The sequence below is a fragment of the Nilaparvata lugens genome, chromosome 5, assembly GCF_014356525.2.
Source record: "Nilaparvata lugens isolate BPH chromosome 5, ASM1435652v1, whole genome shotgun sequence".
NCBI classification, from domain to species: domain Eukaryota; kingdom Metazoa; phylum Arthropoda; class Insecta; order Hemiptera; family Delphacidae; genus Nilaparvata; species Nilaparvata lugens.
The window spans coordinates 30,692,985-30,765,073 of record NC_052508.1 but is presented as its reverse complement, the minus strand read 5'-3'; the positions used below and the strand labels follow the sequence as shown (position 1 = coordinate 30,765,073).

Sequence of the window (72,089 nt, the reverse complement as noted above, 5' to 3'; positions counted from 1 at the left end):
CATTTAATAATATTGTGGAGCGTGATTTGAAGGCTTCACACATGTAGAGTGAATCTTGTACTGAGTCAATGGTGTAGCGGCTATAAATTTTGTAATTGCGTGTGTGGACGCTGAGTGTACACCAGACTGATTGATTCACTACAAGATTCAATACAATTGTCGGAATCGCGGGAGGCCTAAACGCTCGCTCACCCTTGATTCTTCTAATGACAAATTGTATTGTGATGAATTTTTATAAGTAGTGTAGCGATCGCTAAACACTGAATACGGATACCTTAAAATTATTACCTGTGAAGAATGAGCATACAAAATCATACAGGTCGAGCAAAAATCCCGATGTAGCTAATTTACGGGACTGCGTCTCTAATAAGTTCTGAAGGATTAAAATACGGTATTTGGACCAAATATCGTTCAGAATATACTTCGAGAACAGAGTCTTGTCGGGTTTTAAGCTCTATTGTAGGAATTTATATGATCTATGGCTGCCTCTGCTGTACAATTGATGCATTCGCTCCTAAGTCGAGGTAGGTAACAGATAAAAGCTGATATATGAGCAGGTAAGGACAAAGAATAAATATCTTGATCTGACCCCACTCGCTACATCCACTTAGACCTGTTCCAATATCCAGCTTAATTCAATTATTCTAATGATCGTATTCGATCGGTTCTTGATGATATAGAACGTATCAGACACAATAATTGACAGGCTTAAGAAATAATCGAACTCAGAAAGTGAATTAACAAAACTGAAATATATTACAATAAAATATGCAATCATACAGTGCAGATTCAGAATTTGATTTACAGGTTGATAATAATTTAGCATTAACAGAAGGAGTTAAAAATGTTCTTGTGCTTGCATGATACCATGCGTGATTCAACAGAATTTTACGATTGATAAAATTGAACAATTTTGAAAAAAAAAAATAGTGAGAAAAAATGAATTATAAAATATTTTAAAATTGCTCGGGGTCGTGGTTCAGGCAGCGGAGGATAGTTAATCAACTACAAATTCTTAGAAATTAAATATGAATAAATTTTAGGCTCTTAAATGCTAAAGCGCTTGTCGGCGTGGCCAATAATTTAACGAAGAAAATTTATGTTTTTCTGCACTGAAATATTTTCGAAGCGTAGATTGGGGCCCCTTATGACTTATAACTCACGTGAAATTCCTTGGTCGTCGTGGTTTTCTTCTCTAGATCAAAAATCGTTTGATCGGCGGCAATCCAGGCTTCGGTTTCAGCACGTGGGGAATTTTAATTTAAATATCTCCTTCACCGAATTAATTAAGGGATAATTTACTTTAAGCTTTTAAATTTATCGATTGATGAGAACAGAAATTTACGAATAACAAATAAATTGGCCTAAAATATCGGCTCACAAATAGAACATTTAAAATCGAACAAGAAATTTTCACAAATAGGTCTTTGGTAACTATAAAAAGAGATCTGCACGGTGAGGATTTCAAAAGGGAAGTGCTGCTCTTTTCTCTAAGCTTTTAGGCTAGACCTTGCTTCTCAGAATCTCAATGTAATAATTTGCATAAAAATTTGCCATTGGTAGAACGCTTGTGACGTAAACATGACGTCAGTGGCAAGTAGTAGAATACAATTCCTTTAATTACAATAATAATTTAATTTATGTAATTCTTAAAACTGCTTAATCTTCTAGACATAGTTCCTCTCATACAATGTACACGTGCTAGTGTAACTGATAAGGCAGGGTTGGTGTCTGATAATAGATTAACATGTGTTGCTTTCAAACGATCACCGTCTTGGTGCTATTTCTATGCACTGTGATTGGCTTAGACCTGCCATAGAGATTTAATTACCATGTGGTTCAGTTGAATTAAATTATTAATAAATTAATATTCTTGTACAATTTTTATTAGGTTTGAGATTATTATAATTAATTTCTGCCATTTTATCAATAATATAATTTCATGCTATGACCTATTTAGTTACAATAAGACCTGACGTATAATATAATTTCTTAAATAATAAATAATTTCAACAATAATACATACATTTTATTTTTTATTTTGAAATTCTTGATCCTTTATTGATAGTTTTATAATTTTTAGGAATGATATTTTACCTTGCATGAAAACCGGCATGACATTTGACAATGCTTTGAATCAGTCAGCTGCGTTCGAACTGTTTTAAAAACATCTGATCGATAGTAAACAAAGTGTAACCTCAAAATCAGTGAGCGATTCATAAATAATTTGTGCTTTATTTGCAAAATAATTACAATTTATTGAATAATTTTCCTAGAAAATATTCAGTACAGAACGGTACTCTTATCTAATATACAGTTATTGATAAGTAAGCTTTATCGCTCGGTCGCTAACTATTCCTTTAGCAAATTCTTTCATTTTAAAAGGTAATCACAATTTTTCTCTCTTTTCATGAGATCTATTTGAAAGATTCATCACACAAAAGCCCCCAGGATATTTTAAATAGGTAATTGGGAGACGAGTCGAAACAATGACTATTTGAAAAATCCGATATTGTGATGAATACACTATTTCATCTCCTTACTTCTACGAAAACTCAACACTTAACACTAAAAACAATATATCGTGCACTTTTGGCTACGAGAAAATAAATAATTGATTGTTCCTTCCATTGGATACAATCGAAATACATTAATTAATGAGGTCTCTTAGGATCCTTCATTAAAAACAACTCCACAACTTCCATTCATGGGTGGCTTATGAGCAGACCCATAACTATAACAAATATACAAGATTTCACATATTACTTCTTAAGATTTGAACAGTATTTGCAACAAATATAGACTTTCATCATTTTTCATAGTTATTACAGGTTTCGACTCTTTGGTTTGGCTTTTACATAAATTGGGTGAGAGTGTGATTTTACTTCGGTGACTTGACAATCGTCTACCGTTTGACTCGAGCAATTTCTTATTTGCGCTTAGTAGGTTGCGTACAAACAGGGTTACACTTGAAATGGCTTCCTTGATTTTTATCAATGTTGGTTACAAATATTAAGTCCTTAAGATTATATTTATCAATTTGAATTTCAATTCATGATCTTTTGATGCAACAGTAATAAATTTCACATTTGAAGGTAAGAATTTCATTTTCTTTGGAGTTTTTTAGAGATACATTCATGTAACACAGAACATGCGCATTTCGTGCAAATTAACATAAATATATATTTTTGGTTGCGTTTTTTACTTATAATTCACATTAAATAATAGGTTACATTAATTAACAACGAAATTGCTTTGATTCCATTAACATTGACTCTAGGATTTTGTACACATTGGTTGGTGTGACGAAGAAAATTATCGAACAGGCTTTGGTTCTGAATAGATTTTTCTATCGATTCTGTATTTCGAGGTTATATTGACACATTTTTTCAAATAAACTTTGTTTATTTTCTTTCCTCCTATTCACTACTAATTTCATGTTATTTCTAATTTATAATTATTTTCTGTGGATAATCCAATTTTTGTTTTTGTTTTCCAGTTGAGCGGATATAACTAGGCAATTGTGTCTGTGATGACTATGACACGAGGCAGATGTCTTGATCAGGTTGGTAAATTTTTTAGAGTTGTTTTCAGTTTTATTTTCTTCTGTTATTAGAGTTGATTTCGATTTCTTTATTTGAAGTAGATTAATAATATTTTCCTCATTAGCTGAGATGCGGCGATGTTTAGGTTATGTTGATTAGGCTGCAGTAGAAAGATTCCAGTATGCAAAGATATGATTCGATGGGTAGGCTGTGATTATGAAGAAGTTTGATAGTTGATGTATTCCACAAATGTAGTTTCTAGTTGATTGAAAAATTATTTCTTCCTTAAGCCCCCATCTAAATTTGATTTCGGTGTTATTCAAGGTCCAATTCCAATTTGCAACTATCCGTTTTATCAAACTTGGCTTAAAACGAATGTGCCTGTGGTGTAAATCACTTCTTACATACGTGTTTCCTCTTTGTCTGCCGGTAACATGCAGTTTGATCTTTTTAAACCTGACATGCCGGTGGTGTCTGTGTGTTTTTTCAAATAATCTTTTTCTTTTTTGCATGCCGGTGTACAGTCTGTTTGATTTTAACCGGACATGACTGCGGTGGTTGTAGGTCCTTCTTGATATGGTCTTCCTTTTTCTTGCATGCTGGTAGGAGTTTGATGTGGGATTTCAGCCTAACATGACGGCGGTGTAGATAGATCCTTTCAGATATTTTTCTTCTTTCTTGAATTGTTTTGCTGCTTGTGTATGGTTTTGATTTATAGGTTTTCGGGTTTGGTTGTGACTTTGATTTGTGGTGGGTTTTTGTTTTATTTCTATTGTTTATTGGACTATCTTCATGAATGCTGGGTTCATATGTTGCAGGCGCTGTCCTCGGTGGATGGACGGTGATGTGGGCGGTCGGCGGTCCGGGCTGCTCTTCCACTCGGCGGGCAACGTCCTTGGATTCCTGGTGTCCGGCGCGCGGTGGTACGGGATGTCCCTCTATGCCCTGGATGACGTCCTCAGCTTGGCGGGCGATGTCGTCCGGTCCCTCTCGGCGTTCTGCAGGGTGCGGCGCGACTTCAGCCTTGACATTTTCGGTAGGTTGGTCTTCCATACATGTATCACGTCCGCTTGCTTGTTTGACTTCCTTTATTTGGTCGTAGTTCTTATTTATATTGTTTAGTGTTTCGTTCAGTTGTTTCCTTTCTTTGATCATATCGTTCAATGCTTCCAGGATGAGACTCATCTGTAACACGGAAGGGGCGGGTGTGTGGTCTTTGGTTGGCGGCAATGGTTCTATGACATGAGATGCGGGCGTCCGGACCTCTGGAATGGCAATGCATGGGCGTTTATCCCGCGCGACATCCTCCGTCTCTTGGGCGGCCAACGGATCCTCCACTAGAATGCAGCTCACCTCCACCTGCGTCGACGACAAGTCATCCAGTATATGGGATGGAAATCGGCGGATGCGGTGGCAGATGCGGATGGCGGCGAACAATCGGGTGAGATGTTTCGGTGTCCGACAGACTTGGATTGACCTGGTCGTTTCCTGCCATGGTTTGCGGAAAAATAACGCGACGAAACGGTGTAGTGAATAAAAAACGTGAAAGTGTTGATGTGATATACAAAATAATTGGTAAGAAATCCAATAGAAGTTGCTATAGCGTCGTAGTGAGTGAAATACAGAAAAAGTGGTTTAGCAATGTGTTCAGTGATAAAATGAATCAAGTTAGCAATATCGTTAACATAAAAATGACAAGAACATACAGGATACACAGTGAACACTTATGCGGTAATACAGGTACGCCTCTTATAATTTATTATTACTATTATTATAAATATCTTACTTTATAATTTCTTGCCGCAATTCAATATATAGGCTAGTGTTCTTTGCAAAATTTTATATAAAAGGGGCAGTGTTTTTGTTTGAATTATCCGCAATATATCCGTGATTTAATTTTACTTCCCTCTTTATGTTTTAAAAACTTTTAAAAATGTAAATAACTTCAATCCTCTTTTCTGTAAATATTTATAAATTGTTTCAATATAGACCTAATATTCTTCAAATAATATGACCTTTCTTATGATATCTCTTATACCTATGACTTATAGTATGACCAATTTTCGAATAACACGATAATAAAATTCTGAGTTCGATTTTTTCTCTAAAAATTCATCAATCGATAAATTTCTTTTCTGTTCAAAAATTGGGTATGGTACTCTTGTTATTTTATATAACAGTGAACAGTTAATATTAAAATTGAAGAAATTCACAACCATAAATTTTTCAAAAATTTTCTCGTTGTCAGCGCTATAGTATACTGAGCAACTAAATAATCCTCGTAGTCGATTATCCACCTCTTCAATGCCTATCACTGTTGGGCGCCAAATCATGTGGAGCGGTATTTGAAGGCTTCACACATGTAGAGTGAATCTTGTACTGAGTCAATGGTGTAGCGGCTATAAATTTTGTAATTGCGTGTGTGGACGCTGAGTGTACACCAGACTGATTGATTCACTACAAGATTCAATACAATTGTCGGAATCGCGGGAGGCCTAAACGCTCGCTCACCCTTGATTCTTCTAATGACAAATTGTATTGTGATGAAATTTTTATAAGTAGTGTAGCGATCGCTAAACACTGAATACGGATACCTTAAAATTATTACCTGTGAAGAATGAGCATACAAAATCATACAGGTCGAGCAAAAATCCCGATGTAGCTAATTTACGGGACTGCGTCTCTAATAAGTTCTGAAGGATTAAAATACGGTATTTGAACCAAATATCGTTCAGAATATACTTCGAGAACAGAGTCTTGTCGGGTTTTAAGCTCTATTGTAGGAATTTATATGATCTATGGCTGCCTCTGCTGTACAATTGATGCATTCGCTCCTAAGTCGAGGTAGGTAACAGATAAAAGCTGATATATGAGCAGGTAAGGACAAAGAATAAATATCTTGATCTGACCCCACTCGCTACATCCACTTAGACCTGTTCCAATATCCAGCTTAATTCAATTATTCTAATGATCGTATTCGATCGGTTCTTGATGATATAGAACGTATCAGACACAATAATTGACAGGCTTAAGAAATAATCGAACTCAGAAAGCGAATTAACAAAACTGAAATATATTACAATAAAATATGCAATCATACAGTGCAGATTCAGAATTTGATTTACAGGTTGATAATAATTTAGCATTAACAGAAGGAGTTAAAAATGTTCTTGTGCTTGCATGATACCATGCGTGATTCAACAGAATTTTACGATTGATAAAATTGAACAATTTGAAAAAAAATAGTGAAAAAATGAATTATAAAATATTTTAAAATTGCTCGGGGTCGTGGTTCAGGCAGCGGAGGATAGTTAATCAACTACAAATTCTTAGAAATTAAATATGAATAAATTTTAGGCTCTTAAATGCTAAAGCGCTTGTCGGCGTGGCCAATAATTTAACGAAGAAAATTTATGTTTTTCTGCACTGAAATATTTTCGAAGCGTAGATTGGGGCCCCTTATGACTTATAACTCACGTGAAATTCCTTGGTCGTCGTGGTTTTCTTCTCTAGATCAAAAATCGTTTGATCGGCGGCAATCCAGGCTTCGGTTTCAGCACGTGGGGAATTTTATTTAAATATCTCCTTCACCGAATTAATTAAGGGATAATTTACTTTAAGCTTTTAATTTATCGATTGATGAGAACAGAAATTTACGAATAACAAATAAATTGGCCTAAAATATCGGCTCACAAATAGAACATTTAAAATCGAACAAGAAATTTTCACAAATAGGTCTTTGGTAACTATAAAAGAGATCTGCACGGTGAGGATTTCAAAAGGGAAGTGCTGCTCTTTTCTCTAAGCTTTTAGGCTAGACCTTGCTTCTCAGAATCTCAATGTAATAATTTGCATAAAAATTTGCCATTGGTAGAACGCTTGTGACGTAAACATGACGTCAGTGGCAAGTAGTAGAATACAATTCCTTTAATTACAATAATAATTTAATTTATGTAATTCTTAAAACTGCTTAATCTTCTAGACATAGTTCCTCTCATACAATGTACACGTGCTAGTGTAACTGATAAGGCAGGGTTGGTGTCTGATAATAGATTAACATGTGTTGCTTTCAAACGATCACCGTCTTGGTGCTATTTCTATGCACTGTGATTGGCTTAGACCTGCCATAGAGATTTATTACCATGTGGTTCAGTTGAATTAAATTATTAATAAATTAATATTCTTGTACAATTTTTATTAGGTTTGAGATTATTATAATTAATTTCTGCCATTTTATCAATAATATAATTTCATGCTATGACCTATTTAGTTACAATAAGACCTGACGTATAATATAATTTCTTAAATAATAAATAATTTCAACAATAATACATACATTTTATTTTTTATTTTGAAATTCTTGATCCTTTATTGATAGTTTTATAATTTTTAGGAATGATATTTTACCTTGCATGAAAACCGGCATGACATTTGACAATGCTTTGAATCAGTCAGCTGCGTTCGAACTGTTTTAAAAACATCTGATCGATAGTAAACAAAGTGTAACCTCAAAATCAGTGAGCGATTCATAAATAATTTGTGCTTTATTTGCAAAATAATTACAATTTATTGAATAATTTTCCTAGAAAATATTCAGTACAGAACGGTACTCTTATCTAATATACAGTTATTGATAAGTAAGCTTTATCGCTCGGTCGCTAACTATTCCTTTAGCAAATTCTTTCATTTTAAAAGGTAATCACAATTTTTCTCTCTTTTCATGAGATCTATTTGAAAGATTCATCACAATATGTACGCAATTTGTGCACAGATTTTTAGTTGGACAAATTTATCTGGCCTTATTTTTAATAATAATTTCCTTTTCCAGGTCTGTAACAGATGCCCATGGAAGTTTGTTTGGGTTTGAGTGGGAACGCGACCTCGCCTCGTTGTGGACAAGCTATCATAATATTTACACGATGAGTATTACAGGCATAAAAAATTGTTTACTTTCTTTATCATCATTTGTTAGACCGATGCCTGCTTATCTCGCTAACCGCTAATGTTTATTTATCCTTTCGTTGCGTTTGTTTACTTTTGTAGCTGTTGTACCCTTTTCTTAGGTTAGTTAGGCTGATTACTGCGACTGGATCTTTGTTGTTGATGTTGTGTGATATAAAATTCTTCAGTAATGTTGAATATTCTTCAAAGTTGTCTTGATTGAAGATCTTTTATGTAGTATTAGGGTGATAAATAAATTTTGAAGAGGTGCTGGCTTCTTAAATATTTCAATACAAGATGAAATGAGACATGTTCAGGTTATGTCTACTATGTTGTTATTGCTATTGGAGACAAACTCAACTGCTAAGATGAAATCCAGTGTGTATAATATCGTTGACATATGAAGCTTGGCTATTATCTAATGAAGTTGAATTAAATTCCTATTTTTGCTGTCCCTCATTCGGTATTATTTGGGTAAGCTTGTTCCTATTTGATAATTCTTTTTCATAAATTTGAAGCCCCGGTATCTCAGGTATCAGTTCAAAATATTTATCTGCCTTGTTCCTTTTACTCTATTACTGTAATTATATAATTTGTTTGTTTTATTACCACCATTCATCAATTTTTTCCAATCGCATTCCCTCACTGCTTTCCGATCGTATTTACTACACCAACATATACCAGTTTTCCATTTATACCTTCCCGTCATGCTTACAATAATAATGAAAAATATCAAATTACCTATCTTCACTTTATCAACAAACTTTCTCAATAACAGCATCACAATCTTTAACAAAATAACATCATCATATCAATATCACAACCTTTCATCAATACCGCAGCCACACTGATAATAAACATAATACAGTACATTAAAACATTTCTTCTCCATTTCATCATACAATTTCTCAACGAATAATAATCGGGTACCTTCATTTCCCACATACAACTCATTAATCTTTTCGATTTCATACAACACTTTTCCATATCCAATAGTTCCATATCATTTTCCTCCCAGTAACAATAATCCATGATTTCCTTTCTTTTATTTTCGGGTTTATTCCAATTGTCCTTCCAATTTTTGTGGTCACATAGATAAGCGGCTTGCTTGAATCTAATGTGCCTTCTATGCATGCCATCAGTTGCTTTCTGTCCCTCATCCTGGAGCCGGTGGTTGTGGTCCATCTGGAAGGCTGCTTCACAGTGGTTCCCGTCCAGTGTCCATGCGTCCTTCTGGCGGTGCGGTTTGAAACGGGCATGGGGCCGTCGTAGGGATGTCAATCCCGGGACTGATTTCCAATCCCGGTATTTCGGGATTATCCAATATCAATCCCGGGATCCCGGGACTGATCCCGGGATTGGCAAAAATTAGTTTAATGCATTTTTAACCAATTGTTCCTCCTCAATTACATGTTCACTAAAAGTGTGTGTAGAGGAAAAAGGGCCCATTAAAGAGGGAGAGGCTATTATTAAAATGACAAAATATACTTGGGAATAATATTAAAATTGAACATTCTATTTCTATAAATGTTTTCAAGATTATAGGAGTAACTGTTTTATTTCATGTCCCACCTTAAATTTGCTGTATCCTAGATGATAGTGAGAACTGAGGAAAGCAAGATAACTCATCAGAGTGTTTTTTATGTAGACAAAAGCATTTCTATCCTACATCAGGACGGGATAGAGCTCACACTTTAATTATGTCAAATACTTTAAAGTGAATTGATATCACTTGAATTTGATAATATTAATAATAAAATAGAATACTTTTTGTAAGGCCGTAACGCCATACCGACCAAACCACTGCGAAAGCTGAACTACTACACTATACCTACTAAATGAAATTTCGTAGAGTAACTATAATATTTACTTCAACTAGATATTCTACTTATGATAGAGAAAGAGAAGAGACAGAGAGTGAATTGTGCTTTTTTATTTCTGATTTCTGAAGTCTTTTCAAAGTTCAGAATGCATTTCAAGGAAATGCCATCAGCACTATTGCAAATATTGCACCGTGTAGACTGGTAATTGTGGTGCTGTGTGAACAGAAACAAACGTAGAGGCATAACAGCCAATCAACAACCATTCTGCCAATTATGCGAAATGATAATGCGAATTCTATTAAGCCAGTGAAGAGTAGGCTACAGTATACAATCATTATTATGTATATGCAACTGTAGACTGTGCCTGTAAAATAAATTAGTCAAACATTTAGAACAATAAATTAGTTATAGAAACTCATATTCATCACCATAAATAAATTCCATATTGGATTGTTTTTGAAAAATGTGATTCACAATTTCAGGTTTCCAATCCCGAAAATCCCGGGATTGACGCTGAAAAATCCCGGGATTGTTAGGTATCAAAAATGGACCGGGATCCCGGGATTCGGGATCCCGGGATCCCGGGATTGACATCCCTAGGCCGTCGGCACGTGCGTTTCTTCCCTCTCTTCTTCCGCCTCCTGGCCTTCCGATGCTGATTCCTCCTCCTATTCCTCCTGAAGTCGTACGGCTGGTCCCACGTCCTAAACTCCTTCTCGGCGGCTGGTCGCTGTTTAGGCCCGGTGTGTCTCTGCCTTTTTCCAAACGTTAATCTCCTTGATTGGTGTTTGGATGTTGGTACTGTTGACTTTGTAGGCTTGCGTTTATTTTCTGAGAGTAGTTGTGTGTATTTGGAGTTTGTTGCTTTTGTTTTGTGGTAATGTGAACTATCATTCTCAATACCTGGGGGTGTTCTGCTTACAGGTGGATCTGGGATTGTGTGCGGTAACTGCTGCTGCTCGTCCTGGATTTCAAGGAGGCCTGGGGTCATTACTCTAAGGCGACGTCCTGGATTGATACCTGATAGGTAAGTTGACGAGAGAGGTAGCGTAGCGATTTCAGTTGTACTTTTTACTTGATTATATAAGTCGTTCTGTATCAAGCTACATTGAGAACCAGTGTCGATCAATGCGCGGAGGTTTAATGATGCTAGCTGGATTGTAATGTAGGTTTGGTAACGGGCATTTATTTTTTGCGGTAGGTTATCAGTTTCTTCTATCAACGCTTCTGGAATGTCGTCTCGGAAATTGATACAGCAGTTAACCTCTTCTTCCAATCTGGTACTGACAATCTCGAGGGGTGGATAGGTTTGAGGGGATTGGTCGTTGTTAGCCAATTGACGGGGTTTATACCTCACGTGCTTCGGGTGACAATGCTGGTAGCACAGTCGTCACCTGTCCTGGTTTCGCGCTGTTGACATATTGGCCGGTCTGGAATTCACATGTGTTAACAGTGCTGGCAGACAGGCATGGTCGGCTAGTCAGGAGTTTGGTGACTTACTCTGGTTGCTAGGTCCGGCTTTGCTAACTTGGCTTCCAGAAGCTTCTTTGTACGGCGATTTCTGCTGTGTCCTATCGGCGTTTATTATATTCTCCCTTCGATGTTGTTGGTTTGGGTTGTTATTATTTGAGCGCCGTTGAATTTGGTCTCGTCCGTCGTAATGGGATGGATTATTATAAGTGGAGTTGAAGTTTCTTTGGTTGTTGTTATATGTTTGTTGTGGTCGATTTGGATTACAATGTCCATGGCTAGGTGAAGTGACCTGGTGCTCTTCTCTGTTGTCGGGTTTGCGATGGGGTGCGTAGTTTGGTGAGACGGTGGCAAGCGGATGTTGATTGGGAACGTGGTCATTCTGTCGGAAGTCGTTCTGTCTATTTCGAACTTGGGGTTTGTCATCCATGGTCTGTAGACAATGTATATAATTTTCCAACTCTTTGAAGCTGGTAACTTGGTGGGTGGCCAATGCGAGTCATATGTATCTCGGCATTTTATCTATGATTAATCTTACCAACACAGGTTCAGGTACCGAATTGTCAATCTGTGTATTCAAATACCTGAGCCGGGTGATGAAGGTGGTCTAGGAATTATCCACACGTACGTCATACTGACTAGAGACAATTTCTGCCAACAAACCTTGTTGTCTCCCTGCACTCCAATATTTCTCAAGGAAAATTTTCTCGAATTCTTCAAACGTCTTTATCTCCTGAGCACAGTTGTGGAAGAATAATAGTGGTTCACCTGACAGAAGAGCAGTTAGTTTCAGGCGCCAGATGGGCCAGGGGGTAGGCACTAGTTGGTGTATGGATTTAAGCTGGTTCATGAAAGGTTTCGGCTGTATGGACTGTGGCGTATTATCAAATTTTTCCAGATTGTTGACGAGGGACAGCATGCTAGTATTGTCGGCAGGTGTGCAACCACCATTCACGTTCGGTGCCAAAGTCATTTGGGATTCCAGATGCATGATTTTAGAATCTGTGGCGGCTATTTTCCTTTCGAACTGGGTTTTTTGCTCTTGAATGCCATCCTGCATGGAATTAACCTTGTCGCTTAGACTTTTCTGTTGATCCGATAGGTGGTCTATTCGGCTCTCTAGGGTTAACTGGTTCTCTGCATTTTGTTCGATTTTAAGGCTAACAAGATCCATGGAGGTGCTCACGGCTCGAATAGCAGTTTTAAGTTCTTGTTCTAGGTGCTGACGTCCACTTTTGCATTTAGTGTGATGGTTTTTTAGTTCAACTTGTAAATGTGCTCGGGTCTGTTCCTCGGTCACCTTTATTTGGTCAACTATTTTCTCCGTCATCCGCTTTTCTAGCTTTTGGGTTTTGTTGGTTATGTCGACCCGCAAGTTTGTGTTCAATTCGGTAAGTTTGCTCTCCATATTTAGGGACATCTCATCCATCCGAGTGTAGAGATCGTCGGTGATTCTAGCTTTAATTTCTTGGGCTTGTTCAGAAATCTTCTGGTCGACCTGTCCTAGGATGGCTGTAGTTTTGTTATCCATGTAAGCAAAGAATTGTCTGAGCTCCTCTTTCCACTCTTCTCTATCCCTGTTTCTTTCTTCTCGGTCCTTGTCTCTCTCTTCCTGTTGCTTGCGCTCTTTCTCCCTCTGTTCTGCTCGGTCCTGGTCTCTCTCTTCCTGGCGTATTTTTCGGTCCTTCTTCCACCGTTCGTCGATCTCAATTATCAACAGTTCGTTTGTAGCAAAGGTGCTATTTGCCAGTGCTATTGATAGAGGTCCGCGAGTATCCTCAAATAATGCTTTTTCTTTATTTGCAGGTATCGAAGGAGCAGCGTGTGGAGGTGAGGTGGTTGGTACATCCTGGAGCTCGAGCTGGGTGGACGAATGCTGGCCCAGATTATTGGTGTTGAAACCCATGGAGGATATGCTGCCGGCCTCGCGACTCCTTGGGGTCTCTGCCTCGTCGTCCACTGGAGTGGGAGTGCTGGATGGAGCGTCGTCAACTATTGCCGTGTCCGCCTGCGCGCTGGGTCCTGAGGGTAGTGCTACTGGGTACGAGACATCTGAATTGGGGTTGGAGTCTTCCATGGTGAAGCGGCAGATTCTTGGGTGACAGCGTGGAAGTTCGAGCGACAGTTCGGTAGTGTGTGCGCAGACAAGCGAATCGATGCTGATTTGCTTAAAATAATATAAGTGATGAGATAAGTGAACAACAAATATTTATCACAGTGATTAGTGCCACGAGATGACTAGAGGAAAATTCAGTGCACGTTGATCTTCAATTGTTCGAGGTAAAACAGACAAACAGTAAAAAATTAACAATAAAAATAAGACATACAATACTAAACATATAGCAGTTTCTTGTGACCACACACAAAATCCACATACAAAATTGATCTGTTCAATCCCAAGTTCGTTCTTTCTCTCCCCTAAAAATTCATCACTAGTTGACAAATCTTTTACCCACATTGATCATGCAGGGCACGGCTTATTACTAATTGGGGTTCTATGTCACTCTAATTTGATTCAGGCTAAGTCTGACAAGTTGGGACTGATCCAAAGTTTGAAAAAATTTCTGGGTACTAGTGAGATAATTATGTAGTCTAATAGTGTAGCTGTACATGCCTAGGGGTCTCATCAGAGGCCCCATGTTGGGCGCCATGTGTCAGATATCGGCCTCCATTGAAGTGTCATGTGTCATGATCTTACTCCAAATGGGGGGACACTAAATTATATAATTGGAACTATATGACAATAAATTAGAATTATAATTGTTCGGTCTTGAGTACAGTTTCCTTGTATGGTAGGTCTTACCTTGTGTTGGCAAATGTTGTAACCTATTTTGTTCCGTAGAAAAGAGAGGACGTACAATAAACAAGTAATTGATGGTTAGAATAGTCAGATTAAATAGAATAGTTGAACAGTTGTAATATTTGAGGTTATGATTCAATGATAGATATTTGCAGGTTAGGTTGATCAATCTTTGTTTAATCGGATTGTTGATATCACTTAAATCGGAGTATTGAAGCAGAATGGCTGGTGTGTAGATAGAACAGATTGAAAAAGTTAACTTGCTCAATAAAGAGGTTGGCGGTCTACAAAGGTAGCCGAAGTAAGGGACCTGAATTTCTAACTTAATATGGTAAGGTGGAATTAAATTCAATTTAATGATAAAATGCAGTTCAACTTGAACCTGCTGCAAATAAATTCTGCTGTCACTACGATCAGACAGAGATAGTGATTTTGGAGTGAATCTTTTCTCCAAATGATGACTAATATATCCAGAATCCAATAATTGTGCCGTAATTTGGAAAGATGTTAGACCGTATGAAACAACAGATAGAATGGCAAATCCATGCGAACCAGGTCTCTGATAAGTACTATAGGTTGTATGAGAGCAAAGTGCTGAACCAAAATAGTAAATATTTCGAGTACCGAGTTTAATTCTAATGCTGTTTAAACGATCTACTACCTCTCTTTGCGATGTTGGTCAGCTAATAATGTAGGATTCACTTCACCTCGGTGGGATAGGCTAGGGGAAGTCGATTTATTATTTGATTCTGCGGGATACCCTCAAGGACAGAATTTGTTACTTGATAAGAAAATCGACCACCATTTACCACCAGAAGAAATAATAATCTAATGATAGATATTATACTCGCTACTGTCTGACTATTGCAAAACAGGATGTGTCCTGAATGATCAATGTGTGTCAGTCGAGAAAACGAATTTGGAGGTATAATGAAGTAAATCCAGTTTAATAAAACGGTAAAATGGATATATTCTGAAGGAAGTATTTTTACAACAAATAATGAATAAATTGATAAACAGATTATGTAAATAATAGCTTTCAAATAGATACAGGATGAAGATTGGTTGACAACAGATTTGAATCTTTAAATTATAAATATTATATAAAAAGTTTGGTACTCTTCAATTAAACAAAATAAAATGGATAATAGCCCTTAGGAAAGGGTCATAAACTGAACTAGTTAAACAAGAAAAAACAAGTTAATATTAAATGGTGATTCAGAGAATAGAACAAATTAATAATTAAAATTACTCTCAGGGTGTGGTTTCGCCTAAGGAAAATAGACCTTTTGGCTAAGTACAGCGTGGACAGTTAAATTTATTTATTACTATAAAATTTAATTATGATAAATTTTGTACCCTTAAAACTACAGTCATGACTTTTCCAAATGGACGAATTTATGCGCTGTACAATTTTCGCAGATTTATGGGGATCCCCTTTTATATACTCGAACAACTTACGTAGACTTTTGTTTCCGTTTTTTGGTTTTTCGAAATATATTCGGCCGTAGAATATATCGTTCCGGCTGGGTCCTTCCACGTGGCGAAAAATGTTGAACAGACTTCACTGATATAATTTCAGGGTTTATTTGAATGAAATTTAAAATCTTAATATCACAATTATTATAGGAACTTTGGAACAACTTTTTAAAAAACAGAAAAACGAAGATTAAGTTACATGAAACAGAAATTAAAGCTTTTGAACAATTAGGTACGTGGACTAGGTCTGCATCCTACCGATGATCCTTGCAAAATGGCCTCGAGTCTTCCTCTTCTAATTTTCACTTCAATTTCTCCTCCAAATTTTATCTTGCCAAATTTACATATTAATTCGGGATTGGTCCGATTCTGTGACGTAACCAATACGCCGAATGGGTGGTGTCACTGTGTCCAACTTTAAAGCTTTTAAAATAGGGTGAAATTCCTGATTTGAAGTTGTTCCAAATTATTATTTAGTTTTTTATAATTATAATAATACATAAATAATAGAATTCATCTATGATGATATGCTTTTAAATTGGCTTCAATGAACAGCTAATGATTATAGAACATAGACATGCTTGTATAACATAAAGTAGACATAAGAATATATATGTTTATAACAATAACGAACATCATAATAAATAAATATTTCTTCCTATTTTTTTGTTTATATTGTTTTTTATATGCTAGAATATCGACCCTCAAACGTTATATAGGGGTGAGCATAAGTCAGGGTGCAAAATTGCAATTACACAATAAAATGATATTAAAAACAAAATATTTACTCAAAAAGTGATTCATGTTTATTTGATTTGTGTACATAGGTATACAATAGGTATTAAACAAATTATAAAAGATGTTGAAAAAGATGTTGCACCAGTTTGCAGGCTGGTGTGGATTTAAGGCATAGGTCTGTGCAACAAGATTGACATTTTCTTCTGTACGAACAGTGCGTGGTGCACCTTAGCGCGGAGCATCAGCAATACTGCCAGTCTGCTCAAACTTGTTGGCAAGCCGATGAAGATAATTGCGACCTGGTACACGAGAATCAGGAAAGTTATTCGAAAAAAGTTGCATAATAACTTCTCTATCACCATCAAACTTGTAATAATTCTTTAACAAAAAAACACATTCTTGAAGCGAATTTTTGATTCTTTGGTTTTGTGCCACTGGTAGCACTGATAACATCAAACAAACACTTTAACACGTACTACTAGGTTCGCTAACTCATAACTGATTCATGCCACCAGTCTGGGAATCTTACCAATGTGTAACGATAGTTGGAGTGGGGGAAACCTGCTCATGCGCATCCTCAGACAGTGCACCCTGACTTATGCTCACCCCAGTATATGGCTAAGCTAATTTGTTCATATATTTTTAACAAGTATATTTTTTTTTGTAGTTTAAATAAATAAATATTCGGGCTTATTTGGCCTAGAAACGAAAGTATAAAATGAAAAATTTAATAATATATTATTTCTATGATCGATGTTTAGTTGAACTGCCTTCTCAATTTGCTACTTGTTAATGAGCTAGCCTTGGTTTGTTTTGGGGTTATGTTTTCATTTCGAAACTAACCTTCAAATATAACTTTACTGTTCCAATCCATAGGCATATAAACATATACGGTTTTTTCCATTGACTAATTTTTTGGAAGGCATACAATTACAGATTTATTTATTTCCTTCTTTGTAAGTTAGATAATGGTCGTCCATCTACCTCAGATAAGATTGTATTGTTTCTACGGTGATAGAAGCTATTCCGTTCTTGTACTAGCCTATGAACAAATTTATTCTGTATTTTGAGGACTGTACAATCATTGGTACATCACAATATTGAGGTGTAGCTTCTGATATCCTTTATTGTGTTTATCTTCTTTCAACAAGAGGATAGTAAACGTAGAAACAGAATTTATAATATAGCCTACAAGGATCCATCTGGTCATGATAATAGCATGTAAAAAATACTACACTTACATCACAAAAATCACACTCGAAAATTATTTGAATTTTGAAGAGGGAGAATAATAGTATCCGAAGCAATATTCTACATTATATACATTGTGCCGAGCACTATTTTTAATTCAGGCCTTTTCCCAAGTTATAATAGTAAATTTAATATGCAATAGACTAGAGCCATTATTGTGAGTTAGCGAAATAAATTATTTTCTCTCTCTATTATGAACGACCATGACTTCGAGTTTCCCATGATAGATATTTAAAAATTGTGGCTCCGAGTCTATGTAAACACCGCTTCAAGACACCCATCCAGACGACAGGTCTAGGGACGTAAGAGGACGTCGCCGTCAAGCCAAATTCAGCCGGTAAAAGTTCACCGCCAAAAACAAGGTACTGTAACCCCGACGATAAAGCAACGTACAGACCAACGAAAGTGCAGTGTAGTGAAACAAAGGTTCATTCGAGAATGTCAATCAAAAGTGGGGATTCAAAATTATTATGAAATGGGTCATATGGGTTACTATCGACGAAATTTGGGTTCAACGGGCTTTTCTTTCTTGAGTAATTTCATGTTGAAATTAATTTGTTATTTTATGACTGCTATTGTTTGGTTTTGTGACGTATTGCTATCTAAACGAAGGATAGTAATGCGCCCCCAAATCAGATGAAGAATGTCAACAAACTAACATGAAATTGTTGTTTCTGTTGTTCGCTTTTAGTTGCCAATGCTTATTGAAGCTGTTTATATTTTTCAATTATTTCAAATTGTAGTGTTATTCTATAGTATAAACCTATTAAATCAGGCATGGCAAGATTAATTGAAGTTTTCTTGACTCTAGCCCGTTCACCTGCATGAATTAGGTATAGACTCAGGTATTTTCTAGATGTGTCTGCCTATTTCTAAATTCTAGATTTTATTCAAAATTATCTTCTTCTAATAAAAGGTCAGTAATTATTATCTTCTAATAAAAGGTCAGGCACAACATTGAATTTCTAGGTATTACGTCATGCAGAGTAGATGATGACGTTTCTATATGAAAATGTATCTAAAGGTGCGAACAGAACGAGTTAGTAGCGATGTAACTAAACAGCAGTGCAATGATAAAACATTTTGAAATATGGATATATAGATCTAAAATATTATATACTAAAGATATGGGAGAAAGCTAGCGAATTGATATCTGCATACCAACCTGCTTGTACCCTTGAAAGAGTATGTACTTCGAAGGAAAAGTGAAACAATATATATTATGTCACATAAGAGTGAAATCCCATAGAAACGTTCAAGATTCATGAGAACATATTAACTTTCGAGTAAAGAATACACATTAGCTTTGCTGATTCATTTTACTCATGTACTAATAACGTCTTATTGTATTCCAATCGATGACTCGGACTTTAATTTCTGTTACTCTTTGTAGATGTTAAATATTTCATATACGTGGTGAACTGCTTGACATTTATTTCCATTCTCGATAAATTAGAGATTGAATAGGTCTACTTGTTATTCACGTTCAGATAAGTGGAATAAACTCAATACATGTGGATAAGTGGACAAGAGATAAGTGGATAGTGAAGACTGGTGGATAAAGTAGTAGTGTAATTTAGGCTCAGTTATAACCATACGATTCCTTGCAGCCACATATCACTCCCATGTTTCAGATTAGCAAGACGAATCGGTACTCCTGGGTGGAATATAAAATGATTCTAATCAATGCTAAATGATATGAATGAGATTATAATTTAGCTATTGACGGATAAAATACATTAAAATAGGATGGATGGGTGGAACAGTTCCACTGGAACTCCCTTAAGGGTATCCCCACCAATAAAAGCCATACACGTACTGCAATAATTATCATTATAAACTCAATTTGTTCAAATAAATGCAAAAAATATTATCATTGTAATATATATTCCAACATTAGGGATGGATTTCATTAATCTAAATTGAAGGTTTATAACATAATTATAAGTTTAATAGGCACAAATCACAAATCAATCAATCAAATTAATAGAAGGTTAAAAGTGTATATTTCATTACATTAGAATGTGAGCTCCATCAAGTGTGCATACTTTAATTTCAAACTAGAATAAAATCGAAAAATATATGAGTTCTCTTTGTGAGAATCTGATATCTAAAATAATTTACCACCACCAATAATAAGGTACTGTTAGTAGTACTGGTGCTGGTTTATGCTTCCTTGGCCTTTTCCTTTGTCCACATCCTTTTGGTTGATGAGGAATATCTGGAAAATTTTCGAACAGAAAAGTTGAAGTTAATGAATAATAACTGAAATGATCGGAAACTATCGAGTTTAGTGTGGGCATGAGCCCACTGTCTAGATCTAGAGCTCTAGAGGTAAATAAATTACATGGACTGCTTTTCCTGCGTATTACAGGATTTGGGAATCCAAGGTCTTTAATCCAGAGATCAATAACTCAAGCACAATAATTGGAATTGTTCCTACCTTGAGGCTGGGATGAAATAGTTATAACTAAAGAAGTAATGGTGGCCCGAGGAACTACTTGAATGTTTGGCTTTTATTGCTGAAATTCGAAAAAGAAATTATAAACTAATTTTTGGAAGTTTTGGTAGTAAAACAAATTTGCTTCGAGTTGTGATAGGCCTATGATAATTTGTTGAACCATTATATAAATCAATAGAAAGTGTTGCAGACCCTTGAGAATAAAGGGTGTTTCATTTGTAATGCTTGAAATTAACAATATAAACACAAGTAATTATCAAATTCATAATGAATAGATATTTTTAAATTGAAATTTTTTTGGAGTGATGTTGAATATTCTACCCTATGGATTTGAAGTCGAAATTCTATGTTTTTCAAGAGGAAAATGCAATTTATTCATTATTAATCAGAAACTTCTTTTCCAAACATAAGGTTATGCGGCGTGGTTGAACAACCATATATAATAACTAAAAATTCATACGATGGTTATAAGAATATAACAATATAATGGGTTCTGATTGCTTCTAGTTCCATGAGTAAAATTTATAAATTATGTTTATAGATTCTTAATTCTGGAAGGAGGTCTGCAACCTCCAGATCCTTCAAATCTACCTGTCGAATTGAAACTTTTTATTTACGATTGTAATCTCAAGAACAAATTTTAATCACTCACAATAAATGTTGATAGTGGTTGAAGGATACTTCGGAATTGAGTCGGGTTGTTTATTGTCTTCAGGCTTCGTCAATCCAGGTTTACTTTCATCTGGGGCTGTTACAGTCGGCGTTGAGTCAACTCCTAGGAAAAATACTTCGGTTAATTGGATTATGATTTCAAATCTCTATAATCCAATTAATAACACAGTTGAAAGTTCGAGCATAGACAGTATCATTCGATTTTCTTTCACGGGAGACTCAGGTTTTTTAAGAAAATTACGAAAGTTTTTTTTTTCATTCCAAAGGGATAATCATTTTTGTTCTATAATGAAGAATAAGCCAGTTCCCAATTAATATAGAAGAAAAATTGATCGAAAACACACATGACCTTTCGTTGCAATTACGGGATTGGAAGAACACAGTCGAATGAGCGCGGAAAACTCGAATGAAAACTACTAATTCATGCCTGATATCTGACATGTGAATAGTTCAGTTCAGTTTCCGCCTGGTTGATCAAAAAGCTAACTAACAAACCTTCATCTAGCAGTTAGGCCGACCACTAGTGGAAGCTGTCGATTGGTTGAATGAAAGCAAACGGGCGATAACATTAGAGCTGGAAACGACAACAAAGCCATTTGGGGCACGTGGTCAAGAGGCAGCCAGCAAAACAAAATGAGCTGCAATAAAGACCTGGATTTATTTTATTTTGCTGGTGACTGCCTTGTGTAACTGTCAACAGCAGAGTTTGTCTACGGCACTCGCTTTCGACCGCCACTCTATTCCTCTGCTAAGTGCGAAAATTGTGCTGTGATAGACTGGCTCTGGCTCTAGCTAAGCTCTTTTCCAGTGATGCGCCATTATTTGCTTCTAACCGGCAACTCGCTGTTCACTCTGTGAAGTTGTGGATTGTAAATCCTTCACAGATAATACAATGTTTCTGATATTTATAAGAGCAGTCTCTAAATTCCCTCTTTTGCGAATAAATTCACAAAAAATTAAGGCCGTCCGGCTCGCAAAATTACTGGGTTCAAACCTCAGCTCTAGCTCAGTGGTAGAAACATGAATTTTATAAATACAAATAATCACCATAAGGTTCAGTGACCGGTGATTGGTAATTCTTACCGCTGCTTCTATGAAGTTCTTGAAGAATACCAATACGGAAAACAAAAGAATATTTGATGACTGATTATCAGTAACCATGTACCACTAGAGAATAATAAGGACCAACTATAGTGGTTTCTAGTTGATTCTTAAAACGCTCGTCGTGAATACAAGTATTCACCAATATACCCTTTCAAACTTCCTTAGAACTTACAACGCCAGTTCTTGAAGCTCTCTAGATCCTTATATGATATAACAGGAACCTTATTAATATAATTTTTCAATATACTTGTTCTGGCAGTTAAAATGAATATCATCAAAGGATGATAAACATTGAGTGCTCTGAATAAAGTTAATATTACTCGATTCGATAATTTTGAGTGCTGCTAAATATTTGTTGATATTAAAACAGCTCAAACTATATAACACAAGATGAGTTGGGATATAATAAAAAATTCTATAAGTTTGTATGCTGACATGAAACACAACATATATTCCCATAAAAAAGATGTGCATAAAAACATTCGATATATATATAATTCACTTAAATAATCTATTTCTAAAATCTGAATAATTATCACAGGCTTCGCTAATATTCACAATAGTGAGTTTCAAATTCATAAATATATTATATTTAATACTGGTACTTAGACTTCCAATCAATACAAAATTCTGCAAATAAAAACCTGTTCGGTCTATAGGTTTGATATACTATACTTGGTTCAATTAACAAATTTATAATTAATAAATTAATATTCAAACATGAGATCTCAGGGATTTGTATGAATTCGGTCGTGCGTGGAAGTAAGCTTCCTACATATATTAAATAAATTTATAAATGTTCTTATGGACTATGTGATATTATTCAACACGTGGTGACCTTTTATTTTAATTCAAATTAATTGGAATAGCGCTTTTCTATTAATTACCCCACTGAACGTAGAAAAACGAGCTCGTTTGAAATATCACTCACTGAATTGGAGTTCTAGATGGTCTCGTGGATTGAATTAATTATTTCCAATAATTAATTAGGTAGGCTCCTTTTCGTCACTGCTGGGCTAACGCGTGATCCAGATTTTTATAAGTGTCTTTCGAATTAAAGCTATTTTTATGGGAATCTTTACAAATTACGAACTCTTTGACAGCACTGAGTTCACAGATAATTGACATTTAATACAAATACTTTACATTTAAAAAAGGGTTTGGCTTAATAGTTTTAAAATTTTTAAAAAGAGGAAGAAAGAACCCTATACTCCATGTGCATCCTCTCAGGTCGGGATCTTAAGCCAGAAGAAGGAGGTTTTTAGAAAAATTTGTCTCTTCCACGAATAATTCTGTAAGCTACTCTCTGATTGGCCTTCAATTTAATAGACTCAATACAATTGGTTGCCTTGGGAATCAGGGCTTCCTCGGCTTTATAATAGAAAAAATTAAATAAAAAAGAATTTTTATACAAATGTATGGAGTGTTTATCTTAAATTGATTTCATAAATAAATCCTAACATGCGATGTTAATACATTCAGTCTTTATATGAGTTTTGTATACTCTGGATTTATCATGCTTTCTTAGATTATAATAAATATTTATACAAAAATAATGGGTGTTCGTATTTCTACACATCGACTTCCTATAGTATACATAATATATCCTTTATGAGTAGATTTTATATAATTCAACCTGTCATATGGGTTGATCGAATAATCAGCTGGTTTGCTCAGTATTGATTTTAATAATTATCGATTTATCCAAGATCGACTAATTCTTTTCAAAATGTAAACAAGTAACTCTAACCTCAATGTTCATGCATTTTATTTTTTATAATCCGCCAATAATAAGTAAGCCGCTTTATAATTTTTTGATCTTACCAATGGGTTCTCATAATTATTAACTCACAATTATACATGTTTTCTTATCGTTGTTGATAATGCTATTACTCCTAATCGCTAATAATACTTGATTTGAGTTGATTTATCCTTTGACTAGGTCTAACCTTCTTTCCAATTTTATAGTTCTATTATATTTCATTGATTCTTTAAAAATATTTGGTGGTATTAATTTACCACGTGACACAATACGCCCTCTGATTTCTGATTTAAAACGACAATTCGAGAATATAATATAATTCTATGATCCAGTTGGTTTTGGATCAGAAATCATACATGTTACAAAGTCTGTTAATAAATCTACTGAGAATTCTACCTCCTAACAATTCAACAACATATACAACAATAAATAAATTCAATCCAAATACATACGCCTTACATCGGCCAATCTCCTTCTACACACAATACACAAATAAAACTATCTCCTCCTCCATACACAATATAAACCTTTTTTCTAATCCACGCTCCGCCCTCAGGCTCGAAGCACATTTGAACGTTAGTGCAAAATCATTGCCAACCTAACAAACTGGTAATTCTCTGACTTGCAGAATATAATATTTTTTCTCCCTCAACATAGAACAGTGACTTGTACATTTTCATTTCATTCTCCTGCAGAATTTGGGCTTTGCTTTCATATAATGGATATTTTTAAGGATAATCTTTGGTAGGTTTCATCAACAAGAACTTCTTATTCATCTAATACATTGAGACTTTGGCTTAATGCTTTTGGTGGTAACTATGCGGTTTGATCATTTGGCGGATAATTTTAGTGATTTTCTCAATTAGTTCATACATAAATAACAATAATATAATATTTTTATAATATCTCTACATGCAATTCACATTTATATGACACTTGATCTTCTTATTCGGGGTATCAGCTTGGATGATTTAATAGGCATTGACTACTCTGGTTTTCGTAGTGGACAGCTGGTTTCCATTGGCTTCGGTTCATCACTTGTCGCCATCTTGATGTCTCTTCCTGCTATACAACGGTAAGTTGGCTTTTAACATTAGAAGTTATTTATTCTCTTGCTTCATTAGTGAGGATGATATTAAAGGGTGGTTTCTAAATTTTTTATTTCTTTATTTTCAGGTGTTGTTATTCGAAGTGGATACTCGTCTGCTAATTAAGTATATTGTTGGCGTTCGTCTGGTACGTATATCTTGTCAGGTAGGCCAATGACGTTTCATCAAAATATTATTGTTTATATCCTTATCGCTTAGTGTCTCGATAATACGGTTTGAGATTAGAAATATTGGGCTTTGATCCTGTGAATTGTTTGGCGGCTCTGACGACCGATTCTCCATCAGCTCTCTTATCTTGGATAATTTAGAATATTTGCTTTGTCTACCCTCAACTTTTCTGGGTTTCAAATTGGTTTTGAAAATTTTTGAATTGATTCTCTTAGCATATATCACGCCCTCATTCATCAGTACTTTAATAATATTTTCTTTAATTGCCATCACAGCCATAATAATAATAATATTCACGAAATAAATCAATGTATTTATTGTATTTCTTCCAACATAACCTTTCCATAAACAACAATCGTATAATTCCATTTTCTATAAACAATGTACTATTCCTTTCGATTTTAGTTCACACGTTTTACCATCCATTATTATATTTGCAACATAATTTTTACCTGACATCATAGTCGTACTAATAATCATAACAAAATGAATCAGCATAATTGTTAAGCTTGTAACATAACCTCTTGGTGAACAATACACAGATGTTCTTTCCTTCAATGAACAATTCATTCCTTCTTTAAATTTTAATGCACATATTCCATCTTCCAATAGCTTCCTATAATAATTTCTTCCTTTATCATTTTCTAAACCCATATACGTTATTACTTTTTCCTTGTTTTTGAGCATGTTCTTTTTCTTTATTCCGTAATTGCAATCACGACGGTAAGCTGCTTGCTTGAACCGCGTGTGCTTCGGGTGCATGTTGGTCCAATTATTCATCTCATTCTGGTGTCGGTATTCCTCTCTGTATGTTGCCTTCTTTTCCTGGTTGCTTTGTTTCTTGATGTCCTTTTTGCAATGCTTGAATTTGGCATGCGGACGGTAACCTCTCTTCCGGGCCTTCTTTGTTGTTTTCTCCGGTGGGCCTTCCGGTGTTGGACTCTAGGGTTCACTCTGACGTCGTCCTGCTGATCACACTTTCGGCTTGCCTTGGTAGCGGTTGGCTCCTTGAACCTAGTGTGCCGCGGGTGGATCCAACGATGCTTGGGTGGTGGCTGCTCAAACCGGGTAGGTTGTGGGGTTATTGCATGCTGGTACACAGGTTCGGTGCATGACTGTGGTTCATTATTTTTAGGCTTGGTTATTGGCAATTCTTTAATCATTTCTGTGTCAATGCTGTAAAATATTTTCGGTGGTGGGCTGGTTACTGGTGGTAGTTCTTTGGGAGGGAATAGCAGACTTAATATGGGTTGCTTCTTACAAACTGAATTTGATATATGTTTGACTTCTTTATTTGGTGGCGGGTTGTTGCAGTGGTGGATTTGTTCTGATTTTTGATTAACTGTAGGTTGTTGTTGGTTTGTCCTCATTGTGCATGCCACTGTATAAGATGTGTTTACTCTATTATTATTTTGTTTATTTTCGTCCTGTTTTGTGAAGGTTATTTTCTGTTTATTATTTCTATTCAAGCGATCTCTGTTATCATAATATGCTCCTCTATCTTGCTGTTTACTATTGTAATATTGAGATCTATTTCTAGAATTATTTTCAAATGATTGACCTCTGCTAATATTTTCTGTGTATTTTGGATATTGAGTGTTTACTCCGGCATTTGACATTTGATTCTCACCATTATAATTTTTTCTGAAACTATTGCTATTATGTCGAAGAGAATGGTTGAAGTCTCCTGTGCGATCGTTTACCTGACTTGATTCAGAAGTGACGGATTGGATACAGTGTAAATGTTCCATCAGTTCCTTACAATTGGAAATCGAAGATACTGCCAGTGTCATGCGAACATTGTAAGGAAGCTTTTTTGATAATATATTTGCTAGTGATGCATCCGCCAAAGATTCGTCTAGTTGCGAATTCTTGCACATCATCTTAGCTACGAATTCAGTATATGACTGTCTGCCTCTATTATCATATGTACATGATATAATCTCTGATAGTGTGTCCATCTGCTTACGTTTGCTCCAATACTGCTGCAGGAATTGGGAGATGAAGTCCTCCAGGCTATTGATATCTCGCATCCGGCTCTGGAAAAACATCAGCGGCTCGCCGAGTAATAAACTGGACAATTGGAAACGCCATACTAACCAAGAGGTGGGTATCAATTCCTGAATGGCTTTTATTTGATCTATGAATGGTCGGGGTTGCATATGACGGTAGGAATTATCAAATTTTCCAAGACTTTGAAAAAGCTGAGTGCCGTTTACCACTTCATTCGGTGTATACTGCATTCGACTGACTGGGATATTTTCCATACGTGTTTCTATTCTGGAGACTCGTTCTTCATTTGCGATCCATTTATCATTCATAATTTTCTTATGTGTATCACTTCATCATACAATCCGGTTAGCTTCAACTGCTGTCCGCCTATAGCATTCTCCAACATGCTGTATCTCTCACTTGATTTTGCCCCCTCCTCCGCTAAATTTGCCATACATGCCTGCACGTTACTTTGTTCCTTGACTATTTCTGCTATTTTATTATTGTTTTCCTCCACTTTTGCCTCTATCTCGCCCTTATTTCCTAACACCTTTTCCATGACAGTTCCCATGATGGCAGTGCCTAGCTCCTTACCCAATACGTCCACCTGTTTTTTTACTTCCCTGGGCACCTCGTCCAACCGCTCGTTTAATCGGCATGTGACATCATCTATATGGGTTTCCAATTTTTCTATGACGGTAGATTGCATATCTATTTTAATATCTATCATACTCTTCACTTCCTCTTTGAAATTAGAAAATTTTTCATCCATGGTTTTAATACCCTCTTGTACAGTCTTGGTAATATTTTCATTGACAATTTTGTTCTCTTTTTGGAGGATTTTGGTATTTGCTTCCATTCTTTCTGCGCTTTTATCTTGGCTTGCTGATATTTGACTGAGTATGAGTTTGAGTTCGTTTGTAGAATCATTTGCTATAAGATTGGTAAGGTAACCGACTGAAGAGTCTAATGTTGTATTGCGTTTTTCCAGGTTGGTGGCGGATGGCGGTTGACTGGTCACGTCGGATGGCGACTGGGTGGCGGCACTCTCCGTTCCCTCGGCGACGTTTGGAGCGATCTGCGGAGACGCCGGTACCGGGTTGGACGCCCTCACTCCCTCATCTCCATCAGCCGGTCTCTCATCGGAATTAATCGCATCAACGACGTTATCGATCTTCGTAGAAGACAATTGGGCCAAGTTTTGCGGGTCGAAATTGATGGAGCATATGCTGCCTCCCTCTCTCTCTCGTGGGGTCTCCGCTGCATTGTCCTGGGGTTGTTGATTTGCCGGTGTCGTAGCTACATAGTTTTGGGGGTGGTCGCTGAAGTAGGAAATTTGCGAGTTAGCTGGCGACTGGTTCATGGTGATGTTATTATGGATTACTTCGAGTAAATAGTCAAGTGTGTTGCCAAATTTCAAGAATGTTAAAATTGATTCAGTGATAGTGCCTATTCTGGATAAAATTGTGTGCTGTTAAAAGTTTCAAGTGTCATGTACATATATTACTAAACGGACATCAATAGACAGGTATGGCTTACAAATTACACTAATATAGTTCTAAAAATTTTAATTAGGGTCTTATCCTCCTGAATAACAACAGTATTATAATGCCTCAAATAACCTATAACCCTGGTCAGCATACAATGTCTAGATTCAAAGAATCAAAATCAAAATTTTTACTATAACTTTTATGGAAATTTCCATCCAATTTTTTCTCTATTATGAGAATTATGTTATCAAACTCGTGTGATATAGTTTGTCTGTATTTATGCAGCTTGAAAAATTTTAATTTGAAGAGCAACTCAATTATTTTAGCCAGAACTTACAATAGATTATCAGATATATCTTGTTGAATCAACTTCAGATTATACTTCTTGCAGTTTTCAGTTTTATCAATAATTTTATGAATCATTGATAGTGAGATTGAGTAGGTAAGCTTTTCATCACGCTCCACTGGTTGGGTGCCATTGTGTGAAGTTGTGGATTGTAAATCCTTCACAGATAATACAATGTTTCTGATATTTATAAGAGCAGTCTCTAAATTCCCTCTTTTGCGAATAAATTCACAAAAAATTAAGGCTGTCCGGCTCGCAAAATTACTGGGTTCAAACCTCAGCTCTAGCTCAGTGGTAGAAACATGAATTTTATAAATACAAATAATCACCATAAGGTTCAGTGACCGGTGATTGGTAATTCTTACCGCTGCTTCTATGAAGTTCTTGAAGAATACCAATACGGAAAACAAAAGAATATTTGATGACTGATTATCAGTAACCATGTACCACTAGAGAATAATAAGGACCAACTATAGTTGTTTCTAGTTGATTCTTAAAACGCTCGTCGTGAATACAAGTATTCACCAATATACCCTTTCAAACTTCCTTAGAACTTACAACGCCAGTTCTTGAAGCTCTCTGGATCCTTAAATGATATAACTGGAACCTTATTAATATAATTTTTCAATATACTTGATCTGGCAGTTGAAATGAATATCATCAAAGGATGATAAACATTGAGTGCTCTGAATAAAGTTAATATTACTCGATTCGATAATTTTGAGTGCTGCTAAATATTTGTTGATATTAAAACAGCTCAAACTATAAAACACAAGATGAGTTAGGATATAATAAAAAATTCTATAAGTTTGTATGCTGACATGAAAACAACATATATTCCCATAAAAAAGATGTGCATAAAAACATTCAATATATCTATAATTCACTTAAATAATCTATTTCTAAAATCTGAATAATTATCACAGGCTTCGCTAATATTCACAATAGTGAGTTTCAAATTCATAAATATATTATATTTAATACTGGTACTTAGACTTCCAATCAATACAAAATTCTGCAAATAAAAACCTGTTCGGTCTATAGGTTTGATATACTATACTTGGTTCAATTAACAAATTTATAATTAATAAATTAATATTCAAACATGAGATCTCAGGGATTTGTATGAATTCGGGTCGTGCGTGGAAGTAAGCTTCCTACATATATTAAATAAATTTATAAATGTTCTTATGGACTATGTGATATTATTCAACACGTGGTGACCTTTTATTTTAATTCAAATTAATTGGAATAGCGCTTTTCTATTAATTACCCCACTGAACGTAGAAAAACGAGCTCGTTTGAAATATCACTCACTGAATTGAAGTTCTAGATGGTCTCGTGGATTGAATTAATTATTTCCAATAATTAATTAAGTAGACTCCTTTTCGTCACTGCTGGGCTAACGCGTGATCCAGATTTTTATAAGTGTCTTTCGAATTAAAGCTATTTTTATGGGAATCTTTACAAATTACGAACTCTTTGACAGCACTGAGTTCACAGATAATTGACATTTAATACAAATACTTTACATTTAAAAAAGGGTTTGGCTTAATAGTTTTAAAATTTTTAAAAAGAGGAAGAAAGAACCCTAAACTCCATGTGCATCCTCTCAGGTCGGGATCTTAAGCCAGAAGAAGGAGGTTTTTAGAAAAATTTGTCTCTTCCACGAATAATTCTGTAAGCTACTCTCTGATTGGCCTTCAATTTAATAGACTCAATACAATTGGTTGCCTTGGGAATCAGGGCTTCCTCGGCTTTATAATAGAAAAAATTAAATAAAAAAGAATTTTTATACAAATGTATGGAGTGTTTATCTTAAATTGATTTCATAAATAAATCCTAACATGCGATGTTAATACATTCAGTCTTTATATGAGTTTTGTATACTCTGGATTTATCATGCTTTCTTAGATTATGATAAATATTTATACAAAAATAATGGGTGTTCGTATTTCTACACATCGACTTCCTATAGTATACATAATATATCCTTTATGAGTAGATTTTATATAATTCAACCTGTCATATGGGTTGATCGAATAATCAGCTGGTTTGCTCAGTATTGATTTTAATAATTATCGATTTATCCAAGATCGACTAATTCTTTTCAAAATGTAAACAAGTAACTCTAACCTCAATGTTCATGCATTTTATTTTTTATAATCCGCCAATAATAAGTAAGCCGCTTTATAATTTTTTGATCTTACCAATGGGTTCTCATAATTATTAACTCACAATTATACATGTTTTCTTATCGTTGTTGATAATGCTATTACTCCTAATCGCTAATAATACTTGATTTGAGTTGATTTATCCTTTGACTAGGTCTAACCTTCTTTCCAATTTTATAGTTCTATTATATTTCATTGGTTCTTTAAAAATATTTGGTGGTATTAATTTACCACGTGACAACTCTCACTCGGCTTTAACGACTCTCTCATTTTACACACTCACATAATTTTCATTTTCATCTCTTTCCTCTCAAACTGGAGACAACTATTTTCATTTTATTATAATCTCAATGAATTCAGCCTTATTCGATAGTTCAGTTGAGTTTGAATAGACAAAATTTGTCTGAGTGGCGGTCGAGTGAAGTTCATACTTAATATGAACTGACCCTGGAAGAAGACAAGTGATGCCTATGAATCTCACAAATTTAAGACAGGAAGATGAACTCGATAGTATGGAGCGATTTTCTTGTCAAGAATAATTACAGAGCTCCTACTTTTGTATTGATGAATATCCTACTGTGTTTAAAATTATATTTTCTCACTCAATGAGGATAATTAGAAAACTTCAGACTCACAGAAAAAAAATTATTTTTTCTAGTTAATTTTCGAACTGAATGTAGATTGTTGGCTAGCTCACCTTTTACACAGTTTTCAATCTTTTCTTCTTCCCTCTGCATTCGTTGTATCATTACTTTCGCAGCCGCCTTCGTGCATTTTTCGAAATGGGACTTTTTGTTCACATAGAAACGCTGCACAGCTCTCACTAGATCGTCAACATCATTGGTAGTCTTTGCATTTTCGATCAATTCTGATGCATCATTCAGTTTCTTGTAAATCTTTGCAAAGCACTCATTCACGTAGTTGCCCACCTTAGAGAAGTAGAATAATGATTATTTCATCAACAATACAAAATATTAAATTCTCATATCAGAGAATAACTCTCATTTGACCCTCTGTATTCTAAAATAGAAATGCTAATCTCCTATAATGTATGAAAATCATGTCTTATTAAGGTGCCTGATGAATATACATGTCATTATTTCCAGAGCAATTCCTAATGAATGATTTTCTACAGTCGAACACTATTTAAGTCAATGTCTCATTTTTTGAAAACTTTTTCAAATTAGGAATGCTATAGACCTAACCTTAATTTCATTGAAAAACAACAAGAAGCACTAGTAGAAATCTTCTATGGAAACAATATTGTAATAATAAAAATTCAACTTGTTTAAGTGATCAGCATTTGTACAACTTCAAGTAGGATGATTGTTCTGCTCTTAAGCTTTCTGGATCCATACGATATATGGTTCTAATTGTGAAAGATGTTGGCTGTTTTGTCTTGAAAAATTAATAATTGTGTTTCAACTCAAAAGAATCATGATGAGCATTATTCATACAACAACAACAACATAATTCTCTAACACAGATTTGTTTACATGAGCACATATATTGCATAAGTTTCTTCTTTTATTCTGTATTATTTTGGATGATGATTAATATTATTGATCAGGTAACATCTTGAATCACAGTGATAAAAATTGAGTATGATATGAGCTTAGTGAGACTTCACAGCAATTTGTAAACTCTTTCCTGCACTCACTCCCCAATATTTGAAACCAAAATAGATGAATCACTTCAAGCTCAAATCGGAAATGAGAAGGTTTCTTACCTCAGAGACGATTCCATTTGCTTCAGCCTCAGTACCTTTAACGCATTGTGGTTTTGTATCACGTAGTTGCTCAACCTTATCCATGAGGGTGATCTTGACATCAGCTATACTCAGGTGCAGAATGCCTTCTTCAATGTCCTTTTGTTCAATAGCAGCTTCGTCTTTCAAGAAATTTATCAGACCTTTCAGTTTAATTAGTTGTTGGGAAGCATCAGAAGTCATTGCTGTTCCAGACGAATAGACCTTTGGAAATTAGAAGTTAGAGCATTGATATCAATTGAAGCTGTCATTGGATGGATTATTGTGTAACTATATAATTCTGTGATGATTATGAAATAAGAAATAGTAGAGTAATCTTATAGAGCACATCTCGGTCTAGGGCTCGGGCTGAGGCCTTACTGCCAGAATCGCTTGAATAAGCATATAAAATTGAGGAAATTGATGTGAAAATGAAAAGCAATATTGAGATTTGGGATTCTGTAATTTTGTGATTCGATCAGCTCGATGAAAATGGAATATACGAGTTGCAAAATCGAATTTAACCATCTGACCCTACACTACGTAAGTACTAGAGGTATCTGGCACAAACTCTATGATATTACTAGCAGAAACCTGTGCTCCGCAAGGATCTATTTTAAAACTTGACAAACTGAAAACTTGACGTAATGAAGATTTGAAGAATTGAAAATAGGCCTATAACCAACCTTGGTTAATTAAGAATCTATATGCAACATTTCAAGTCAATTTTCTTATCCCGTATGTATATAAGCCAGCTCTTTACTTTATTATAGATATAGTTAACGACTGCAAGAGATAGGACTGTGGAACAGAATAGTGGTGAAACTATGATAGCGCCAGAAGTGTCTCAAACACAATAGTAGGTACCACATGAACTTTTTGAAAGTGATTTAAAAAAAAAATGTTAAAACAACAGAACTGAAAGTTGTCAACCTTATCATTCTACCTCCATTTAGAGAGGCTTTTGTTTGAGCCGAATGTGAATCTATATACAGGGTGATTCTTAATTATGGTAAAATAATTTGATACGTGATAGTAGAGGTAAAAATAAGAAAAAAGTTCTTATCCATAAACGCTTCATTAGCGAGCTATACAGGATGAAAGATTTCGCCCGGAACTCAGTTCCTCTGATGAAATACACAGATTCTGAATTGTTTGGGGACTAGTTTTTGAAAAACTTATGTTGGATTCATATGGAAAAATATCTTAAAAATTGAATAAAACTAGTCTGGAAGCTGTAGTGTGAGTAGTTTTTGAGAAAAAAGTTGGAATATGCAAAAAATCTAAGTAGAAAAACACAGACTTATACGTTTGATGCTCAATAACTTTCTTTAATGACCATTAAGCAAATATTTTTTCGAAATAAAAATTGTAGAAAATTTAATTCTGAAAAGAATTATGTAAGCTGTGTGAACTGAATTTGAATAATAGTTGAATGAAACGTATTCTTATATAGTTCATTACACCACAAAAATTTGCTGTTTTATGAGGAGAGAACTAATAACTCATAGGTTTGTAGCTGATTGCAAGTAAAATATTCGGTTTTTTATAAAACGTTTTATTTTTATATGAAAGTCACATATCTAAATGACATTTAACTTATACCAGAAGACTAAAGATGATGTTCAAAGTGACCTCCGTTGTTCTGAATGCATATGTTCAGACGTCTTCTCATCGATTGTCGGACCCGTTCAAATATTCCAGGAGTCTGCTTTATCATTTCTATTCCGTTCAAAATCCTTAATCGAAGTTCTTCAATGGTATCAATTGGAGTATTGTATACTAAGGTTTTCAAGTGTCCCCGAAGATAAAAATCCAAAGGATTTAAGTCTGGTGACCTAGCTGGCCATGCTACTGGCCCACCTCGGCCTATCCGTTGATTTGGAAAGCTGTGATTCAGGTGTTCACGAACAGAAACACTGAAGGGTGCTGAAGCTCCATCATGCATGAACCAAATGTTTCGGCGCAACTGAAGAGGTACATCTTCATGTAAGATAAATAGCTCCTCTCTCAAAAAGTTTAAGTAGATTATGCCATTAAGCCTGGGAGGAAGCTCGAACAGAAGTAGATGATCTCCTATGATTCCTGCTCAAATGTTTTCTGAAAACTGATGTTGTGGACGATTAGGATTGATGGCATGAGGATTCTCATCTGCCCAAATAAGTTGGTTGTGGACGTTAACGATAGCTGTTCTTGTAAAGTGTGCCTCGTCGGTAAATAAAACGGTTGTTGAAAAGTTTGAGTTAACAAGTTTTCCAAAAAAAACCATCGGCAAATATCAGCACGGAGAATACAGTCTCGTGGCAATAGTGTATGAACTTTCTGGAGGTGGTATGGATGTAATTGTTGCTCTTTTAGTATCCTCCAAATATTAGACTGATTGACATTAAACTGCACTGACAATTCTCTCGTGTTCTTCTCTGGATGCTCATAAATTTCATTAAGAACTAGTTCTTCAAACTCAACAGTCATAGTAGATCGGGGTCTGCCTGCATAAATGTGCTGTTTGGATATCAAAGAACCAGTTTCAGACAGACGTTGATGAATAGTGACAAAAACCTTGAACTTGGACATACTCGATTAGGAAAGTTCTCTTGATACAAAAGTCCTACTTCAGTACTATTACAGTGTCCCATCCCATACATTTGCATGTCAGCTAATTCGGAGTATGGATAATGTCTAAAATTACCTGCCATTTTAAAAAAAATTAACACTTAACACAGAAGCAGAGTGGAATGGCTACAAATAACTAAAAACAAAAAACACAGCGCAGTTACAGTAGGCCTAGCTTACAGTCTGTTGTTTTGTTCAACAGTGAGCTAAAATATTTCTGAAAATAATTTAAAATATTTCCAGAAAGATGATTCAAAATCATTTGTGATAATATGATTCAGCATCAAGTTAAAGTTAACAGCTGTGATAAACACGTCACCCAGTGATAAATTGTGTACTGGTATTCAAACGGTAGTTTGGAGTTGAAGTCTAGTTGATTGTTACTAGCTGTAGATAATGGTTCCTTAGAAGACCTATACAAATAATATTATCACTCTTCTAGTTTATCATTGAGAAACTGAAAAATGTTGAAAAAAATTATTCATCTCATGAAAGAGAGTTATTCATATTGCATTCAATAATTACTGAAGAATGTCAGAATATTTTACAATTTTTTACTTTCCTTGCCCTATTACCATAGGTAAGGAAAGTATTGCTTTCCGAAAAAAATTAAGGTACCCCAATTTCTAAATTTCTATACGTTTCAAGGTCCCCTTAGTCCGAAAAAGTGGTTTTGGGTATTGGTCTGTATGTGTGTGTGTGTGTGTGTGTGTGTGTGTGTGTGTGTGTGTGTGGTGTGTGTGTGTGTGTGTGTGTGTGTGTATGAGTGTATGTGCGTCTGTGTACACGATATCTCATCTCGGAATGACTTGAAATTTGGAACGTAAGGTCCTTACACTATAAGGATGCGATACGAGCAATTTCGATCAAATGCATTCCAAGATGGCGGCTAAAATGGCGAAAATGTTGTCAAAAACAGGGTTTTTCGCGATTTTCTCGAAAACGGCTCCAACGATTTTGATCAAATTTATACCTGAAATAGTCATTGATAAGCTCTATCAACTGCAACAAGTCCTATACCTGTAAAAATTTCAGGAGCTTTGCCCGATCTATGCAAAGTTTGATTTTAGATTCTCGATTATCAGCCTTCATATACAATTCAAACAAAAAAATTCTAGTGAAAAAGATTGAGCATGAGAATCTCTGCAATTAATGTCCAGTAACATTTCCACCTAGAATAGAAAAAAAGCTTGAAATCCGAGAAAATGTGATTATTAAATTGTGAACTGTTGGCAACTGTTGGTTCTATTAAATCATTCACTACAAAGAGATAGCAGACCTCGTGTGTTTCCAGCGTTATTGACCTATCACCAGCTGTCTCATATCTTTGAATAGTAGACTTGAGATGCGCGAGTACACTAGAGTCAGGTGATCAATTTTCATAACGGCAAGGAAAGTTGTGTGAGTGCGCCACACCAGATTTTTTGAATTTAGCTTAGCTTATATTCATCCTAAAATGGAAGATGGAAAGAATATAGAATTCGGTGTGATTCATCGTACATCGCATATTTCCTGGACCATCTATTGACAATCAACAACTATGAAAACATTGAATTCATCTTTGAAACACTGATTTAACCTATCTTTTTTTTAATTCAACACTCTACTGATAGGAATTACTACCAATTGATTGAGAAGAATATGTTTTCGGAATAATGAATGCTGCATGACTAAGCACATAGGAAGTCCGTATTGAGATGTAAATGGAAATATTGATTGTCAGATAAATTTCATGATTCATCAAATAAAGTCAAGTGTGATATGAGATACATTGACTTTTTGGCGGTACGAAGTTCGCCGGGTAAGCTAGTTGTAATTGAAGCTTTATTATAATTAATCAACGCTGAAAAAAGACCAGCTCAATCACCAGGAATACTATAAATTCTATGAGGGACCAGTGAGCCATTAATTTTGAGTAGTTCAATCACTTCATTATGGACAATGAATAGGCTACATTATGGACAATCAATACGTATGAAATTTATCAGCTACAGAATAAAAAACTTTTGATTGCAGTGACCCTGACTACTACAATATGAATAATAATTTGAATCAAATATAAGGAATCACTCTCATCTTTCATCAACTCATACTTTTTATTCACAATATATTAACAAAAAAATTATATAATTTATATTGAATGAACTCACGGCTAGTACTCAAGTTTGTCTTTTTCTGGCCGAGCTATAAATAAATGTAGGTATATGTTGTAAAGTCGTATTTGACCTACATACGCCCAGCTGGCTGTCTGTCGGTAGAGCATGAGATATTTCAATATTTCTGACAATTTGACACCTGCTGAAATAAAAATAGCATATGATTCTTACCCAACAATAAATACCAAGTTGAAGAGGACTAGATGGTGGAATGACTTGGTGATGAAAACAGTGCGTGAGAAAAAACTTGCTTGGCGAAGATACTTGGAGATTCAGTCAGAGAAAAACAGACGAATATATGTAGAGAAAAGGAATAATGCCAAAAGGATCGTGAGAGAAGCAAAGTGTCAATCGTGGGAGGAATTTGGCGAAAAGATTCAAGCAACTTACACTGAAAATCGCAAGCAGTTCTGGAGTATTGTTAAGGGACTGAGAGGAAGAAGAGTAAAACCAGTAAGAAACATAAAAAATAGGGATGGTGTACTAATTAGTAAACAGGAGGAGGTATTAGAAGTTTGGAAAGAATTTTTTGAGGAGAAATTCAGAAAAGGAATTGAGGAGGGAGCAGGAGAAGATGAGCAGCAAGGAATTGATGAAAATCAGGAAAATCTGGAGGTATGTCAAGAAATTACTCAAGAAGAAGTGATAAACTCTGTCAAGAAGATGAAATTAAATAAAGCTTCAGGGTTGGATGGAATATTCCCAGAAATGGTCAAGTACGGAGGAAATTTGTTGGTCGAATGGATATGGTTACTATTCAGGAAGATCTGGGATAAAGGAATAATGCCAAAGGACTAGGAATACAATCTCATAATCCCAATATTCAAAAAGGGTAATCAATGTGAATGTGAGAATTACCGCCCAATATGCCTCTCTTCAGTGGTTTATAAGATGTATACTAGAGTTCCAGAAAGCCGACTCAGGAAAGTGGTAGAGAATCTTCTAAAGGATGAGCAAGTAGCTTTCAGACCTGGGAGCCAAACACAGGACCACATTTTCACTCTCAGGACTGTGATGGAAAAGAGTATAGAAAGGTCAAAGAAGTTTGTATGTGGCCTTCTTGGATATAAAGGCAGCGTTTGATTCAGTGTCGAGAAAGGAGATATGGAAAGCGCTAGAAGCAAAAAATGTATTATCAAAGCTGAGAAAAGCAATAAAGGCTGTCTATCACAACCCAAAAGGGCATCATCATAAGACTGAATGGTGGACTGTCACAAGAATTTCCAATTGAACAAGGCGTTAAACAAGGAGATAGTATAAGCCCATTGCTATTTGTGGTTCTAATGGATGAAATAAATAAGATTTGTGAGGCTCGAACTGCGAAAATAGTTGTTGGAAATTGGAAAATTAGACCGATAACAATACAAGCGCTCCTGTACGAAGATGATGTGATACTCTTAACTGACAGTGAGAATAAACTAAAAAGGTCAGTAGAGGAATGGCATGAAATTCTGAAATGGAAATGAATGCAGCTTAATATTGATGAAAGCAAAGTAATGCATGTTGGGAAAGATGAAGAGGAGCAAATAGAACTCTCTCTGGAAGGAAAACAAATGAAACAAGTAGATGAATATGATTACTTGGGAGTCAAAATGAGAAGAGATGAAAGGATTGACAGTGGAGTTCTGAATAGAATCAAAAAAGCCAATAATATATTTTATTCAATAAATAATACTCTATTGGGTAAAAGAGAAGTAAGTAAAACGGCGAAGAAGAGAATATACCAAGCAGTGTATGTACCTACTATCCTCTATGGCACAGAAAGCTGGCCAGTTGTTGAAAGGCAAGCCAGAAAATCAGAGTATCTGGAATGAAATTCCTTAGAAAGATTGTGGGAAAAACAAGAAGAGACAGGATAAGGACGAAGTCATAAGGCAGGAAGTGGAGATTGAACCCCTGGTTGGCAAAATGCAAGAAAGGCAGTTGAAATGGTTCGGTCATGTAACAAGGATGACAAACGAGAGAAAGGCAAAACAAATATGGGAAATGAAACCTATTGGAGTGAGGCAAAGAGGACGACCAAGAATATCGTTTGAAAACCATGTCGAAAGAATGGGGGCTGCTAGGGGTAAAAACTGGCAGCAGATGAAAAGATTGGCTGAAGATCGTGGGGAGTGGAAACGCTGGGCCGAGGAATCTTCAAACCACCCTACGCTGTGAGGCAGAAGGGGATCGAGAAAGAAGAAGAAGAAGATGATTCTTACCAGCTCTTTGAGGAGCTTATACCAAATTCTGCTATCAGCCATTGCAAACTGCTGCTGCTCTGTCAATCGGTAATTTTTACCGCTGCATTGACTAGTTCCGCAATATTATAGATGTTGAAGAGGCTGTAATACTGCTTCGACTTAATACTAAGACTCTGTATTCCAATCAATTTGATTTCATTGAATGAGTTAACCATTTAAATGAATCTTGAGAACGTATTATTTCTGAAGATTTAATGATCGGTACTGTATATCACTTATGACGTTATTCTTTATATTTAAATAACGATTAGCCTCCTGCTTGGCATCAGTCGGTAGAGCATGAAATATTTTGATATAATTATAAAAATTAGGTCGTGGTTTTTTAATAGGATACAGTCTCATAAAAATCTTTATAGGCCCAGGTATGAGCTTCCCCTATAATTCTTGTAATTCATTAAAAAATAAATATATATATATATGATACTTATCCTATAGTGTTGAGGAATTAAAATAAATTGCACACCATAAACAATTTGATACATATATTAACAAATATTGCAAAAAATAGATCAGGGCAAAAATATAAAGAGCGATAAAAATATATAATATAAAAATAGAACAATAATTGAAATCAGTAAAATATCACAGGCTAAACATTATACTCTAAATTTATAGCATGAAACGTTACCATGTGCTTTTATTTTTAAATCCTATGCATCCTTTTGCATGTAGCTGCGATATAAGCTTGCTAATACTTGTCGACTTGGACAATTCAATTAAAAATAGGTTCCTTAAAATCAGCTTGATAAATTGGCAACTAATAATCCAAATATATATCTTAAATTCTCTAGTATCTAGTAGATTTCTTTGTAATGAATATATATTTTATCTCAGGGTGCAAGATTCGGCACCTGATGGAATAAGTAGAGCAATTCATTTAGTGAATCAGAGCTACAACAAATTATCGCAAATTATATTGCAAAATTAAAGATCATAATCATATGCATTAATAGCCTAGATTTTATACTTCTTTGATTTATTAGAATTTTCTGAAATGTACTGATTCATTATTCCTTTAATAAAATACCTTTAATACTATATTTACTTGCGCAAGTATTTTTTATTAAATTCTTAATTTATAAGAAAACCCTTTCGACGAGCTAGCTTTGATTATTAGGTAATTCAAAGCACTAAGGGCGCCCATCACTAATTCAATTTTCTCACTCACGTGTCGAAATCTTCTTATAAGCCGCTGATGTCAATCCAACTCCTGGTGGTCCTGGACTATGGTAGCCGGAATCGTCTCTTCCAAGGGGTCACAAGAATTATTTAGAAATGAAAATGACTTCTGCTTTATAAGAGCATTACAAAGTCTTTTAAGAAATTCAATAATTCAATCTAACTTTAGCTTTTACAAGTTATAGCAAGGTATTACGCTCTAAAATATTTAGGGTCCTCTCATGGTGGCATTTGGCAGGCGAGTGATGGTTCTCCTTCCTCAATTTTACAATTCTTACTTCCGACTTTCAAATTTACATAAAATTTGAATATCCTAGTCCTCCGCCATTTAAGGTTCAAATAGACCGTACTAAAATATTAAATTATTACTTATGTTGTATGTTTAATAATTTCTTTGCCTTCGGGCCATATCCATAACATAGACTATACAATAATTTTACATAAATCCCAATCATTTATAGAAATATATATAAATATTTTTGAATTGGCATACTATTGCCGCCTATTAACTGCCATTATGCGATTGGTGCATGCAAATTGTTTCAGTATTCATGCGCTTGGTAACCTCCTATTTCCTGGATACATTTAATTATTTTTGTTAGGTTTTTTAAGTATGCTCTCTACATGCTAGTTAATATTCTATATACTACTATTTATTTCATGCTTCCTAATAGTTAGCCACGTGACCATTTGTTCTTTCAAATTGCATACCGTTTTGCTGCAATAGATCTCTGCCAAGGGGTTTGGTCAGATTCTACGTTGCTTGGCTCGGTCGATCATTAGGTCGCCGATCACTGAATGTTTATACCTAACCTCAATCTTCAAAAATTTTATATAATATTATATATTAGCAAAAAATTATTTCAATTCCTTTTTAGGTTATTGTACCGTTTAGCCAGAACAAGCTGATGCTATCTAATCTTTATTGTTATCTCATTGGCGATATTAGCCAGTTACTTTACTAAGACCTATTAGTACTTCAGCTAGGGATTTTTACATCTACCCAAATTTCAAATACATTACACGCGCCCCTGGATTTGAATTCAAAATATCTGAGAATCACAATGTTTTTAATGAATAATTAAAATTAATTATACTCTCCAACTTTTATCATAGTTCGCAGATCTATCTGCTGCACCTCCTTTAGACCTCTCTCAAATACAATAACAAATTCTCCTCCTCAACACACAAAAAATATCATAAATATAATCCCCTAGACACATTCCTCCTTACAACACTTAGAACATAGTATTTTTAAATTCGCCGCTCGCAGGGCCGCCAACCTAACTACACACATTTCTTGATTCTATCATAATTGATACCTTACAAACAATAATTTCGATGTACAAATTTCTGGGCTTATATTTTATAGTAATTCCTAGGTCTTAATATGAATAATTTTTCTATACATCAGGTACAATTCTTTTTCTTTTGCTGATGACTCTTTGGTTTTGGGTAACTAGCATTCACTTTAGGTTTTTCAGGGTACAAACATGGCATAACTAACGGTAATAAATATAAAACATATAAATAAATATACTAACATTGATAAATGTAATAAATAACAGTAATAAATAACATTTTGGGTTACAATGCTTTTCTTTTTATAATCATATGTTGAGCGCTACATTCGATTCAGGTGGCTTTGCTCAGCTGGTCGCTGTCTCTATATTCATACTGCTTACGTCAGAACTGGTTGTCGAATCTCGCAATTAACCTAACTGCTACATTTTTTCTCTTTAAAGGTAATTAACAAATTTTAAAAATATTATCCCCGCTTGTGTCCTTTTTTATCTGATGTATATTATTTAATTACATAATTAAAAATTATTCTTTTGCTTGTTGCAGGCTTTGGACAGTTGGGAGAAATAAGAACATTGGATTATTGCCATGCGGTCCAACTCAATATTAAATTTATCATGATAGGTCAGTAATTCTTTGATAGTGGTGTTTTCCTTGATTACTTATCGTATTTATTTCAAATTCAGTGATATTGCATGTAAAATTGTTGTGGTTTTTCCGTATCTTTTGGCTTTCTGCTTGTAGATGTTGTTGTAGGCCATTCGGTTATCTGCTGTCCGGTTGTTGATTGTTGAGGCTGTCCTAGTTGATAATTTTTTCATCATAAATTTAAAGCCCTTGTATCTTGTGTATTCTTTCAAACAATTCCTTACTTCATTTATGATAATTCCTTTTAATCCATTCTTTTTCCAATCATCCTGCACTCTTAACTCATCCTTCCTTTCATTTTCGTTTAAAATTCTAGATTTCAGTTCTTTATAAATTAGTAGGCTCACAACAACAAACATTTTTATAATTTTAAATTTCCAATCATCAATAGTAGTTTCATTTATCAATAATAATACAATATTTTCCATCCTATCCACAACACAGTCATTTATTAATATCACAGCCATCATAACAAACATTAAACACCATATCCAAACATTTATCATCTTTTCACTAGTATATTCTCTAATCATATAATATCCAGGTACTTCCATTTTATTAATATAATTTTTTAATTCTTCCAATCTTATTAGCCACCGTCTGTTCTTTATTAATTTCCATGAGTAATCAATTTCCTTGTTGCCCATGCACGAATCCATAGTAGTCCTATCAGTTCCATTTTCAATCCATTCCTTTGGCCCATTATTCCGGTCACATCGCTGAATATCTGCTTTAAAGCGTATGTGCCGCGGATGCATGACGTTGGTCTCCTGTCCTCCATCCTGGTGACGATCCGGTATCCTCCTTGGGCGTTTAAAACGGGCATGCAGCCGGTATGCGCGCGCGCGGTACCTCCGTTTCTTTCGCTTCTTCCGCCTCCGGGCATTGCAATGCATGCCTCTTTTCTCCTGCATGTTGTCCTCTCCGTCCTGATGTCGGCCGTCCGGTGTCCTCCTTCTCCGGGCCTTGCGGTGGACGCTCCTTTTGTCCGGTAGTCCATCCTCCCTGGTGTCGTCCTCTTGGTCCTCCATCCTGGGTTCCTTGAGGTGCCTTGGTGGTGTCCCTTGATAGGCGGTTGTAGGTTCGGTGCGCGGATCTGTTACGTTTTTAATCTTCCCTGTATTCACTAACTCCTTAATTATAGCATGATCCTGGTGGCTGTTGGTGTTCTCCGGCGGTGAGGGATCTTCGGTAGGGAACAGGATGCTTAGTAGAGATTGATGCTTACAGGGCGTTTTAAGTGCATTTGTTGGCGGCGGTTTTTGGTGGTGATTTATCAGGTGTTGGGTTCTGTGTTTTTTGTTGGTTTAATCCTGTTGCATGCGCTAATGTATAATTTGTACTTATTTGTTGAGGTGGCGGTTTGTAATTTCTATTATAATTATTCTGAGTGTAATCATTATTTGTGTTTAATCTATCACGGCCATCATAGTAATTCCTGCGGTTGCTGTGATGGGCGTAATGATTGGTTGTGCGATTTTTAAAATTTTCATTATTCCAGTTACTATTTTGCTTGTGCTCATAGTGGCATTCAAATTGAGGGGTGGATCGGTAGCGATCATATGACACCGGTTCATAATTTTGGCTGGTATACTGATTACTTTTTGAGTGATGTTGATTCCGTGTGTATCTTTGGTCTGAACGGTGGTTTGACATTGCCATCACAGACTGTATGCCATATAAATGATTTATTAGCTGTTTGCAATCAGTAATGGGTTGTGTGGCGAGTGCCATTCTAACTTGATACGGTAGTTTCTTCAGAATAATACTTGCCAATGCCGATTCGTTAATGGGCTCGCTCAATTGAGAATTTTTGAACTGTAGGGCAGTGACGAAAGTGGTACATGCACTGTCTAAGTTAGGGTTGAAATCGCATGATATGATGTCCGCTAGCACGTCCAACTGTTTACTTCTGCTCCAATACTGTTCCAGGAAGACAGCTACAAACTCATCTAATGATGCAAATTCATGGGCTCTACTCCGAAAGAACATCAGGGGTTTGCCAATCAATAAACTAGTCAAACGAAGACGCCACATGCTCCAAGAGGTAGGTGCAAGAGTTTGTACTAATTTTATTTGATCAATGAATGGTTGAGGTTGCAAATGGCGATCAGTATTATCGAATTTACCCAGTCCTTGCAATATACTATGTGAGTTGATGTTATCTGCTTGAATTCCTTGAGGTCGTTGTTGGATGTAATTTTCTAATGCTGTTATTTTTTCCTGTGCCATCTGCCATTGACTATTATATGTAATTTTATTAGCATTTACTTCTTGATCTAATTGAGTCAGAGTGGATTTTTGAATTAGTAGAGTTCCGTTTAAAGCCTTACAGGTTTCTGTGTTCTGATTGATACTACCTTGCAGTTGGTTCATTTTTGTGGACATATTAATCTGTTTATTTTGTATATCTTTAATACTGTTAATATTTTTATCAACTGTAGTTGTTAAATTTTGATTGGCAACGGTAATTTGTTTGTTGATTTCTTGATGACAATCGGCCTTAATGCCAGTTGTTAAATCCTGAGTGGGTGTAGTGATTTGTGTGGTTAGGTTATCTATCCTTTCGTTTAGTTCACAGGTAACCGTATCCAACCTTTCCGATAATCCTGCCGTAACTTTATCCTGACTTTCTTTCTGTAGATTTATCATTGCTTTTAATTCTTCCCTATGATTCTCTACTTTACTCTCAATAGTATCCAACCGTCGTTCTACTGATTTTATAGCGCCTGCTGTCTCTTTCATGCCCTGTTCCACTGTTTGCTTATTTGCCTCTTTTATTGCCGCATTCTCTTTTTTAATCTCCTGCATCATGTTATCCATTGTGTTTTGTAACATAATATTGAACATACTGCTAGTTTGTTCCATTATTACCTTTTTAAATGGATCTAGCTCTGTGACTGAAAATAGACTTTGTTTGCTCAGATGTGACTCGGCCTCTGGAGATGCGGGTTCTGCAGGCTCCTCCTCGCCCCCTTCAAAGTTGATCTCTGCTATCCGTTGATTCAATGGTGTGTCAGCGGCGTCGATTCGAGTGGATGATAGAGGTTGCAGACCTTGTGGATCGACGACTATCGACCCGACACTTCCTGGTTCCCTTTCTCGTGGCGTATTGGCATCTACCATGGTGAGGTTTGATGTGCTGGGAGTCGACAAAGTGGGATCTGTGCAACCGCCGTACATATATGAAACTTCAGAGTTTGCGGGAGTGTGATTCATTGTGTCAAGTATGATAAATGCTAATTGAAAAAGTGATAAATAATATGCGAAAATGCTTAAAAAAGAGACACAAACCGGGACTTACAGTGAAACAGTTATGTGCAAAGTGTTTGGATATCCAAAAAGAAGGTATTTATACTTAAGTTTTTTTTTATAATGCTCTAGCGCCCCAATATTGAATATTGATTCCTGACTAGTTTACAGACTGTGACTTATTTTCCAACCGGCTTATACATATATATTCTTGACTAGAAAGTAATAGCAGTTTAGGCTTATAAAATATGATCTCTCTCTATAAAAAATATATTTTTTACAATAACAATAATATAAAATTTTCTTTAAAACATATAATTTCTCTTTATTTAAAGCTATTGATTCCCCAAAAAGTAATACAAAGTTTACTTCGCCTGTTTTCCTCAATACTCATATATCTATAGTTTCATTATCCATCCACAACAAATTTTAATATGACTAGACTTGTCTTTAATTATTATCTTCAATATGGGTCTTGACTTGATTTCAAATAATTATTTTATGAGCTCAGCTCTCATCATCAGTCCCACGTTGGTACGGCATGTTTCTATGACGTTATTCTTTATATTTAAATAACGATTAGCCTCCTGCTTGGCATCAGTCGGTAGAGCATGAAATATTTTGATATAATTATAAAAATTAGGTCGTGGTTTTTTAATAGGATACAGTCTCATAAAAATCTTTATAGGCCCAGGTATGAGCTTCCCCTATAATTCTTGTAATTCATTAAAAAAAAAAAAATATATATATATATATGATACTTATCCCATAGTGTTGAGGAATTAAAATAAATTGCACACCATAAACAATTTGATACATATATTAACAAATATTGCAAAAAATATATCAGGGCAAAAATATAAAGAGCGATAGAAATATAAAATATAAAAATAGAACAATAATTGAAATCAGTAAAATATCACAGGCTAAACATTATACTCCAAATTTATAGCACGAAACGTTACCATGTGCTTTTATTTTTAAATCCTATGCATCCTTTTGCATGTAGCTGCGATATAAGCTTGCTAATACTTGTCGACTTGGACAATTCAATTAAAAATAGGTTCCTTAAAATCAGCTTGATAAATTGGCAACTAATAATCCAAATATATATATCTTAAATTCTCTAGTATCTAGTAGATTTCTTTGTAATGAATATATATTTTATCTCAGGGTGCAAGATTCGGCACCTGATGGAATAAGTAGAGCAATTCATTTAGTGAACCAGAGCTACAACAAATTATCGCAAATTATATTGCAAAATTAAAGATCATAATCATATGCATTAATAGCCAAGATTTTATACTTCTTTGATTTATTAGAATTTTCTGAAATGTACTGATTCATTATTCCTTTAATAAAATACCTTTAATACTATATTTACTTGCGCAAGTATTTTTTATTAAATTCTTAATTTATAAGAGAACCCTTTCGACGAGCTAGCTTTGATTATTAGGTAATTCGAAGCACTAAGGGTGCCCATCACTAATTCAATTTTCTCACTCACGTGTCGAAATCTTCTTATAAGCCGCTGATGTCGATCCAACTCCTGGTGGTCCTGGACTATGGTAGCCGGAATCGTCTCTTCCAAGGGGTCACAAGAATTATTTAGAAATGAAAATGACTTCTGCTTTATAAGAGCATCACAAAGTCTTTTAAGAATTTTAATAATTCAATCTAACTTTAGCTTTTACAAGTTATAGCAAGGTATTATGCTCTAAAATATTTAGGGTCCTCTCATGGTGGCATTTGGCAGGCGAGTGATGGTTCTCCTTCCTCAATTTTACAATTCTTACTTCCGACTTTCAAATTTACATAAAATTTGAATATCCTAGTCCTCCGCCATTTAAGGTTCAAATAGACCGTACTAAAATATTAAATTATTACTTATGTTGTATGTTTAATAATTTCTTTGCCTTCGGGCCATATCCATAAAATAGACTATACAATAGTTTTACATAAATCCCAATCATTTATAGAAATATATATAAATATTTTTGAATTGGCATACTATTGCCGCCTATTAACTGCCATTATTCGATTGGTGCATGCAAATTGTTTCAGTATTCATGCGCTTGGTAACCTCCTATTTCCTGGATACATTTAATTATTTTTGTTAGGTTTTTTAAGTATGCTCTCTACATGCTAGTTAATATTCTATATACTACTATTTATTTCATGCTTCCTAATAGTTAGCCACGTGACAATTTGTTCTTTCAAATTGCATACCGTTTTGCTGCAATAGATCTCTGCCAAGGGGTTTGGTCAGATTCTACGTTGCTTGGCTCGGTCGATCGTTAGGTTGCCGATCACTGAATGTTTATACCTAACCTCAATCTTCAAAAATTTTATATAATATTATATATTAGCAAAAAATTATTTCAATTCCTTTTTAGGTTATTGTACCGTTTAGCCAGAACAAGCTGATGCTATCTAATCTTTATTGTTATCTTATTGGCGATATTAGCCAGTTACTTTACTCAGACCTATTAGTACTTCAGCTTGGGATTTTTACATCTACCCAAATTTCAAATACATTACACACTGAATTATCCAACTCAAGCGATGAAGAATACAGTTGGTTGATAATTTCACTAATTTGTCAATAATGATAATAGAAAATACTAGTACAAGATTGGTCCAGCAAGAAGACAGGATTAAAAATGAAAAGAACACCATTCAATCAATAAATATGTAATTACAATAGAATCAACGAGCGAAAAATAATATATGAAATAATAAATGCAAAAACAATATGAGAAGAAACACAAGAAAAATATCACAGCTCGCTCAATTAAAATTCTTATTCTGCTCAATAGCATCAATTAACAACTTTCATGATTTTAATATCAGCATACATTTTACAGATTCCTATAGCTCAATGATTTGACTCGCTTCTGCTTATCAAATTAGAATTTTATATTCCAAATTCTCAATAATATAAATTAATTCAATAATAATTGATACTTTAAATATAAAATCTCAAGGCATAGGTTCGGCCGTCAGTGGAAATTAGATAAATAATTTATCTTGTGAACTAGAGCTTCTATAAATCTTATTATGCATATAATAATACTGATATTTATGTACATTAACTGAGCATATTCAATAATTTCAAATAGTGATATATAATTTAACATTTAATTCTCACATATATATTTTTTAAATATGACTTTTCCCTTATTAATATTACTTGTGCAATTAAGTCTGAATCAAGCTTGATTTTTAAGTTATACCCTCGACGAGCTAGCTTTATGAAAATTCTATCAATTCGTAGCACTGAGGATTCTCTTAAATAATTATGAACTCACGTGTAGATGTTTCACAAATTTTGATGATGGCCAGTATTCGTCTCGTGTGTCCTGAGTCTTTTCTGGTGGGCTGCTGTCGTCTTCTCCGATGGGGATATTTAATTTAATAACTCACGTCATACAGCGACATCACTGAGTTATATGAATTCAATTTTTAAATACATAAATCAAAACTTACATTTTTACAAAAATTAATTAATGTACAATAATTCAGTCTAATGCTCTCATAATTGGTGGGTGTTCCTGGTGACCTCTGGGAAGCAAGTGCTGTCGGTCTTCCCCTATTCTCTCTCAACGATACTCCTGACTTCTTCAATTTGCATGAAATTTAAATATCCTTTCCCATTGGCAGATTTTAAATATTCCGCGATGATGTAATTTAGTACTGTCAAATAGTTTGTAATACAATAACATATTACTATATTAAGATTAAATATCTCTATCTTAAACTCTTATTCCATCTCAACTACATAATTTCGTGCATTCTATAACAATTACAAATTTTTATAAACATCACGTGGAGATTTTGAATTAAATAATTTTTAGCGCCGAGCAAATACTGTATTTTGATTGGTACATCCCCAAACTGTAGTAGGTATTTAATGCGCTCAATAAAAATAAATCCCATTTCCTTTATCTTATTGTTTTGTTTTTAATCATTTTTGTTCATGCTATAAGATACAATAAATATTTTTGTGTTTTCTTAATCGTTTTTTTGTGACATTCATTTGACATGCTTGGTTTACAAACCCTCTTTTCCTAGTCTTAATGAATGCTACCTGGATGCAATTATTTTGCTAGTGAGTGTCTAATTAAATTGTACATGTTCAGCTTGGTCGTTTTTGATATTGCCGACAAGCGCTGTTTATATAGAACCTAACCTCAAATTCACACAATATATTATCATTTTATCGAATAATTGAGAAATAGATTTTCATTTCAAGTTGTTAGCCATAATCTTGGCTTTTCTAGTCGTTATCGTCTTATCTTTGATTGATAACACCATTGGTAACAGATATTTTTCCTATTCTGTCTGAGACCTAGTAATTCATTTCAGTTAACGAAATTTCTATTGGTATCAAAATGTACCGTCAGAATGTTTGATATTTTGTTTTTGCAATCTTGTTGTCTATTAAGAAAGTTTTTAATGTGATTTTTGATGGCAATAAAATTTGAATTTGAAAAAAGATTATCAACAAACTCTCAACCAAAGAAAACCCCTGTGCTCTGTTCTAATCGGAATGTATGAGACTCCATATATACAGCTGATAGAAGGCGCAAACCGAAGTGGCCAAGCATACAACAATGGAACGAACACGTGGCAAGCTCGCGCTTTCGATCTATGTAAAATAAATTCGATCAGCTGATTTATGAGATTATTTTAAGCTTTCCAATGATTACAACATATGTTGGAATATCATGTCAATTATTCCAGTTCCATATGGCGTTCACCTTACCATGTCCATAACCTTATTTAATAGGATCCTTTTTTATCCTTTGAAACCCTTAGAGGCTTCGAAACCTACCCTCTCCTGAACTCCCCTGTGCTCCTGATCGGAATTTTTCTGCATAGATCTAATTTTTTCTCATAGCTGAACAAAAAAGTACCTCATGACTTTGCTGTGCAATGAGCGGTTGAAAAGTACAAAATTTTTGTGGGGCCCCAGCTCACTCAGGGGGGCAAATTTATGAAAATCCTTCCTTAGTGGATGTTTTGAGGCTACCATAAACAATTGTGCAAAATTTCATGTTTTTAGGCTCAGTAGTTTGGGCTGTGGTGTGATTTCAGTCTGTCGGGGCTTAGCCTTTCTTAGATATAAGAAGATGATGATGAAATAAATAGCTAAAGTGAACGTGATAGTTTCGATCTCAAAATTTAAGTGGTTTTATTCTTTATTTTGTGAATTTGAAGTTTGCTTCATGTTTTCACGAAAGTTTTATTATCAATCTATCCAAATTTGAAATTGTTTGTTTTATTCTAATTTATATTTTCAGATTGTGATTTGGTGTGGAAATCAAAATGTACATAATCTTTGGACAATTTGAAACTAAATTAGGAAATTGAAGAAGTTTTGGGCAATAGCCTGTTTTTTCTTTTCCGATCATTGTATTGTTTGTGCTAACCTAATAAATAAATAACCTGCTAAACGATTATTGAATTCGATTCTCTTGAAATCAATTCAGTGAACTTCATTTCGAATTCGAAAAATTTCAGAAGCTTATCAAATATAAAGTTTTATCTTTCATTATCAATCATTTGATTAGTCTGCTCCTCCCCATCCTGTTTTTGTCCTTGGCTTCATTTTCCAATTGGATATGAGAAAGGTTTCTGTAGTCAATATTTATTTATGAAAAATGCGCTGTTTTATGGATTCACCTGCTCCAGCCTGGGCTCTTTCCAATCAAAGCCAAAAATCCAGTCCCTTTCTTGACAATGGAATACTGAACTGATGTAACCAATTTCAGACTGAGTTTAATGCATAAAATTGATTGAAATGTGAATTGGATGAGAATAGCAGTGTTATAAATTTTGTAAGCTATAATATTATGGCTGAGTAACTATTTTTGGAATTGAAATCAGTTTTACAACGCAATGAGTAACCGGAGAAACGTTCCAACCCTAATATCGAGGACAATAAGAGTATTCTATTGAAATTACCTGGCTACAGTGAACTAGGAAGAGCACACACAATATTGTCTGGCATATTTTCATCATATCTGCAGCAAATATGATTGAGAATAGTTAAGCAACTTATCCCTGTAGCGGAATTCAGGAAATACCTGGAACAGTAGGAAAAATGTAAAAGTGACTCTCAATCATCAATATAAAAGTGTATATATATATTATAACAGTTACTTTTTTGAGTTTGAGCAGAGGAATTCCGTTGAAAATTTCCATATATATATATAGAGGTCGTTCATGTGTATGAAAGCTGAGAATTATTAAGCTTTTGTTTGAAATATGAAGCTTATATTATCCGGACTATTTTATCCGGCTTGCTATCAATGCTTCAATTCCTTTGTGAGTTTGCTTCCCATCATACTTCACTTCCAGCTCCTCATTACCAACTCTCATTGCCACTCATCATACACTCTCCTCTCATTTGAAAACAACAACTGCACTAGCACATAGCACCTACTCCAAGTACGATGAATACGCGCTGTCAAATTCTTTCGACAACTCAACAAAGCATAGTAATGCTGCTGTTTTATTGCAGTACGGTACAGACTTTGTTCTCTTCTCGAACAAGTGGAAATAGATGCACTTGATTTGCATGCAAATGAATGAGACCCTTCTCGCTGCGTTACTCGCATGCACTTAATGAACTTTTTTTTTCTTCCCAGCTCCTGAAATATTGCAGTGAAAGCCCTCTGCATTGACAGCTCTCTGCAATCTCATAAACTTCTATCAACACTAAATATGAATCTATTATACTCTGCAGCTTTCGCATAATATGCTATGGAAATATGCTTTTTGAACAATCTCAGTACTTTCATATTGCTACTGAAATGATAAACGGTGGAACTAGCACATTTTACTGTAAAATCTGAATCAATGAAGCCTATAACAAGAAAATAATTAATCAGAAATCACTTGTAATACTATCAATTACCCATTCAAAATACGATTTTAGAAGTGTGATTCTGAATTTTGACCACAGGAATAGTTCAACAAGACTTACAAGTTGAATCAAACTTCAGTAAAATAATTCAATATTAACAACCACAAACATCATTTTTTAGCAATATTTTCAATGTGCTTGCTTCTTGATATGCCCTCGGCTGCTGGACAGTGTATGAGAACTCAGCTGCAGGCTGTTTTTATATTGTTTCTTTTATGGGGGGAGAGGAAAAGGAGTTGCGGGAAGGGGGGGTGAAATTCAAAGGAGTTTCTCTCCCGCTGCTTGGCAGTCCTGGGCATGAGGATTGATCCCTGCTCAAAATTCTGAGGGAATCAGAATTTGGAGTTGGGTCATCAATGGAGAGGGGATCCCCGCTGGAGGTTTGAAATTCAGATCCCCGGTTGGGTCATCCTTTGAGTGGATCCCAGCTTAGGCTCTGATGAAACGGTCGGGTCATCAGCAGGGAAAAAGGAAAGAAAAACTAATAATCACGGCAATGTGACACAAAAGTGAGAAAAAATCTTCCAGAAGCTTCAAGGAATCAAACGGGGGACTTTCCTGTTTAATCTCCTAGAGCTAAACTGTGTCTTGCGTGACTGAAATTGCGTCCTGCTTATATACCCAGGTACGCACAAAACTCAAGTGAGAGTTATGAAGGCTAAGTGAATTTAAATACTGGTGGCGCGCTCTAGGCGGCCGGAAAGAGAACTCGTTGCTCTAGCATCGAGCGGCTAAAGAGAGTATTAGAATAAAGCGAACTAAGTCTGTGGTCATGTCATTCTCCTCCATTCACATGACAATGACTGAAACTGTCCGGCCCTAGAACGATCACATGACAACCATCCCTCACCCATCAAACCAATATAAACCTATAAACCTTTTATAGAATGAATTTTTTATATATATATATATATATATATATATATATATTATATATATATATATATATATATATCATATAAAATATGTTCACGTTCATTAAAACTCAGTTTTTAAAAAGAAATTTTATTTGCAAAAAATACATGTTAACACATCAAGTGGCTGGAGTAGACTAACTAAATGAGCGCGCTGAGAGTGACACTAAGCGGTACTGACAAAAATAGTAGTCAGCACATCAATTGTTTAAGTTTACATAATTCCTCCCTCCTTAAGTTTTTTTCGGCCCGAAAAATAAATTTGGGACACTCAAAAATTACAAAAATTAAAATGAAGTTACAAATTAAAGTTTACTAACTTAGATCTAATTTCTAGGTCGTACATAATAATTATAGCTTATGGTGGGGATTGATGATATTGGTACTTGTGTATCAATTCGGTAATTTAGTACACTGGTTGGCTTCTTAAAAATTTGTAATAAACGATTATCAAAATTACAAGAAGTATAAATGTACTTAAAACAAAAATTACAATGTGGTGTGTCTTAAGGACGAAAGAATCTTCAAAATTTATAAAATCAAAATCTCTAGGTTCAATATCATCAAGTTCACTAACATCTATAAAATCGATAAGTTTAGTATGAATTTTATTCGGTACATGACTTAATTTTTGTGCATATGTGGTAACTGAAGTAAACGGTAATTTTACATCTGTCATTTCATCATTGATATCCAGATTGATAAGGAAAGATGAAGGAGTATTTATAGTGCCATTTTTGATATCAATTTGATCAATCTTATATCCTAAAATACAATTACAATTTTCGAAATAATTCATAAATGGTCTATCATTAATTATTCCTATTCTTACACAACTATCCAAATCCTTATTATTCACTACAGACAAAATACAGTTATCATGTATAATTTCTCCTGAAGTACAAAAAGAAATAGAAGAGAATATTTGACAATTGGTCAGTTTCAAAAGCTTTTTTTTTTTGAGACACAGATATCGATTTTTCTTTTAATTTTATGGTGTGAACATTTGATTCCATTCCAACAGGATAAGACAGAAGGTGATATTTTTCAAATAAATCGTTTAATTTCATGTTGAGAATATTTGACAATTGGTCAGTTTCCAAAGATTTTTGTTTTAAGACACAGATATCGATTTTTCTTTCAATTTCATGGTGTGAACATTTGATTCCATTTCAACAGGATAAGACAGAAAGTCATATTTTTCAAATAAATCGTTTAATTTCGGTAAATGGATAATGTAAGTTAAAACAGATTTCGATAAAATACAAGTGCTATTACTAATTTCCCATAAAATACTGGAATCTCTACGAGCTAATGAATAATTATTATAATCAATTAACCTACGAAAATCATCAAAGCTCAAAATTGATGGATGAAGTCTCCCTTCTTTGCAATACATCAACGAGTTAACAACATCATTTATTTCATCATCCAACAATTGTATTGTCAAAGTAATCAAGTCAACAGCTTGCAAATTTTCGACAATATTGGCAGTTTCGTTAGTAATATTTTCTGATGCTTTATTATTTGAATTAATATGCTCAACATCGAAATTGAATTTCTTAATTAACTCAAGGTTCATTTCAAAATTGAGTTTTTCATTTTTAAACAAGATGTAATTCATTATTCTCTATTTTATCAATAACATGGTCGAGGTGTTCTTTGTTGTCAGCCGTCATAAGTGCTGTCAACCATGATATGGCGTTTCCTAATCCGTTTATTAGTCCACGTTTTACCTTTTTATTTTTATTTTCAGAAATCATTTCTAATTTGAAATATTGGTTGAGTGAAATTTTCTTCAAGGATTCAATAATGTCAGAGGATATGTAAGCGACTTGCAGATTATTAATATGAGTCTGTAATTTCAAAGATTGTATTTTAAGGTCAGTCACGTTAGTAAAATGGATAACTTTGTATGTGTCGTTAATGAGCATAGATTGTCCTATTTTAATCGGAATTATTCCTGCTGTCTTTGTCAAGTCTGTCAGTCTGTACGTCAACGTTGCTGGGATCAGGAACAACAGAAGGATGGTCATTGCCTTCATCTGCAACAATTAGATTATCTTTTACTTTTTTACGAGGCCTTTTCATTCTGTTGGGGTGGATTTTGATTACATTTCTTTTCAGTTTAAACCTATCACCTTCCTTAGTAGCTGTGCAATACCTTGGAACATTTTTGTGAAATTTCGGGTTTTTGATGAATATCCTATCTGGTATTTCAGGTGGTGACTCTCTATTTTTGTTACATTTTTCTGTTCGTTTTTCTTTTTCCTCGATTATTTTCTTGTAAACGGCATCATTCAACGCTTTTATTTCTTTGAAGTATTGATTAGCAAGTTCTTCAGTGATTACTGCGGGATTATCCTGATCTTGATTTTTTGGTAAATAATTCTGAATTCCGAAAGTTAGTTCATTTGGGCTTAAGTTGAATTGATCTTTTATCGAATTGTTATAGGTTCGCAAAGCTAATCGAAGTTTTTGTTCAACAAAATATTTTGGGAATTTAATTTCAAGTCCTTGTAGAATTTCAATAATTGTGGAGTGTGTTCTTTCTATCAGTCCTTGAGATTGGGGATGATAATGTGTGGTGAATTAAGTTCCAATACCATTTATTTCAGTGAATTGTTTGTATAGTGCATTGTTGAATTCTAATCCGTTATCGGTTTGAATGCATTTTGGAATTGGGAGATCTTTATTGTCAGTCATTTGACTAAGGACCACCCCTAAGCTTACATTGGATGCGTCTGTTGTCAAAATATATGGATCATTGAATTTAGGTAACTGCAATATTGGTGCGTTAGTAATTGCTTCTTTCAGAAAATTGACAGCTTCAATGAATTTATTAGGATCTTATGGGTTTATAGTGGATGTTTTTCTCAATGCGTTAGTTAAAGGTTGAGCTATTTTAGCTAATCTTTTTATCATTTTTCTGTAGTATCCTGTCAAACCTAAAAATTGTTTAGTAGTTTGTGGAACGGAAAAATATTTTATTGCTTTTACTTTTTGACAGCTTCAATGAATTTAGGTTCTTTTGGGTTTATAGTGGATGTTTTTCTCAATGCGTTGGTTAAAGGTTGAGCTATTTTAGCTCATCTTTTTATCATTTTTCTGTAGTATCCTGTCAAACCTAAAAATTGTTTTATTTGTTTAGTAGTTTGTGGAACGGGAAAATATTTTATTGCTTTTACTTTTTCATGATTAGGCTCAATGCCTTTTTCCGAAACTATGTGACCTAGAAATAGAAGTTCTTTCTTAAAGAATTCGGTCTTGTCCAATTGTATTTTTAGTTGATGAGTTTTCAATCGTTTGAATACAATGTTCAGGTGTTTCATGTGCTCTTGTAAGCTATCACTAAAAATAATAATATCATCAAGATATACAAGAACATTTGGTAAATCACAAAATATCAAGTTCATTGTCCTTTGAAATCGAGGTGGACCATCTATCATCTTTAGTTTTGTTGTTCAATTTCCGATAATCTACTACAAGACGAACTTTGTGTTTTCCTGAAGCATCAGGTTTCTTCGGCACCACCCATAAGGGAGAGTACAACTCTCCTTAGGGAGAGAACAACAAAACTAAAGATGATAGATTTCCTCTTCCGAATATTGAAGACTTGTTCTCAAAAATCGGTCGAGCAACGTACTTTTCGGCTATTGACCTTGTTTCAGGATTCCATCAAATTGATATGGAACCCGAATCAATACCAAAAACAGCTTTTAGTACTGGAAATGGTCATCATGAGTTACTCAGAATGCCATTTGGGTTGAAAAATGGTCCACCTCAATTTCAAAGGACAATGAACTTGATATTTTGTGATTTACCAAATGTTCTTGTATATCTTGATGATATTATTATTTTTAGTGATAGCTTACAAGAGCACATGAAACACCTGAACATTGTATTCAAACGATTGAAAACTCATCAACTAAAAATACAGTTGGACAAGACCGAATTCTTTAAGAAAGAACTTCTATTTCTAGGTCACATAGTTTCGGAAAAAGGCATTGAGCCTAATCATGAAAAAGTAAAAGCAATAAAATATTTTTCCGTTCCACAAACTACTAAACAATTTTTAGGTTTGACAGGATACTACAGAAAAATGATAAAAAGATTAGCTAAAATAGCTCAACCTTTAACTAACGCATTGAGAAAAACATCCACTATAAACCCATAAGATCCTAATAAATTCATTGAAGCTGTCAATTTTCTGAAAGAAGCAATTACTAACGCACCAATATTGCAGTTACCTAAATTCAATGATCCATATATTTTGACAACAGACGCATCCAATGTAAGCTTAGGGGTGGTCCTTAGTCAAATGACTGACAATAAAGATCTCCCAATTCCATTTGCTTCTAGAACACTCAATCCCGCTGAACAAAATCTTTCTACTATTGAAAAAGAAATGTTGGCAATAACTTGGGTAGTGAAACATTTCAGGCCATATTCGTATGGAAGAAAATTCACCCTAAGAACAGATCACAAGCCACTCCAATGGCTTCACTCTCTAAAAGAACCAAATGATTACACCGTAGAATTCATAAAAGGTAGCTCAAATTGTGTTGCTGATTGTCTCTCACGGCCTTTCAATGTAAATATGATGGAAAATAGTGATGAATTTACAGGTTTTGACGAATCAGAATTGTTCCCAGGCTTTCCCGCGGAAAATAATGCGAACAATGCCAATGACAATGCCAATAACAATGATGAGTTCGATGACATTGATATCAATGATCTGATAAGATTCCATAACAATGAAGCTCCTCCGTCGGTAAATGAAAGTATATTGAATGATCTTGATGAACAAATAGGTAACAATTCGATCGTTAATGCGAATATTGATAACATTAATGAAAATGATGCGGAAACTGGCAACGAAAACCTTGTAAATAATACTAATAATGATAATGACAATGACTCACTAATGACACAACATTCTCAAGAAAGTTCAAATGATAGAATAGGTATAATGGACGAAAATAGTATCATAAACACTGAAGCAAACGAAATAGTTATTTCACGAGGTAAAGGAAAACCCCAATTCAAAAAGATCTTTAATAAAAACAGGATAATTTTCAAATACAGAGACGCACGTGACATTGGAAACAACATAGAAGAAATACGAAAGTATTTGAAACCTGATACTGTGTACGGTATAGTATTTTCAAATAAAAGTCCATTGTTTGATGCTCTAAAAACAGAAATTCCAAGTTCAATGACTAATGAAATTGTCAAAATAGTTCCCAACATAAAATTCCGAATCTACAGAAGAATAAACGCCGACATAACTGATGTAGATGAACAAACAATGATAATAGCTCGATGGCATGAAGACAAAAACTTCCACAGAGGAATTAACGAGAATTATAAACAAACACGTAAAAACTACTATTGGCCCGCAATGCACAAAGACGTAACCGAATTTGAAAATAAATGTGAAATCTGTTTGGAAATCAAGTATGAAAGAAACCCAATTAAAACTAAATTCAAAGTAACTCCCACACCTACTAAACCTTTCGAAAAACTTCAGATTGACACTTTCACATATAATAATATCAAAATCCTCACAATTGTTGATTCGTTTTCTAAAAGACTTTCCGCCTACACATTGAAATCAGCTAACAGTATCGAAATAATAAAAAATCTAAACAACTATCTTTCAGTTTTCCCAATTCCAAAATGCATTCAAACCGATAACGGATTAGAATTCAACAATGCACTATACAAACAATTCACTGAAATAAATGGTATTGGAACTTAATTCACCACACCTTATCATCCCCAATCTCAAGGACTGATAGAAAGAACACACTCCACAATTATTGAAATTCTACAAGGACTTGAAATTAAATTCCCAAAATATAGTGTTGAACAAAAACTTCGATTGGCTTTGCAAACCTATAACAATTCGATAAGAGATCAATTCAACTTAAGCCCAGATGAACTAACTTTCGGAATTCAGAATTATTTACCAAAAAATCAAGATCAGGATAATCCCGCAGTAATCACTGAAGAACTTGCTAATCAATACTTCAAAGAAATAAAAGCATTGAATGATACCGTTTACAAGAAAATAATCGAGGAAAAAGAAAAACGAACAGAAAAATGTAACAAAAATAGAGAGGAACCACCTGAAATACCAGATAGGATATTCATCAAAAACCCGAAATTTCACAAAAATGTTCCAAGGTATAGCACAGCTACTAAGGAAGGTGATAGGTTTAAATGAAAAGAAATGTAATCAAAATCCACCCTAACAGAATGAAAAGGCCTCGTAAAAAAGTAAAAGATAATCTAATTGTTGCAGATGAAGGCAATGACCATCCTTCTGTTGTTCCTGATCCCAGCAACGTTGACGTACAGACTGACAGACTTGACAAAGACAGCAGGAATAATTCCGATTAAAATAGGACAATCTATGCTCATTAACGACACATACAAAGTTATCCATTTTACTAACATGACTGGCCTTAAAATACAATCTTTGAAATTACAGACTCATATTAATAATCTGCAAGTCGCTTACATATCCTCTGACATTATTGAATCCTTGAAGAAAATTTCACTCAACCAATATTTTAAATTAGAAATGATTTCTGAAAATAAAAATAAAAAGGTAAAACGTGGACTAATAAACGGATTAGGAAACGCCATATCATGGTTGACAGCACTTATGACTGCTGACGACAAAGAACACCTCGACCAAGTTATTGATAAAATAGAAAATAATGAATTACATCTTGTTAAAAATGAAAAACTCAATTTTGAATTTTGCAAACATTAGTGTAAAGGAGTGCAAACATTAGTTTTAATTTTCAATTCATCCCAACTCTTGTTGATTTCAATATGATTCATTCCTAACAGCTGTATCGTGCAATCTTTCGTTATGAGACAATTGGTCTCCAAATCAATTTTTACTTTCAACCCTTGCAATGTTTGCTTTCCAATAAGAACATCATAATTATCGCTAAAATCATACACATAAAATTTTTCATCTTTATCAACACCAAGCATATTCTTAACATTAATATTTACACAACCTTTTCCATTAGATTCACCAGAGGGTGTACGAATTTCATAATCACAATTAATTATTTTTGTCTGAGGAGAAACCATTTGAGGTTTAATGCAATTATATTTACTACCTGTATCGATCAAAATTCGTGTATCATTGTAATGAATATGAGGCAAATCAAGAGAGATCGTATTCAAATCTAATACTACGTTTTTGGATTGTTGTTCGAGCCTACTTCTAAAAAATGATTCATTTTCTCGCAAAGGTCACTTACAGCATTTTCCATAGAACTCATTCTAGCATCAATGCTCTCAAATTCGGAAAACTCATTTTCAGAAGATTCAATATTGTGAACTGGAAACTTTTGAAATTTGGAAACTGTTCTCATGCTCACATCGTTTGATTTTTGATTCAAATTTTGGTTGTTATCATTGAAGTTTGCATTTGGATTATGATTGAAGTTGTGATTTTGGAAACTTTGTCCATTACGAAATCTACTTTGAAAGGATTGTCCTCTGTTGAAATTATTTTGAGGCTGAGAGAAATTTCTCTGATTGAAATTGAAATCACGATTTTGAGATTGAGAAAAGTTTCTTTGATTTGAATTGTTTTGGTTTTGAAACTGAAGGAAATTTTTTGGATGCGAATTTTGATTGGAATTTGATGAGTTTTGTTTTCCTTCAGATTTACTGAAAGTTTGATTCATTTGTGTTACATCAGTTGTAAATCCCAAATGTTTCAAATAAGCACTACTCTTATTGATAATAGCCTGTCTTGCATCACTGAGGTCTTTGATTCCTAGCGTTTGTAGGTGAGCTCCAAGCTGGTGGTTGATTCCTTCGACTAAAATCATTACAGTTTGTTTATCCAACTGAGATGAGATAGTTTCAAGAATTGGACCAGTTAGTCCATCGAGTTTGTGTCTTGAGATAATCACGGTTCTTTTTTGTTGCAGTCTATTTATGAATTGAATAGGGTGTTCTTTTTGGTGTGATTTCATAGCAAGCAGTTCCATAGTTAATTGTTCTACTGTCCTATTATCGGCAAAGTTGTTTTCCAAAACATCAATCAAATTTGAGAGGTCATCTACTGTACTGTTGAGGATTACATCTTTAGCAGGTCCATGTAATTTGTTTTTACAATAGTGAAGGAGAATCCAATGATTGTCTGCTGCTTCTGCGATACGATTATTACAATAGTCATTTTTCAATTTTTTGACAACTTCGAGAAAGCTAAGTAGTTCTATTGGGTTTTCTGTATTTTCAGGTATTATGTGTAGGTGATGTTTCGCAATTGGTCTTGGAATAAGGGGGTTATCAATTGTGCTTTCACTGTTATGTTCACTATTACTGTCACTGATTGTAGATGTAGAAGACGTGTTACCTTGAACTGTGGAGTTGGATACAGCTGCAGCCAGAGCCAGGTACAATCTTAACCTTGGCCGGTAATCGATGAGAAGTTTATGGTCTGGTCTGCTATCCTTCTTGCCTTTCCTCCCCAGGATGGTGGTTGTTGGTTGTTGGTGTTGATGAGTCACTCTTCCACTTGACGGTCTCGATGATGGTTCATATCAGTTGCGGCCCCAACTTTCGAATTTTCCGCGATCACTTGTGATTGATAATTGATCAATATAAACTGGCGGTTAAATGAACAGCACAATTTTCACGAAAATGTTCACAAAAAACTCTTCAGGGTCCCTGTTCGGGCGCCAAATACGTTCACTTCATTAAAACTCAGATTTTAAAAAGAAATTTTATTTGTGAAAAATACATGTTAACACATCAAGTGGCTGGAGTAGACTAACTAGATGAGCGCGCTGAGAGCGACACTAAGCGGTACTGACATAAATAGTAGTCAGCACATTGATTGTTTAAGTTTACATAATTTATATATACAGAGTGATTCATAATTATGGTGGAATATTTTAATACGTGATAGTAGAGGTAAAAATGAGAAAAAATTTATATCAACATATATCCATAATCACTTCATTAGCAAGCTATACAGGATGAAAGATTTCGCCTGGAATTCAGTTCCTCTGGTGAAATACACCGATGCTGAATTGTTTGGAGACTAGTTTTTGAAAAACTTATGCTGGATTCATATGGGAAAAATCTGAAAAATTGAATAAAACTAGTCTGGAAGCTGTAGTGTGAGTAGTTTTTGAGAAAAAAGTTGAAATATGCAAAAAATCTAAGTAGAAAAACACAGACTTCTACGTTTGATGCCCAATAACTTTCTTTAATGACCAGTAAACAAATAATTTTTCGCAATAAAAATTGTAGAGAATTCAATTCTGAAAAGAATCATGTAAGCTGTGTAAACTAAATTCAAATAAAAGTTGAATAAAATGTATTCTTATGTAGTACATTACACCACAAAAATTTGCTGTTTCATCAGGAGAGAACTAATAACTCATAAGTTGTAGCTGATTGCTAATAAAATATTCGGTTTTTTATGAAAAGTTTTTTTATATGAAAGTAGCATATCTAAATGACATTGAACTTATACCAAAAGACTAGTAGATTATGCCATTAAGCCTGGGAGGAAGCTCGAACAGAAGTAGATGATCTCTTATGATTTCTGCCCAAATGTTTACTGAAAACTGATGTTGTGGAAGATTAGGATTGATGGCATGAGGATTCTCAGCTGCCCTAATATGTTGATTGTGGACGTTAAAGATAGCTGTTCTTGTAAAGTATGTTTCATCAGTAAATAAAACGGTTGTTAAAAAGTTTGGGTTAACAAGTTTTCCTAAAAGCCATCAGCTAATACCTGCACGAGGAATACAGTCTCGTGGCAATAGAGTATGAACTTTATGGAGGTGGTATGGATGTAATTGTTGCTCTTTTAGTATCCTCCAAATATTAGATTGATTGACATTAAACTGCACTGACAATTCTCTCATGCTCTTCTCTGGATGTTCATAAATTTCATTAAGAACTTGTTCTTCTAACTCAACAGTCATAGTAGATCGGGGTCTGCGTGCATAAATGTGCTCTTTGGATATCAAAGAATCTATTTCAGACAGACGTTGATGAATAGTGACAAAAAAACTTGAACTTAGACATACGGTACTATAGGTTAGGAATGTTCTCTTGATACAAACGTCTTGCTTCAGTACTATTACAGTATAGTGTCCCATTCCATACATTAAATGCATGTCAGCTAATTCGGAGTATGGATAATGTCGAAGATTACCTGCCATTTTTTAAAAAGTTGACACTTAACACAAAAGCAAAGTGGAATGGTTACAAATAACTGGTTAATAGATTAAACAAAAAACACAGCACGGTTACAGTAGGCCTAACTTAGAGTTTTTTTTTTGTTCAACAGTGAGCTAAAATATTTCTAAAAATAATTTTCAGCTGATAATTTCTTTTAAATATTTTCTTATTTAAAACATAGTAAATCAGCTGTTTTGGAACAGCTGTTATTAAAATCCATGTTTTATTTGCAATCAGCTACAACCTATGAGTATTAGCTCTCTCCTCATGAAACAGCAAATTTTTGTGGTGTAAGGTATTAATAAGAATACATTTTGTTCAACTTTTATTTAAATTTAGTTTACACAGCTTACATAATTCTTTCCAGAAATAAATTCTCTACAATTTTTATTGCGAAAAATTATTTGTTTACTGGTCATTAAAGAAAGTTATTGGGCATCAAACGTAGAAGTCTGTGTTTTTCTACTTAGATTTTTTGCATATTTCAACTTTTTTCTCAAAAACTACTCACACTACAGCTTCCACACTAGTTTTATTCAATTTTTCAGATTTTTTCCCATATGAATCCAGCATAAGTTTTTCAAAAACTAGTCCCCAAACAATTCAGCATCAGTGTATTTCACCAGAGGAACTGAATTCCAGGCGAAATCTTTCACCCTGTATAGCTCGCTAATGAAGCGTTTATGGATATAATTATGTTTATATGATTTTTTTTCTTATTTTCACCTCTACTATCACGTATTGAAATATGTTACCATAATTATGAATCACTCTGTATATATGAGTCTGCTCGGTTAAGGAAGGAGACTCAGTCTCCGAAAATTTCCCCATTTCTTATGTAAGTTTTTAAGTGTTTTCAATCTATTTATATTGTGTCTCCTGCTTTAATTCATATTATATATTCATATATATATATATAATATATATATATATATATATATATATATATATATATATATATGAACTCATGTTATTTTAATTATCTACTGAATACTGCTGTATATTACTGAAAGTTGATTACCCTGATCTACTTTCAGCCTACTCCATTTTATTAATCAATGATTTGATCTACCTATATAATTATTTTACTTTATCAATTTCCTGTTTTTTTTCTCTCAAATATTCATATTAATTGAAACTTTTACAATATTTCCATTTATAAATAAATCCTTAGTTGAATTAATGAAATTAACGTTTTGGTAGAGAGTTAGTGGGAAGGATATTTTTAATATTCTTTCTGAAGAATGGACATTGATATGTCCAAAGCTCCGCCAATTTATGTAGATGCATAACAATATAATTACCTATAGTTATTATATTACAAATTGCTTTTACATATCATATACAGTTTAATAATTATTTTCTTAGTCTATATTATGTAAATTCATCTATAATTTTGCTGTATTGTAAGCTATTGTATATAAGTTTATAATCCAGTATATATTGTTATCTACATGAATAAAGTACTCAATCAATCAATCAATTCATTTTTATTGATCTAGTTATTTTTTTCATATACATTGAATTTTTGTTCTTGAACTAACATTTTTCACATAGGCTATTCCTAATTAATCCAATATTCATTTCCAGATCTGACATAGTGTTGATAAATGTTTTTTTTTATGTTAGAATACAAATTAAATTGGGAACCTGTTCGTTGAAAATGGTTGTAGTATTCTTGTATGCCTTAGTCCAAACTGTTGCGGAAGCAGGAAGTTACAAATAAACAAGAGGATCAATAGCCTTCTCCCTCATCCTACCTTTCGATATCATTAAACGGACATCTCCAACAGTACCGGGGCAGGCCTAAACTGCGACGTTTGCACACAGAATGACGTCTATCATTGCTTGTTTGTCGGCTCTGTTTCATGAATTTATGATTTATCGTCTTAATATAGCTTTGTTTGTTCTTCAATGAACATGTCATTAGTTTCTCAATTGTTCCAGTATTTATTTGCATGGCTCTGTTGTTGGTTTTGCGGTGGGGCCTAACTATAAATCTTTTAGTTGCAAATGTTAGGTAGGCCTATTACAAGAGACAACTTGAGGTACTTGGTAAAGAATCCAGAACTTTGTTTTTGAACTCCAATTGTTTACGAAGTCTTCTTTGAATAATTGTTATTGAATGATTGGGTAACTGAAATTCGAAAAAAAATAAAAATGGTGCTCTCTCGGCATTCTCTTATGAGATGACATTTTACTCGTAGCTCGTGCTTTTCTGACTGCAGAAAATGTACAGACACAGCAATCTCATACGTATCTCTCACTCCACTATCTCTGCCTCATCATCTTATAGTTATCTACATAACATTCAAAATTTGTGATTGTGGTGGATATATTCGTATCACTACTGAGGATTGATATTAGAAGGTTAGAAGGCATATAAAAAGGATATTAGAAGGCACAATAGTAGAAGGTTACGCGAAGACAGAGTTCACTTTGTTCATAAAGAATGAAGTTTCGAAACCTGCACCTTGAAACTTCCAAGTGGTGATGCTTTTCCACCTAATTATTCATACCAAACTACAGAATATCGTCTTTTCATAGTGTGTATAATATCTCATTTGAAACAAACATCAACTCATTATCTTATGAATTCATCAATAGCACACAAGGGAATTTCAACAGCTTGACCATCATAGTTCTCATTCCTCACTTCACATATTCACGCATTAATTAAAGCAATGAGGCCAAGACAAATGAAGCATTTTTTTAGGCGTTTTTGGACTGGTTGCGGGCTCGCGCGGTGCGAAGCCGCTTGATGTGGCTTGGCTCTTGGCTTGTGATTAGGGATGTCAATCCCGGGACTGATTTCCAATCCCGGTATTTCGGGATTATCCAATATCAATCCCGGGATCCCGGGACTGATCCCGGGATTGGCAAAAATCAGTTTAATACATTTTAACCAATTGTTCCTTCTCAATTACATGTTCAGTAACAGTGTGTGGAGATGAAAAAGGGCCCATTAAAGACGGAGAGGCTATTATTAAAATAAAAAAAAATACTTGGGAATAATATTAAAATTCAACATTCTATTCCTATAAATGTTTTCAGGATTAGGAGTAACTGTTTCATTTCATGTCCTACCTCAAATTTGCTGTATCCCAGATGATAGTGAGAACTGAGGAAAGCAAGATAACTCATCAGAGTATTTTTTTGTAGAACAAAAGCATTTCTATCCTACATCAGGACGGGATAGAGCTCACACTTGAATTACGTCAAATACCGTAAAGTGAATTAATATCACTCGAATTGATAATATTAATAATAAAATAGAATACTTTTTATAAGACCGTAACGCCATACCGACCAAACAACGCGAAAGCTGAACCACTACACTACCAAATGAAATTTCGTAGAGCCAACTATAATATTTACTTCAACTAGATATTCTACTTATGATAGAGGAAGAGAAGAGGAGAGAAATAATTAGACAGAGAGTGAATCGTTAGTGCTTTTTTATTTCTTATTTCTGAAGTCTTTTCAAACTTCGGAATGCAATTCAAGGAAATGCCATCAGCACTATTGCAAATATTGCGCCGTCTAGACTGGTAATTGTGGTGCTGTGTAAACAGAAACAAGTGTAGAGACATAACAACCGATCAACAACCATTCTGCCAATTATGCGAACTGATAATGCAAATTCTATTAAGCCAGTACAGAGTACAGTATACAATCAATATTATGTATAATATTCAACTGTAGGCTGTGCCTGTAGAATAAATTATCAAGCACTTAGAACAATAAATTAGTTATAAAAACTCATATCCATCACCGTAAATAAATTCCATATTGAATTGTTCTTGGAAAAATATTATTACAATTCCAGGTTTACAATCCCGAAAATCCCGGGATTGATGCTGAAAAATCCCGGGATTTTTAGGTATCAAAAATGGACCGGGATCCCGGGATTGACATCCCTACTTGTGATCGTACTCCATTCAATGATAGTATAACTGATTAATTTCAATGAAAAAATCAGCAACATAATTAAACCTTTAAAAATATATTATATTATGATTCGAGACCCACTTTGTCTCTATCAGTTTATGACAACTAATTTCATCATCAAATTTCACCAACGGAGACTCTTTAATGGATCATCAAAATTCAATGTATGATAAAAACAATTTTTTATTTGGTTTAAGAACCAAATGTGGAAGAATATTTGATTTCAGATGAAATTTGAAAAATAAAGTAACGTTCTGAAGCTGAATTCCTCATAACAGATAGTTATGCAACTTTCCGAGCTGTCATGATTATCATTGAAGCATAAATGTGAAGTTTCAACTAGGAGAAAGTTCAAAAGGCTTGTCATTAAAATACTGCTTAACCTCTGATTATTGATAATGAATATGTAGTGCGGAGTTTTGAAAAATTTTAAAGCTTTGCTGGCAGTGAATGATCAAGAGGAAAGTAGAGAGATGATAACCAATATACCTTAGTCGAAGAAGGAATAGCATACCGTGACCATTTCTTACAAGATTTAATTTTCATTTTAGTTCAACCAACTTCCTCTACAACTTTATTCTCGTCTATTTCTCGACTCTCTACGTATTTCTCTTACAACTCCTACTCACAACTCTTACAACTCTTGACCTCACAAACATTTCTCACTCAAGTAACTAGCTTTATTATCCCAGTTCATCTACACCAATAACTTCCAGCCTGACAGCTCTCCCTTCTTTTCTTAGTTCTCAAATCATTGCTTTAAACGTATTGAAGGCTTTCTACCAACCGAAACAAGCAGAAGAAAACGCTTGTTAAAAGTTAAATAGAATGAATTTCAAGTATATTCCAGAGTTTAATTTCAATTACACATTCTCAATAGATATAATAGGAAATTTTATTGTTTTTAATGAGTCCTGATCTTTTCGAGTGTGACTATAAAGTGAAGTGGTGATTCATAAGTATAATAATTGCTAGTATAGATGGTACTGTCGCACTGCTGCACCCCTAGAGGATAAGTGTTTCTCTGGCTCATAAAAATGAGCCTATGCAATAAAATTCTGTCCGGTTGATCGCCTCAACTAGAATTGTGCGTTTTAATTCAAGTTACACATTCTCAAAATCAACACAATGATTTATAATGAGTTATTAGTTATAAATAACGTTCGAAATTAATAATTTAGTTAAATAGTATAATTAGTAATTTATCCAGTAGATGATATATGACTCATATGATATATGACTCTATGGCTCTGAAACTTGGTGATTAACAAAACGAGACACTCAAAGAATAAATGCTGTGGAAATGGGTTTCTTGCGCCGAAATTGTTGTGTTTCAAGGATGGATCGAGTGAGGAATACGGAGATAAGGAACAGAATAGGGAAGCTGGACACAACAGTAGAGCAGATTGAAAAGAAGCGCCTTGTATGGTTAGGACATACACAAAGGATGAGAGATGAGAGGTGCCCAAAAAGGATACTGAATTGGGATCCACCTGGAAAAAGAAATAGAGGTAGACCAAACATTGAAAAAAAAACAGGTATATACTAGTATGATGAATAGAAATCTGGTCCAGGGAGACTGGAATAATCGCAATAAATGGCAGATGGGATGCGAGAAACGGCTGGAGCTGTAAAATGAACTCGCTTATATAATAAAATGATATATGAACACATCACACTGTCCAAGATGATCTGGCAAATTCCAAGAGGGAATTAGTTATAAGACAAGTTGAAATGATATAAGGTATAAGCAGATGTTAAAAATATCATTATTCCAATACGTTGTTAAATCATGATCAATCAATACCACTTATTATCTCACAGCCTTCAAATTAATTTAATGGATTATTGGTGACACTCTTAACTACTTTGGTGAATTTACAAAGTAAGCGCATGTGGATGCGTGCCGCCTACGACTGAGAATTTTTGGTGTCTGATAATAACGAGGTACTTGTATGAACATACAAAATTCGATCGCATTGTTCAAATAGAGAAGGAGCTCTGGTTGGCTACTATCAGTGGTTTCTGCCCTTATTTTAGAGACTGGTGCTGTTCGAGCTCACGTCGGGTCAATTTTCTGATAGCGGAACCAATTTTACATGATCAGCTTTTTATGCGCTCTCAGGTCGCCACCTTTTATGGCCTGAAAGCCCTTCGTTCGGCTTCACCCAGTTTGGGCTAACCAAGCCCCACTTGGACTGTGGGCTGCGGCTTTGCCTCGCCCAACGAAAACATTCCTTTAAAAAATGAGATTATCCATTTACAGCAGGATTTTCCATAACCCTTAACAGATTTTCTCCAATACATCCCTGATCTCTGGTCAAACACTGTTTAACAAGAAAAAACCCTACTAAACTAATGTGTAGGCTTCTTCTTCAGGATGTGTGTCATTGTTGGCTAATGGAGCTGGAACCCTAAAAATCATCCAATGAAGTAGAAATTCCACTCGATGAGTCTGCTAAGAAATGGTTCAGTTAGTAATACCATTATTTTTTATGATAACCCTACTCTAATTGACTTTATCGTGGAGAAAAACTTTAATTAACTGGATAATTCAACACATATTGGAATAATATCAGAGAAAAATACTTATAAAACTGTGAATAGTGACATGTCTTCGACTGTAGATTGAAGTCAGAAAGTTAATATGTTAGTTCAGACATTCACATTCATTGATTTCTATCAGTTTATCCATGTACAAAATCCACTTCATCACGGTATGCTGATGATAATACGCTCAGAGATGTTAAATGAGTATTTCATTTCATAAAATGGAGTTGCATTACGAAAATTCAAGCTTCCTAGAAATGAGATTCCTTTAGGCGAAATTCCTGCCTTAGTCATATTTCTAAGAGGCTGTAAAGGGTTACTCCTCCACAGGGATATCTGAATAATGCCTGGAAGGTAATTGAGAGACGGAGGTAGAAGCATATCGACTTTGATAATTCCCATCACTAATTTCTTTGGAATCCAATCTTTCGATAATTAGGCAAGACCCATCTCCCTTTGAGAAGAGCCTACTGTATATTCTGCTGCAACATTGGAATCAGGAATATTCTCTGATATTTAGTCTCTCATTGAAACAATTCTCCAATTGAAATATTTCATTAATTGAGTCCTAATTAAAAAATATTTTAATTTATTGTATAGTTTTGGTGAAGTACATCATCAAACTGGAAGGGGAACACATCACATTCTATTGTATACATAGCAGTTTTAATGAAAGGCATTCCTATATTATCAGGGACGTTTAATTAGCGGTTGGTTAGGATTTTCGAACATGAATATAGCAAGCGAGCCTTTTATGTTGAGTACATGGCATACATGCCACAGAATAACTCTCACAGTCAGTCTCCTCTTCAAAATCACAATGCTCGTTTATGCTTTCATCTCAGATCGGGCTATTCACTAGACTATCCCAATGAACGATTTCAAATAGTTTGTTTCGTGCAATCAGTTTTGAAATAACGTTTCATGATGATTTTTAGAGAACAGCATGAGCATTCTACCACAATGAGTTTGTGATACCCAATTACTTTGATGATATAGACTTCCAAATATCAATTGATTCTAAATA

At 34.5% G+C, this 72,089-nt stretch overlaps 1 protein-coding gene across 5 annotated transcripts; it reads right to left on the bottom strand.

The window, feature by feature from the left end:
* Positions 1-19,969: 19,969 nt before the first annotated feature.
* Positions 19,970-66,416, bottom strand: LOC111062306. Of its 5 annotated transcripts, none has more exons than XM_039428147.1 (6): positions 66,322-66,416; positions 52,439-52,560; positions 33,055-33,297; positions 32,023-32,254; positions 21,161-21,283; positions 19,970-20,268 (listed from the first exon to the last, which is right to left on the bottom strand). In XM_039428147.1, the coding sequence occupies exons 2-6, from the start codon at positions 52,493-52,495 to the stop codon at positions 20,168-20,170; spliced, it is 756 nt and encodes a 251-aa protein (XP_039284081.1). In that variant the 5' UTR covers positions 52,496-52,560; positions 66,322-66,416; the 3' UTR covers positions 19,970-20,167. The 5 variants fall into 5 exon arrangements, with proteins under 5 accessions (XP_039284081.1, XP_039284082.1, XP_039284083.1 ...); XM_039428148.1 differs by having other exon boundaries at positions 20,031-20,268; positions 66,212-66,378; XM_039428149.1 differs by lacking the exon at positions 66,322-66,416 and adding an exon at positions 66,106-66,132 and having other exon boundaries at positions 20,031-20,268.
* Between the last annotated feature and the right edge of the window lie 5,673 nt (positions 66,417-72,089).

Bases quoted from the DNA above. Each gene is read 5' to 3' on its own strand.
- LOC111062306 (XM_039428147.1), bottom strand. From the start codon at position 52,495: ATGATGAAAATATGCCAGACAATATTGTGTGTGCTCTTCCTAGTTCAC. The intron at 33,298-52,438 runs GTAATTTCAATA...TAATTTCCAAAG, and splicing joins TCCTAGTTCACTGTAGCCAG to GTCTATTCGTCTGGAACAGC. The intron at 32,255-33,054 runs GTAAGAAACCTT...TACTTCTCTAAG, and splicing joins CAAATGGAATCGTCTCTGAG to GTGGGCAACTACGTGAATGA.